General features: G+C 32.6%; 10 protein-coding genes, 1 long non-coding RNA gene and 1 other non-coding gene across 12 annotated transcripts in view; 3 read left to right on the forward strand and 9 right to left on the reverse strand.

The window, feature by feature from the left end:
- Positions 1-3852, reverse strand: part of LOC122606011 (sorting and assembly machinery component 50 homolog B-like) — a 4348-nt gene extending 496 nt beyond the window's left edge. The window contains exons 1-3 of the mRNA XM_043778980.1: positions 3250-3852; positions 1942-2427; positions 425-928 (exon numbers count right to left, since the gene is read on the reverse strand). Coding sequence (XP_043634915.1) covers positions 425-928; positions 1942-2427; positions 3250-3669 — 1410 coding nt within the window. The 5' untranslated portion in view covers positions 3670-3852. The remainder of the gene's footprint in view (positions 1-424; positions 929-1941; positions 2428-3249) is intronic.
- Positions 3853-8435: 4583 nt separating this feature from the next.
- On the forward strand, positions 8436-12488 carry LOC122605245 (probable inactive serine/threonine-protein kinase bub1). Its single transcript, XM_043778155.1, has 6 exons — positions 8436-8521; positions 8610-8754; positions 9002-9159; positions 9742-9826; positions 9925-10988; positions 11929-12488. Exons 1-5 carry the CDS (start codon positions 8436-8438, stop codon positions 10978-10980), a joined length of 1530 nt encoding a protein of 509 aa, XP_043634090.1. The 3' UTR covers positions 10981-10988; positions 11929-12488.
- Positions 11506-12140, reverse strand: LOC122605244 (non-classical arabinogalactan protein 30). Its single transcript, XM_043778154.1, has one exon. The coding sequence runs from the start codon at positions 12138-12140 to the stop codon at positions 11610-11612; it is 531 nt and encodes a 176-aa protein (XP_043634089.1). The 3' UTR covers positions 11506-11609.
- A 5069-nt stretch (positions 12489-17557) lies between the features above and the next one.
- Positions 17558-18386, reverse strand: LOC122606317 (non-classical arabinogalactan protein 30-like). The gene has a single exon (XM_043779275.1). The coding sequence runs from the start codon at positions 18336-18338 to the stop codon at positions 17667-17669; it is 672 nt and encodes a 223-aa protein (XP_043635210.1). The 5' UTR covers positions 18339-18386; the 3' UTR covers positions 17558-17666.
- A 2560-nt stretch (positions 18387-20946) lies between these two features.
- Positions 20947-23985, reverse strand: LOC122605597 (inactive receptor-like serine/threonine-protein kinase At2g40270). Its single transcript, XM_043778558.1, has 7 exons — positions 23819-23985; positions 23317-23546; positions 23115-23223; positions 22552-22979; positions 22280-22470; positions 22059-22191; positions 20947-21704 (listed from the first exon to the last, which is right to left on the reverse strand). Exons 2-7 carry the CDS (start codon positions 23420-23422, stop codon positions 21142-21144), a joined length of 1530 nt encoding a protein of 509 aa, XP_043634493.1. The 5' UTR covers positions 23423-23546; positions 23819-23985; the 3' UTR covers positions 20947-21141.
- Positions 23986-26836: 2851 nt separating this feature from the next.
- On the forward strand, positions 26837-29134 carry LOC122606088 (protein VAPYRIN-like). The gene is made up of 2 exons (XM_043779048.1): positions 26837-27994; positions 28547-29134. Exons 1-2 carry the CDS (start codon positions 27032-27034, stop codon positions 28946-28948), a joined length of 1365 nt encoding a protein of 454 aa, XP_043634983.1. The 5' UTR covers positions 26837-27031; the 3' UTR covers positions 28949-29134.
- Positions 29135-31202: 2068 nt separating this feature from the next.
- Positions 31203-37063, reverse strand: LOC122602831 (probable methyltransferase PMT23). Its single transcript, XM_043775433.1, has 8 exons — positions 36540-37063; positions 35015-35164; positions 33802-34072; positions 33594-33704; positions 32934-33105; positions 32609-32848; positions 31950-32144; positions 31203-31705 (listed from the first exon to the last, which is right to left on the reverse strand). The coding sequence occupies exons 1-8, from the start codon at positions 36987-36989 to the stop codon at positions 31510-31512; spliced, it is 1785 nt and encodes a 594-aa protein (XP_043631368.1). The 5' UTR covers positions 36990-37063; the 3' UTR covers positions 31203-31509.
- A 207-nt stretch (positions 37064-37270) lies between these two features.
- TRNAK-CUU lies at positions 37271-37343 on the reverse strand. Its single transcript has one exon. It is a non-coding gene; the product is annotated as a tRNA-Lys (tRNA).
- A 481-nt stretch (positions 37344-37824) lies between these two features.
- On the reverse strand, positions 37825-40097 carry LOC122602832 (ferritin-2, chloroplastic-like). The gene is made up of 8 exons (XM_043775434.1): positions 39762-40097; positions 39291-39374; positions 39130-39190; positions 38934-39021; positions 38602-38663; positions 38410-38475; positions 38241-38304; positions 37825-38152 (listed from the first exon to the last, which is right to left on the reverse strand). The coding sequence occupies exons 1-8, from the start codon at positions 40037-40039 to the stop codon at positions 38103-38105; spliced, it is 753 nt and encodes a 250-aa protein (XP_043631369.1). The 5' UTR covers positions 40040-40097; the 3' UTR covers positions 37825-38102.
- Positions 40098-49357: 9260 nt separating this feature from the next.
- Positions 49358-50213, reverse strand: LOC122602834. The gene is made up of 2 exons (XR_006324407.1): positions 50125-50213; positions 49358-49743 (listed from the first exon to the last, which is right to left on the reverse strand). It is a non-coding gene; the product is annotated as an uncharacterized LOC122602834 (long non-coding RNA).
- Positions 49546-50423, forward strand: LOC122602833 (LOB domain-containing protein 12-like). Its single transcript, XM_043775435.1, has 2 exons — positions 49546-49769; positions 50016-50423. The coding sequence occupies exons 1-2, from the start codon at positions 49611-49613 to the stop codon at positions 50421-50423; spliced, it is 567 nt and encodes a 188-aa protein (XP_043631370.1). The 5' UTR covers positions 49546-49610.
- A 3173-nt stretch (positions 50424-53596) lies between these two features.
- On the reverse strand, positions 53597-61892 carry LOC122602829 (cytosolic endo-beta-N-acetylglucosaminidase 1). The gene is made up of 11 exons (XM_043775432.1): positions 61401-61892; positions 58847-58984; positions 58062-58171; positions 57842-57953; positions 57646-57753; positions 56625-56737; positions 56388-56469; positions 56157-56237; positions 55433-55488; positions 55200-55335; positions 53597-54469 (listed from the first exon to the last, which is right to left on the reverse strand). Exons 1-11 carry the CDS (start codon positions 61875-61877, stop codon positions 53756-53758), a joined length of 2127 nt encoding a protein of 708 aa, XP_043631367.1. The 5' UTR covers positions 61878-61892; the 3' UTR covers positions 53597-53755.
- Between the last annotated feature and the right edge of the window lie 8918 nt (positions 61893-70810).

The raw sequence follows: 70810 nt of genomic DNA on the forward strand, positions 1-70810 counted from the left end.
TGAGCAACAATTTTTGGGGAAAGTGGCTCTTTTGACATAGGGTTGGGATCTCCTCAAGTAGGTCATGTTGAACCAATCAGATAAGTGAATAACTCTAAACATGATAATGTTGTGTGTCATACTCACCAACAAATATTAAAACCTAAATAGATGCTCATAAATTTTTAAAAAATAATCCACTAGTTTCGTAGTTGTAAAAATACACTTTGAGTGACTCTTGACCCATCTGACCCGTTAGTAGTAAAAAGTAACCCGAATAGTCATCGATGCAGTAGACCTACACATCAGTGGGATACACATGTACCCATGTTTAAGAATTCCAGAACAGAAAATTAGGTAAAACCATGGGCTTATAATTTTCAGTTTAAAGCATAAGTTTGATACAATCAAATGTCAAATGAATAACCAAAGAAGAATATCTAACCTCCATACGGAACATCTTAGTGGGTACAACAATCCCAACACCGACAGAGCTTCGGAACGAGTCGCGGTACTTCTGTAGTGACATATCACGAAAAGAATTCTCGGTCAAATTAACAAGACTCCCAACATTAGCAAACGCATGACCATGAATACCAGCCTCTCTCAACACTTTCAATGGAAGATCGAACGAAAGGTCTGCAAAAGCAGTGACTGCCAGGTCTCCACCAAGATAGTCCCTTTCAGAAACTGCATCTTCAGCTTTGTCTTTAGCCTCCCTCCTTGGCAAACTGGGCCCCAATCCTAAAGTTTTGAAGCCCAATAATGATGTTGGGCCTCCTAATGTGCAAACAGGAGAGGAATTCCCACCCATAAAGAAACGGTCGGGTAAAGACACAGGCGTCTTTGAGAATCCATTTCCCCAAGGAAATATAACACCACCAGCCACCCCAAAGTTCAGTGCAGCTCTAGCAAAACCCAACGGCACAGCTTTCCGGATATCAAATTCCTGACAAGTAAAAAAGGAATGCATGCTTATTAAAGCTTTAAATTGAAGGAGTTGATTATCATTCGCAATGCTGGTCTGGGTTACCACTTACCAGGGGAAGAAAAGGTCACCTGGTGAAGAAGCTTAAAGCCTTAAAACATAAGGCACAAAGCACAATGGAGTCAATAGTAGGTTAAAAAGGAATTTTTGAGAGAGTTGAGCAGGTTCAGACATTCAGTTACAGATCATAACAAGTATTTTTTGTGTGGGTTGAAAAATGTCTAGTGACTTGGATTGGGTTGGCCCAGAACACGTTTTTGTCGACACAAAAACTTGAAAGTTTTTCTCACCATGCCCTTTAAGATATAATTTAGAAGATAACTTCCAACCACTGATCGATAATTATAGGATGCAACAGTTTATTACAGACGAGTTAAAAATAAATTAATCATAACCCTATGAGATATAGCCAGCAACACTTAAAAATTAATATTTTAAGAAAATACTACACCCAACTTTTATAATGAACTGCTTTAGGGGATTTTATGCATCAATAGTACAATTTGGAGGACTTTTGACAAATTTGACCAGCTCCCTTTTTAGCTATACATCGATTCACCCGCTTACCCATTAAAAAATAACCCTTATCAACCCATTCATAAGTAAATGACTGATATCATGATCATCACCTCTGAATCTCTGATAGTAATTCATAATGTACTTATTGTTATCTACAATGGTGCCTTATATATGATTTCCATTATCCTGCAACTTTATATTAGAAGTAGCTAAACTTAAAGCCCAATTGCGATTCTGGAGTTAACTCAATGCTTCTAAAATAAACTCCTATGTAAGAATCCTAGGGTAGCAATAAAATAATTATAAAAAAAAATAAAAAATTAGAGTAGAATGCTTAAAATACTAATATCATATCAGATAAGTCAATAACAAACGAATAAGCAAATCCTAATTTAATAGTATAGAATTCAAGGAAGTGCAGAACAATGAAAAATTAGGGATGAAAGAACACAAACCTGTCGGATAAAACGGGCACTCCGATAATCTGGAAAAATGCCTCCGAGTTGAGAAGTAGAAACAAAAGCAAACCCTCTAGTTGGTCTAACAGGCGAGTTCCTCGTGTCGATCTTGTATGTATAGTTCAAATGCGAGAGCAAGTTATGTCCAAGCTGCCTTCTCACTGCCATGGAAGCCATTTGTGACGGATCAGTTACGGTTCGCCAAGAGAGATTGTATGATAGGTCATGGTTCCTGGTTGACCATAGCCCAAGAGATAGACCCAATGATTGTTCTTTGAAAGAGGATTTCAGCCAATCTTGAGAAAGCAGAGACACACGAGCCACAACAGGATTATTAATCATCTTCATGAATCTGGGCAAAGTGACACCAGCACTAACTTCAGTTGTTTGATCCCAGCTATAGGACAAAGCACCATCCCAGATATCTGCATACCCTAACATGTTTTTGAGCTTGAATATACCCTCAAGTGACCAGGATCTAGCCTACAAAAGAATTTACATAAATGAAAAGCCAAATAAGACCCACAAAGAATACAGAACATTGAATAAAAGAAAGAAAAACAAATAAGCATGTTATGGACTGTCCATGTTTCACTTGCTATGGTGGCAGAATAATAAATAAAAGTGTAGTTGAACTAGGTGTCACTCCCATACTGCATATACTTTCTGATTTCATTCTGCTAAGACCCAGGGCCATTCCAAATGCACACATGTAAAATTCAACGAGCAAAAATAACCTCCTCTAGAGACTGGACATTGAATTCCAATGAATGATTGCACAATTACAATTTACAAAGTGGTCACTTATATATGAATAAAACAACATTTCTATAACTGAAGCAAAACAATACAAAATACTTCACAGCCAATCTGCATATTCAAATATAAAGCGGAAAATGATACTATAAAACCAATAAACATAGTTGCGCAACTTACATAGCCAACACCCCAACCCATTAAATATCCAAACACACAACACAGCATCACCTAGAATTATTTATCTCGCCTACAGGTGGATAAATCACAATACATACATATTCACGAAACAAACAACCGATCTATCAAACCAATTCCTAGACTTAAACCGCAAACATATAAATCACAAAATTGCACATTAGGGTTGCCTAAATACTCATGCCTTTAACTTAGTCTCTAACTAAAAAAAAATCCAATTCTAAAACATACAAAATAAATCGAGCACGTATACCTACATAACCTCATATCACATCATTAATCTAATTCGGTCTGATAAACGAACTATGCTTAAATATATACATTCCAACAGATAAATATATATATACATACCTTCTTATAAACACCAAAATTGCTGGCCCCAAAAGGGCTTTTAGTCTCAACAACTTCAATAACCACATTAGTAAATCCGGGAAGTTCAGGCGGGCCAGCATCTAGCAAAACAGTAACGGAATCAAATATATCTAGCCTTCGAAGACGAGCATTCACAATAGTGGCAGCTTGAAGCATCTCTTGCATAGATGTTGCTGTTTTCAGAACTTGAATTTCAGCTTCAATCACAGATTCTTTGGTTTTTGTATTTCCTTTAATGATGATATCGTGTACTTGTAATGGGACTTTTTCTGATTGCATTCGGTTAATAAGTTTTTCCATTCTTGATTCCTTTGTTGGGGCTGGTTCTGTTTCTTCTTCTTCCATATTATGTTCTTCTTCTTTGGATTGTGTTTCTTGTTGCTCGTTTTCGTTTGCCATTTTTGGGTGCTTTTACTTTTAGGGTTTTGTGGTGTTTGATTGGGGGGAATTTAAGCGGGTTTGGAATTTGTGTTGGGGGGCGGAGTGTGGCCTCTGCTCCAAGAAAACTCCTAAAACCCTAGTTGCTTATTTCTTAGGCTTATATTCCATTTTGGTCCCAAACTTACATTGCCTAACAAAAGAAACTCACATCCTCGATCTTACTTAAAATCATATAACATCATCGTTTTTTATATGAGATTTATGTCGATACAATATCATTTGTATAGTAATCCCCAGACCCAGATTAGTTTTCATATTTCTTATATTAAATTAGATTAGATTGTTTTAAAATAAGAAAAATGATAAATCAACTTAAATCATATGCTTAAACATTACACCTGGATTCCACAAAGTCTTTTTTTTAATCTTATCATTTGATCATTCCACATGTCATCATTCTATGAATCTATGATTATGTTGATTATTAAACATATAAATTATGTTAATTTATCATTATCTTTAAAATAAATATTCAATAATAAAAAAATATATTTTTCAAACCACAACATAAAAAAAAAAGAGACATTAAAACTATAAAGTAATACTGTACTATTTTTGTGGTCTTTGCTCTATTGTGCAACTATTAGTTCTCTTCAATTATTTGAGGGTGTATATTGATTTCGAGTTGAAACATTTACTATTTCAGTTTGTCATAGAATTAGTGAAGATATACGGAGTATATGATAAAGTGAGACTTGGAAACAAATCGAGAGAGATTTTTAAATGAATTGTTTTTGTTATATGTTGGTGTCTTTGTATAGCACGGAACGAAAAGATTTGTTTGATTGGTATAGACACTAATGATATAGAAGATAAGAATTTATATTATAACATGATCCGAAGTAAAGCCTTGATTCAAGCAACACACCTTTCCTGTGGAGCCTTTCTTTAGTTTTATTTGTGTTACCTATTGTTTTATACTCTGTCTTTTTAATTTGGAGGATTTTGATATGAAGACCATTCGTGTGATTACTCTTTTATTTATTATTCTTCTAGTTTGTTTAGCTGAATGTCACGAATATGAAGGTAAGTCATTTGATAACTTTTTTCCTTTTATGTATTTACACATCTACCTAAAGAGAAAAGAAGAACAGGAGGTTTTTGACATGAAAAATAAATTAGAATTCTGACCACTAACTATATTTACACATATTTTTTTTTTACTTCAATAAGTGCTTGATTTGAAAAATATATTTAGTTTATCTCTAATATACTAGCTTGGTGCCCGCGCGTTGCAACGGAACCCATTAAAAAGTAGTTGTTAAATGTGGTGGTTCGGAGAAAGTATGTTTAACATCTTAATGTTATCCTCTTTATAATGGGGTATAGATTTGATATAAAAAAAATTGCAGCGTACATGTTGAAGGACTAACCTTATTGTCATAACCTTGACAAAATATAGTTAGAATATATTTTTGAATCTATATATCTCGACAATGGTATATTGATATTCAACTTAGAAATTATATCGTATCTTACCCATAAAAAAATCCTTTCATATGATCTATTAACAAATCCAATATCATATTATAATAATAATAATCTTTTGCTTGTTTATAGGAGGAGGCAAACGGGGTATCAAAAACAAAGAAAAAGAACGTACATATCGCCATTACAATATCCACGCAAGGAACTATTGTTGCTATAATATGCCTGTAAAATGCTACTATTTCCCCAAAGATTGTCAGGAAAATTGCACAGTTCCTTGTAAAGCAAATGATGTCTAACTATATTTCCTCAATATACATATACTATGAACGAGGAATAAAGTAAAATAAAAATTGTTGTTTATCTTTATTGGAACTTATATTATCTCAATTATCAATTATGTAATGTTAATAGTTTAATATGAAAATTAATATGGAAATACGGAGTACTAATATATACGAAATTTTTTTTGAAACGGATATATTTTAAGGGTGTTTTGTGAAACAAGTTTTTGAAAAAAAAATCATAAAACCAGTTAATCCGGTATTTGAAATACCGGATTCAAATTTTTCCCTCGAATCCGGTATTTGAAATACCGGATTCGGACCATGTGTCAGTGTGATGTGACAGGAGCTACAGTGGTGAAATTCCGAATCCTTTTTTGGAGCTGACTTTTATCATCTTTTTGGACCATGCTATTTATTGTCACATCAAGTATGTACCATGGTTCTGTACCAGGACCCTATGAACCTATCTCTACTAATTTCTTAAGGTAAATGCTAGGTTCTTAAAAATGAATATAATAATGTATGTGATTTTCATATACTAAATCAAGCTATATATGGTTTCAGGCACGTAGGTAGGCTCCTGTCACATCACACTGACACATGGTCTGAATCCGGTATTTGAAATACTGGATTCAAAGTTGCTTTTTTAAATCCGGTTGAATCCGGTATTTCAAATACCGGATTTGAGGTCGAAAAGTGAATCCGGTATTTTCAAAACCGGATTCACTGGTTTTGTAATTTTTTTTTTTCGAAAACTTATTTGACAAAAAACCCTTAAAATATGCTCGTTTCAAAAAAAAATTCTAATATATACACACCGTAAATTTCAATCTCTCATTATTCTTAGATCACATTTGGTTCACTGTCATTGGAATTGAATTCCATTTTTAGTGTCTTTGGTTGTTAAAGAATAAAAGTATATCATTATCCATTAATGTATACATCTTTCATTTGACGAAATCTTCGTTCTTTAGGTTTTCTTGATGGATTATCAATTATTTAACATTCATTTAAATTCTTTTTTTTTTCGAATTATAATTCATTTGACATATTTCATTCCTTATAAAAACATCATGTGAATCAAACTCAATTTTAGATTAGTATATAACCAAAACCATGGAATGAGATGCGACAATAAGATTTAAAGAGAAGTCAAAATAAAATTATGAATGACCCAATTAAACTTGATTTACCAGTTATGTATTTGTCCAGCTAAAGAGCTACGTATTGAGTTTTAAAACTTATGGGCCGTTTGGTTCGCAGAATGTTTTTGAAGGAATTGGAATCTGTTAAAGGAATTGGAATTTGATGAAATTGGAATCTGATGAAATTAGAATTTGATTGAATTATAATTTTGTGTGTTTGGTTGAGTGGAATTGAATGGAATTCATAATATTATTTTATAAAAATAATAATTAAAAAAATTGGAATACATATTTTATAATTTTTAACATTAATGCTTTTTACAAAATATAAAATTTATATAAAATATTATTATTTTTTATAAAATAATATTTTTTATAAAATAACTTAAATTATATAAACTAAGTTACTTTTTTAATAAGAATTTTTTTATTAAATAGTAAAAAATTTTATAAAAAATAAATATTTTTATACAATAATATTATAATTTATAAATATTTATATAAATATTATTTATATTTTTATAAAATAATATTTTAAAAATTTATATAAATATTATTAATATTTTTTATAAAATAACATTTTTTATTGAATAATATTAAACATTACAAGCTAAAATTAGATTTGTATATAAAAAATGATTTTAATAAGTAGTAATAAACTTTATAAATATATATAATTTTTTATAAAATTTTAAACACTAATATGAAGTAATTATTAACAATAATATTAAAAGTAAAAATAATGATAATAAAAATAATTATAAAAGATTAAGTTTTATCAAAACTTGAATTCCATTGGAATTTCAAACTTTCCATCAAAAATACGAAAGAATCTTGAATTCCATCTTATGATGGAATTTGAAGGAATCCAATTCCAATTTCATACGAACCAAACATGATATAGAATGAAATCTGAATTTCATTATGTCAACCAAACAGGATATGGAATGGAATTCAGATTCCAATTCCATCGAATTCCTTAAAATTCTGCGAACCAAACACTCCCTTATGTGTTTTTTTTAGCACCAAAGATGAGAAAGTAATTAAAACTTTTGTTTTTTTTTTATTCTTTCCAAATAGTTTATTCTGTAACACTTTATTTCACATAGTTTTTTTTGAAATTCTTTTTCCTTTAAACCTTTTGTTTTACTTTTTTGTTTGAATTCTTATTTTTTTGGTTAACAATTTGTCTTTTAATGGTTCGATTTTGAACAAACTTTCTTACACACAAAGAACGTTTAGCCAATTCACAATAACCTTGAAGAATATTACCCATTGAGCGACATCCAGATCTCCTAATTTTTTTTGGAAAATGGCTCCTAATAATCATCCTAAAGTCATGATCATGACATTCGTTTAAATCAAAGGTTAAGATTAGAAGAAATAACTAATGAGTTACACTTTTCATATATTCATGATTTTAAGAAAATTATTAAAAGGATTATTACGAAGCACGACTAGTTCTTCAATCCATCATTTCCCTTTTAATTAATCTAATCTTTATCTTTATCTTTACTCCCTTATAAAACAAAAACCCCCTTTTTAAATTAAACTATTTCGTCTTTGAAATACCAAATTTGCTCTTGACATTTTATATTATCTCCACACAAATCTCATTTTCCATCAGTGTCCTTTTATGAAAACAAATGTTCCTCCATCTGAATTAGGGTTTTATTGGCGAATCACTTATACTTTTACATTAATAACCACACCGTTACTGCTGCCACCACCACCCGTCGCCGACAACATCGCCGCATTGGCTTAATTTGACAATTATTAAATTTAAAAATCAAAACAGAAGCGCCTTTTTACGAAATTTCAAATCCGTCACTCACAAAACACACACAGAGAGTCACACAGAGCAATGGCGAATAATGAAAATCTATTTTCTTCATTGGTTTCTGATATAAAAAACTACAATGGAACAGATCCTCTTGTCCCATGGCTCCGGTAATTACTCAATCAAATTAAACTCATTCACTTCTAATTTTGTATAAAATGATATAATAGTAAATATATTTTTGATGATTTTGTACAGAGGAATTAAGAAAATGACAGATGCATTACTCCCGGAGCTACTCACACAGAAGCTTCCGAGATTTCTTCAGAAATGCGCTCAAACTTTCCAAACTGACCGTCGATATCGCAACGATTCACGATACCTTCGTGTTTGGATTAAATTGGTAAAACCCCAACTGTTTGTATCCTAACTGAAAAATAATTTTTTAGGGCTTTTTAATCGTGCAGTCCGAATAATCGTCACTATACCATTATATATACATATAATGTATCGAAAACCATAAAGTTTGGTACTTTGTAGGCATAACATGTAACTTATTATTTTAAAATCCAAGAATGGCGTCTAGATCTTATAAGGTTTTTTATGGATTGTTATATGTATTGATTGATGATATATTGGTTTATGTGAAGTTGGATTTTGTTGATGACCCTGGTGCTGTTCTGAAAAACATGAAGGCGAATAACATTGGGGACAAGAGGTCACTGTTTTATCAGGCCTATGCACTTTATTACGAAAAGAAGAAGAAGTATACTGAGGCCGAGAATATGTATCATTTAGGGGTGCAGAAGTAAGTCTTCTGATCTGGTATTAGCTTCTGGTTAGCATTTTTTTTATTTTTATGGAGGTAGCTGAAATGTCGAATTCATAAAACTCCTTTGCAGTTGTAGTATATTATGATGTCAAGTTTTGGTACGTTATGGTCAAACTGAGATTCGTTTCCTCTTGCCTTAGTTCAGTGGTTTATGAATGCTACTCCATATGTTGCAAATATGCGTTATAGTGTTTGTCTGTCTGTTTGATTAACCTACTTTTACCTGTGGGTTGTCTTGTTTTTTTGGGTCAAATGACTGGTTCTGAATGATTAGTTTGGTACTAGCAATAACAAGGTTAATTATTACAATGGTAGAGTAAACTTATCTGCATCCCCTTGTTTTATGTATAACTTTCTTGAAAAATCAGAATTGGTCAAACTTATAATAGCATCAAAAGTGATGCTGATAATTGGTTAATTAAAACTTCAGGAAACAGAAGCACATCCATCTTTTGTGATCTCTGTGTATTTTATTCAAACCCACATAATCATATTTAAACCATACATCCAAACACTCTATAGATACCTTGGTTGCTTTAACAAGTAAAGATGTGGCAGTCTTGCAGAGCCTGCAGATGAGCTACAGAAAGCATATGATCAGTTTCTTGTTAGAATGCTGCGACATAAACAGAAGAGGATACAGGTAGGAGTTTTTAGGTTTACAGTTTGATTTACCGTGTCTACTTATTGTCCCCGTGGGCCATGGCCTTCATTTTCTAACCATACCTTGATGTCCTGCAGCGTCATGAAAGGCGAAGTACTGGAAATCTTCTAGTTGATGACATTAAGCATACGGCAGAAAAAGTTTTAGTTGAATCTAAATCCCAACAAATAAAGGACAAGAAACAAATTCCACAAACTACTGGTTGTGGAGTAGATGGACATGCTGGTGAAAACACAGTTGTGGTTAGATTTGCAAAGACAGCCATTGTTGGAAAATCCCAAGCTGAAGATGCACGCCATCATGGACTGGTGGAGCCCACTATCAACACAAAAGAAGCCATGGATGCAATAAATAGTATGTTTCGTGAGCCTTTAGGTCCAGAAGAATTTCCAAAATACAATTCACGTAAAAGCAAAGAAAATGGTGGTAACTGCTCAAATGATGGCTTCAAGGTGTTTAATGGCTTCAAGGTGTTTAATGGTGGTAACTGCTCAAATGATGGCTTCAAGGTGTTTAATGATGATGACTCGGGTAGCATGGTCAAAGAATCAAACAATAAACAACCTGCGGAGGAACCTTTTCAAATCTATTGTGATGACAATGAAGATAATGATGAGGATGAGGAAGATAAATTAAACCAAAGAATGGCTTCAAACAAAACAAAAGGTGCATTTGTTTTTCCATGCCCTAAGGAAACTCCTGTAGAATCCAAAATTTCAGACTCAGTCAGGAACCCACAAGCAAAATTTAGAGAAGATACAGTTGTGTTTCGGTTTGTTGGGTCCACCATATCAGACGAGCCAAAGGTGGAAAATGTGTGCCATCATGGCCTAGTAGAGCCTACAGTAAACTTAAAGGAAGCCATGGATGACATTAATGGCATGTTTGGAAAACCAATAGAATTTGTAAGGAAGAGAAGACCAAGAAAGCAGGAGAAACCCTTTGAAGAGAAACAGGATTGCAGCTCCTTTATGATACTTCCAGACGATGAAATGGATCATCATCAACAAAAGATTTCCAGGCCTAGTACTTCACGTTCAAGAAAAGAAAAAGATTTGTTTGAGCAGACTATTTGCACAAAGGAAGCCAAGGATGATATAAACAAGATGTTTGCTATGCCTTTGGACTTCTAAAGAACTTGGTAAGTAGTATAATCCCTTCTGTTTGTGTTTGGATAATCAACTTATGCTTTATGATTATCTGCCCATCTAAGGCTCAAATGAGTAGTTTTAGTATTTAGGTAATTAACTTTTTCTTAAACGTTATTCTGCTCCTTTAAGAGTCAAATAACTAACTTGATAAGAGTAAATCCACTCTATAATCCTTTGTTTTTGGTATGCGGGCGATTAACTCGTTCTTAATGGTTATCTGCTAATTTAGGGGTACATAACTAATTTGATAAGAATAAAAGTACTTTTATACCCTAGTGTTTATCACTTCCACTAATAATCATGGCTGCCAAACACTTAAGGCCATAAATGATTAAGTGATTACACAACTATTACAAAGAGTAGAAACACACCCAAATACTATCTCCTGCAAATCGTTTTATTACAGTTATTTGCCTAAATGTTTAATACGAGTATGATGCAAGTTTTCTTTCTTCCATTTTATTAAGAATATTGCATAGTTAAAATCTAGTGTCAAGATAAAAAGAGTACTAGGTAATGAACCCACATTTAATTCATTGAATGTCATAACAAGATCAACTCAAACAAAAATACCATATCAAGCACGTTAAAACGATATCAACTTATCAAGCTTAGTCAGTGGGTTCTGGTCCACAGTTAGTAGGACGAAAAGCTAATGGACCCGATCCATAAATTATTGCTTCATAATTTTTTCCATACAACACCTTGTTTTCAAATCTTAGAGGAGACCCATTGATACCATTGTTGACATTTGACAAAAGGTTGCATGATTCAAGAGGAGATGACACCAATTTCACATGGCAGGAATGAAGTGGATGGTCCAATAAATAATGAGTCATCTTGAAATCTTTGAGCTCTGCATAAAAGTAGCCATCTTTATCGGTCTCAAAAGCATTGTAGTAGCTCACTCGCTTTTTGTGGTTTTTGCAGATAACACTAATTTTGGCAGCTGGGATTGGTTCAGCATCTGTAAGAGACCATGAACCAAAGTATTTACAACTCTGGCAATACACCTTTCCTTCTACAACAACGGTGGCGGTTTTGTCTTGTTTCACTGGTACATCATGGGCGGTGGTAGCTGCAGCTAGAAAGGTCAGTGGGAGTAGGATGGAGATCATGATGATAAACTGATTGTTCGCCATTTTCTCCCCGAGTTTTGTTGTAAACTTGAAGGCAACAAGAATGAAAGTTGTTTGTGGGATGAATATGAAGAGCCATGTTTCATTATATATAGTTTGCAGAAGTGATTAAAAAAACGAAAAAATATAAGTGGACTTTGGTTTGAGACAGACGTGGTGGCTACCATGTATACTTCTGATTTCTGAATCGAATTTGAAATCAATATTTCCATGTTTAAATGCCAAAGACTACGTGAAAGCCATTATTTTCTCTTTCATGTTTTTTGTTTCAGATAATTGTCATTGTTGTTATACTTTATTTTTAATTTGTATGCATGACTGGTGATATGAGTTATCATTATCTTCACATATCTTAATAGGGGTTCAATTATTGAAGACGTGATTGTAACTTATTTTTATTTTATTTTTATGGTTAACTTTGAAGAAAGACATATACGGGATCATATCTGCTACTTTGTAATTAAGTATGGGTAAATTAAAAAAATTGTAAAATGATCCGTATTACTGACTTTACCTAAGTTTAGGTATTGTCACTTAGAAAAAAGTTATAAATTAAACCTTTGAATTTGATAAACATACATAGCTTCCCCTAAATTTTACATAACCTTCCATTAATTTTACATAATCCTCTTGCTTTACTTAAGATAGGTACTGCATGCTTTACCTAAGATAGGTACTACATGTTTTACCTAACCTTTCCCCTAAAAAAATATATAGCCAATGATAATTAGTCAGGCATTCTCAGGTTTATCGATGGTCTTAAGTTCGATCCTTTGGGATGACAAGTCTTGTGGGTTTTCCTCTGAATACTTATAACAGCTCATAGTCAATACATGCAAGACTTCACCACTATATTATACATTAAAGTTTTCCTGATGCCGTTTGAAATTAAAAAAAAATATTAAGAAAATATATACATAGACATTTGTAAACCCTATTATTAATTTAATATATATTGAGTAACCAACTTTTTGTTATTTTTTTTAAAAGGCCAATTATATTAAAATCGTAAACCCCTAGACAAACACTAAAACTACAAGCAACATTTTGTTATAAATGATACATTTCCTATATGTACTTAACGAAATTTAAGCTTAGTTATCGCTTAAAAATCAATGAGTTGATGTAGTGGTTTGGAGTTCTCTTGGTGACTTATAGGTCCCAGGTTTAAATCCATCAATTTTGAGATATAGGCAGTCATTCTATGAGGGTTTGGCATGGGTATATAGGTTCAAATTTGAGAGGACAGAGTTCACCCCTATTAATCGTCGTGAATTCGGGCAGATTAGTAAGGGTCCCCCCCCCCCCCCCGGGCCAATTGGGTATTTCAAATAGGCGTTTTACTTCGAGATAGCTCTCTAGCGCGGACCCGGTTAAGATAACGTATACTAGACCTCTCGCTGTCTGAAAGTCCCTTTGCCACCGGATCTAACGAGATTAAGTATCTAATGTATAAGTGCGGAAAATCTTATACACTGGCAATCAACAACATGAACACCATTATGAATAAACTGGAACTGTATATTACTTCAGTAAATGCAATTACAAGTAAATACCAAGTCCCTAAACACGAAAATATAATGACTAGAAAATTCAACCTTAAACATAAGGTTTAATCTCTATTTATAATAAAACTAATGGACTAAACGGACCTAGAATTTCATGGACCGAAGCCCATCTTGGACATCACACGAGCTCGACCTGGTTAAAGGTCGAGCTTGACTTGGTCAATGGTCGAGGCTGACTTTATTATACGCGAAAACTTAACATTTATTACAAGTACATATTCAATAGACTCAAGACAAACTTCTATAATGATGTTGTCACCCGGAAATGCACCAACAGACTCCCCCTTGACATCAATATTTAGAAGTTTTCATCGATCTTCAAAGTCTTCACTTGTAATACATGGAGATAGTAACATAAATGCTCAATCAAGCACTCCTTGACTATTGCTATCAATTCTGACAATCATAATAATATTATGTCTTTTTTTGGTAAGACTTGATCTTTATGCGCTGCACACTGATCTTCAAACCGCAAAATCTCTATATCCTTATGACAATTAACAAATCCAATACTCAGATTGTAATTCTCCTTTAAACAGTAACCTCCAAATTAAGCTCCAAGCAACATTATCATGCCAAACATCATCACTTTAAAGTAATACAAACATCATTGTCTCCTCATGCAATTCGGATATCATCACTCCAGACATTATGCAAAATAACATCGCTCAATCTATTTTGATCTTCAAGCTTAACCAACATATGATAAAGAAGTTGAATCTCCAACAATCAGCATCGAATTTAATCAGCTCTCACAACGATAAGAAATTCTGTAACTTGAATTTCAGGTACGCAGCACTCACAAGATCTATGTCTTCAACCAATAGTATCTGACTTTGTCTTATCTTCATGAATCCACCAATCACCTGAAGTCTTTCATATCAAATCTCCCCCTCAAGGTAAGCATCTCCAAAATACATGGAGAACCACTTAGTCTGCAACCTCTTCACTAGTCACCGGATTAATCATCTCTACATCATTGGCATTAAATAAAGGTTTGATTTTTCAATTACTCGGCTACAAATGATTAACTTTATCACAAAAGCTTTTCGACAAAATTCCAAACACATGTTAAGCAAAGATCATGAACAGTTTACTCGGATTTTCAATCACGATCTTCAATCTTCATCTGATTCATTTGAATCACCTAATCTTAAATCAGACGCCTTTGATCCAAAAACTAGGTCGGACACATGTCACACAGATTCAAAACCAAAAAGATACCATGACTAAACCCTGTCAAAACACCCTGATCTTCATTACTACGAACATCCAAGAATTTTGCATAGAAAGCATGGAAGCTTTAAATTTTTATCCCCCCCTTTTCTCTACAAAATTCTTAAAACAGCCTATATGTTTGTTTTTGGTTTCAACACATCTCCCAATCTCATCTTCATCACACGGTTGTTCACATATGCAATCCAGAGATAACACAGTAGCTCATTGCCAAAACAACATCATGACACAATTGTTCACATATACAATCAAGAGATAACCAAGTAGTTCCTTGCAAAAACAACATCATGACACAATTGTTTATATATACAGTCAAGAGAAAACCCAGTAGTTCCTTGTCAGAATAACCTTTTTAGTCTGGTCTTGAATTTTCTCTAAGATTTCTCGGAATCTTTTATAAAGGATAGACCTTTAGCCGTCATTGATTTGAGTTGTCTAAATTTAGAACCTAAAGTTGATCAAGTTTTCAAGTCTATTGCTTTATTACAAAAATCGAACCAAAACTCAAAGAGTTTACAAGTTCAATATCCCAACGAGCTTAGGCCAAGACTAAATCAAAGTTACAAGTTCTTGACAATTCGAAAAGTGATAAAATAGAATCCAAAGTTGATCAAGTTTACAAGTCCAAAACTCGGTTAACAGATATCAAATCAAAACTCAAAAGAGTTTACAAGTTCAATATTCAGACAAGTTTAGAACCTAAACATAATCAAGATTGCAAATTCTAAAAAGACCAATCACTTGGAGCACAAAATCTGATTATATAGTCGAACAGGAGATAAAGGACAAACTTCAGAAAAGGTCGAGATCGAGCTCCAAAAAGGTCGAGGTCGAGCTCCAAATCTGGTCAAGGTCGAGCTCCAATCGTGGTTGAGGTCGAGCTCCAATTGTGGTCGAGGTCAAGTGATGTTTCCATAACCATTGGAATGTAGACTCATTTACGAATTCGTGGCCACTTGAATCGTCAAAAACGGAGTTATGGTTTGAAAGTTATGGCCAAAACAAAATCAACACATTTTGGTCGAGCTAGGGAAGGTCGAGCTCGAGCTTGGTTAGGTCAAGCTCAAGTGGTCGAGCTCCAGAATAGGTCGAGCTCCAGAAGAGGTCGAGCTCCAGACTAGGTCGAGCTCCAGAAGAGGTCGAGCTTCAGACTAGGTCGAGCTCCAGACTAGGTCGAGCTCCAGAATAGGTCGAGCTCCAGAAGAGGTCGAGCTCCAGACTAGGTCGAGCTCCAGAATAGGTCGAGCTCCAGACTAGGTCGAGCTCCAGAATAGGTCGAGCTCCAGACTAGGTCGAGCTTCGGAAGGGGTCGAGCTTGAGAGGTCGAGCTCGACTGGAGTGCTGAAGCTTGTTTGAACCGAAAGAAAACACTTTAATCGTTGCTGAAACCTTAATCCCGAACCAAAAGAATACCTCCGTTGGCTCTGATATCAATTGTAAGTCCCTTTGCCACCGGATCTAACGAGATTAAGTATCTAATGTATAAGTGCGGAAAATCTTATACATTAGCAATCAACAACATGAACACCAATATGAATAAACTGGAACTGTATATTACTTCGGTAAATGCAATTACAAGTAAATACCAAGTCCCTAAAAACGAAAATATAATGACTAGAAGATTCAACCTTAAACATAAGGTTTAATATCTATTTATACTAAAACTAATGGACTAAACGGACCTAGAATTTCATGGACCGAAGCCCATCTTGGACATCACACGAGCTCGACCTGGTCAAAGGTCGAGCTTGACTTGGTCAACGGTCGAGGCTGACTTTATTATACGCGAAAACTTAACATTTATTACAAGTACATATTCAATAGACTCAAGACAAACTTCTATAATGATGTTGTCACCCGGAAATACACCAACACTGTCGAATCGCGACACAAAGTTTCAAGCGAAATTCACCTTTAAAAAAAAGTAAAAAGTTATCGTTCAGATGCCATAAAAATAAATCCGTATTTATAATGTAGTAGTTTGAGTAAAAGGTAGATATTGTACTTTACTTGAACTCTATATGAATAATGTAGATGAAGATTGGTATGTATCGGAGTGACCATAATTACTAGTTTATACATATGATCTTTTCTGACATGTAAACGGGATAATGTAACGAACGACATAACAATTTATATGGATTATTGGTTTTGCAGATCACTGAATTTGTATCACCTTGTTCATTATTGGGAGGTTTCATATTTTATTTTAATTTAAAAGTTTAAAATTTGTTTAATTTTATCTTTGAAGTTGATCCCAGTATATTTTCTTTAAAAGGTGAATTATCTTAAAATTTCATGTTGCGGTTCGACAGCGGGACGTTTAACATACGTTGTGTTAACAGTTATACGTTTTAAATAATGATAATAAATCAACCTATAACTATAAATTTTTAAAGTTATAAGTTATTTTTAATAAAGTGAAATCCACATGTTAAATTTTTAAGGTTTTTTTAAGTTCATTTCTAGGTCAATCTTTTAAGATGGTTGTCATTTTCCTTTAAATGAATTCGTAAGATATATAGAATCAATTATGAACTTATTAAATAATTCACATTTTAGCGTTCACAAGGATAGTAGTCCCTAATTTCCTAGTAAGAATCTGAGAATAGTTAATTCACTTAAAAAGAAGATTGTTATATATTAGCTAGGTCTAATCAACAAGAAACCAAAATCATCTCGGATACATATATGATGGTTATAAAATCGAATACTTTGATCAAGTTTAGTCCGTGGGTTCCGGGCCACAATTAGTAGGACGAAAAGCCAATGGACCCGATCCATAAACGACTGCTTCATAGTTGTTTCCATACACTACCTTGTTCTCAAATCTTAGAGGAGAGCCATTGATACCATTGTTGACATTTGACAAAAGATTGCATGTTTGAAGAGGAGATGACACCAATTTCACATGGCAAGAATGGAGAGGATGGTCTAATAAATAATGGGACATCTTGAAATCTTTAAGCTCTGCATAAAAGTAACCATCTTTATCGGTCTCAAATGCATTGTAATAGCTCACTCTCCTTTTGTGGTTTTTGCATATGACACTAACTTTAGCAGCCGGGATTGGCTCAGCATCGGTGAGAGACCACGAACCAAAGTATTTGCAACTTTGGCAGTATACTTTTCCTTCCACAACAACTGTGGCGGTTTTGTCTTGCTTGGCGGGTACCTCGTGGGCGATGGTCGCTGCCACTAGGAAGGCCAGCGGGAGAAGGATTAAAATGATGGTTGTAAATTGATTGTTTGCCATTTTTTTTTTGTTGATTTGCTGGAAACTTGATGGCAATAAGAATGAAAGTTGTTTGTTGGATGAAGATTGTGGAATGTCGCATTTTTTTATATAGAGCGGATATTGAACTTTGTGATAGACGTGGTGGCTACTATGTAACATTGGAACTGAATTTTAAATCAAGATTTCATGTTGTGGTAACCGAGAGTACGTGAAGGTCATTACTTATAAAGATTCCTATTAGTCCTGTCGATCATTTGTATTGACTTCTCTTTTGTTCTTTTTTTTTTTTTGTTATTACTTCATTTTTTTATTCTTATATCAGTTCGATGTACTATTGGGCCTTTGGTTAGCAAGGTGCCAGTGAACGTTAAATCAGTTAGGCCCAATTGCTCAAAGTTTTGTTATCAATTAATCACCAGATGAAATCATGAATCATAATTTTTGAATGTAAAAAATAACCTTATTGAATACGACAATACGAGTTGTTTCCATTGTATTTCATCATATGGAACAATATCTTATTTTACTTATCACGTTTTAATTTTTATTTTTATTTTTACAATACTTGCTTTTGAAATAATATCAAATTTAACCATTTATCATCCAAAAAATTATATTAAGTTTAAATTAATAATTATTTTAAAAAATGGAAACTGCCAGTAACTAATAAATATTACTATTTTTTAACAAAGGATACCTAAAATACTACTCGTAGGATGTAAGTCCATGCTGATCTCTAAATGAGAGAAAAAAAAAAATAGACTCAATTTTATACCTTTTTAGATATAGATTTTAGAAATATTCACATTAACAAATTTGCTATTTATATCATTTTCTTGCGTACAATTTTCCCCATTGAAATAGCTAAAATTAGATGTATACCATAAGTAGATAATTTTTTCCATCATTATTGTGTTTTATAAAATGATCTACCTATTCTCTCATTTGAACTCTTATCAAGTAAACAAACGTACTAATACTTTATTGGATTTTGTTAGGCAAAAAAGTATTGTTGCAAGAATAATTGTTTCGTAAAAATAATAATCTACTTTTATGTACAACATTTTTTTCATAACAAAATCTTATTTTATTTAATCTTACTTTTTAAAATAAGATTGTTCTTTTTAGTGATAAATCTGTAAGGGCTCTGAATAAAATCCAAGTTGAAGGATTTCTTGTGGATTATCGAGTTGTGAGCTGTGACTTTGTGAAAACAAGTTTGACTTTGTCCGCATAGGCATTTCTCGATCATGACGTGTCGAAGGTTTAAAAAAATTCGATGGTATTATACTAATCTAAGTTTGAATTTCAGATGGCATAATGTGAGTATGGTAAATATCAACAACTAGAAATATTTTTTTTTCCTATTTTAAATAATGCAGGATAGTAACATATATACAAATTTTGTAGCTGTTCAAAATAAATAAATTTTGAAGAGGATTAAATAAATAAAACAACACTTGTACATTTCCTAATTCTATTGATTTTGAAGATAATAGGCGAATCTTTTTTTTTATTTAAGTTTTGTTAATGACAACCGGTTGTCAGCATTAATTTGATGCATTAAAATTTGTACATTATCTTGCGAAAATTCAGGGGGCGGTTATTTATATATTAAATACTATTTTTTTATGCATATAATAAGCTGTTAATGACCACCTTAGGGCTGTCATTATCATTTTTTTTTATTTTAATGCTGTTACTTTCATAATAATATTATTCTACGGAGTATTGTAGAAAAAATCAACCCTTTATTAAGTTATTAACAATATATTTCATGTTTGTGCTTATTTTTGAAACTCAACTTGTTTAAAAATTAAAACCAGAATGTTAACTTTGGTGCAAGTACAAAGTCAAGAATAGAAAATCATATTTTAATATATATTTTTAAAAATCAACAAGTAAGGACAACTAATAAAAGAATAAATAAAATAATAACAATAATAGTATGATTTATGTGGACACCATGTATATCCACATGAGAGAGACATACTTTTTCAAAAGAAAAAAAAAATGAGACCTGTTCATAGGTAAAGTTTTCAAAAACTTGGTGCTTTTCAATTTGGATTTTACGTGCCAACCAGAAAGGACCACATAAGCCCACGGGCCGGCTGCCGGTTTCTTCACGTTTAGTAAAGATGAAAACAACCACAATCTATAATGCACCTACTATCTGCTCACGATATCTTGTTTAAATCATTAATGCCTAGGGCTTTTGTACCAAACATATATATATTATATACACCTTATGTCATTTCAAAATTATCAAAGTCTTGCCAAAAAGTCTGACCATTTGCGTGAATGTGTAATTCACTAATTTGCACAAGTAAAGAAAATGAAATATACATACACATAGGTTAGAAACGTTTTGAAGTCATGGTAAAAATAAGTGATGCATACAATTTATGTGTATGTATCGCTTTTTCGGTGTACGGATCGCCTCTCATTTAAGTATGACATCTGCACACCTCAAATATAAAGTATGGTTTTTCAAATCCTCAAACTTTGGTTCGATGAAACTTGATGACTACATTGTTGGACTAGTTACAAATAAATTACTCTTTAATGTGATCCATTCATTACTAAATCTAACACAAACTTTTCAAATAACAAAAAATTACAGTTTCCAAGTTTGATTGGCATTTGGAATTCTGTTAAATTACTCAAACAGCATTGTAGAACACATACGGTGTTCTAGCAATGAAACAAGTATTAGTCGCAGCGATACAACTGATAAAAGAGAGAAAATACCCGAGTCTCAAAGAAATTACTGAAAGTGATGCTTGTTTTTACTTCGGAAACTCCTCACACACACTTCCAAAAATCAAACTCCCAAGAAAAACCTCTTGTATCTATGCACATCTACCAAACATATAGATATGTACATATATAGATGTAGATGTATATATATTCCCAGTTCCATTGGTTTATAAGACGAAAAACCAATAAACACTTACGTTAATTATGTTGCTTCGGTCGATAATATTTCAAGTTCTGCCCACCAAAGAGGTGAAATCTTTGGTGTAGCTCCATCTTGTGCTATTCTTGTTATCTCCTTTAATTTTGAAGTAACCTCACTCATTTTCGGTCTCTTTCTTGTGTCAGAAACAACACATGATCTTATCACTTTACTAATAGCTTCGAGTTGATCGGCATCGAATGAATCTAACGTGGGGTCCACCAATTTGGTCAAGGAGTTATCCCCTCTCAAGAAGTCTATAACCCAATCATCAACGGTATCAGCTCCAGCATAAGGGATTCTACCTGTTACCATCTCGAATAGTATGACACCAAAACTGTAAACATTGCTTTCAGGGGTTTGTTCGGGGCTTGCAGCATATAACTCATTGCATAGGCTAAAATCTGATATCTTGGATGCATAGTCTTCAGTGAGGTTTACTGATGAAGAGTTAAGGTTTTTGTGTGATATGGGTGGGGTTAGTTGGTGCATGTAGTTTAGACAGTATGCCATTCCCATTGCGATTCTCATCCTCATTCCCCAGTCCAAATGCTCTGCTTCTTGTACTGAAAAGATCATAAGAAGTTTAAAATATGGCAACTAAGAACGATATTCCATAAAGTAAAACAACAAATATTCGCTTATTTAACCAAAACTAAAGGGGTGTTTCATTTTGAATGTTGGAACTGATTGCAGCAATTCTGCTTTTGTTTATTCGATTATTTGGGTCAAATAAAATTTTATGGATCAGTAATTTAATACATGATGCAAACAGAACTGCTCATCTTGTCACGATTTCTTAACTTCCTTAAAAGTATCAGGTTATTAGTAAAGAAATCCAAACACTCCCTATGAATGTGTTCAAAATTGGAAGATATTTAAGCTCAATATAAGAAGATCAAAAAATTCCAGATACTCACTATGTAAATGTTCGAAGAGAGTTCCATTTGGAGCATACTCAAACACAATCATTCTGGTAAAAGGCACCTCTTCCTCACAATATCCAAGAAGGTTAACAAAATTCTTGTGGTTTACCTTCGATAACATGTCAATCTGAGATCATATCAAAACAGAAACAATTAGAAAGCAAGAAACTCATTAACCAAAACTAGGAACTAAAGTTTATAAGAAAAGTAAGTACCCTCTTCCTGAACATGCTCTCAAGATGCTTTGACCAATCTTTTGCAGAAGGTGCAGCCACAGAAGCAACTGCTATTTCAACTCCACTCGATAATGTCCCTTTATATATAGTCCCAGTTGATGTAGAACCAATGACATTGCTGAAATCTTCACAAGCTGCCTCAAGCTCCGATCTTTTTAGCTTTGGAACTCCTGATATGTTGAAAGGTTTAGTCTTTGATAAGATAACAAGCACTCCATTAATTAAAGCGAATACGAGACATGAATATTTACCAGTTACGAATGCTTTCTGCAATTGCCCACTTAGTCCTGTGGCCCAAGGCCTAACAGTGGCCACTTTATTGCCTCGCAATAATAGCAAAGCTACAACACCAACAAAAGCAAAGCCTCCAATCGTAGCGGCTATTATTAAAGGAACATGGTTTTTGTTTTTCTTCTTTGAACGTTGTGTCGCAGGTGTTGGACTTGGAGAAGGAAGGGAAGGTGGAGGGTATAAGATTGTAGAAGGAGCAACGGTTTGATCTGGGATGACTGGAGTTACAGGGGAAGGAGATGGTGAAGGTGGCGCCACCGGTGCACCTGTTGGTGGCAGCTGAGATGGAGACGGTGACGGGGAAGGTGAAGGTGTTCGTGACGGAACTTGTATATTCTCCGATTGTAGCAGTTTCCGGTGGGACTTAATTCCAGTTTGACCAATATTCCTAAGAAAAAAAATACTAGAGCTGCTATTGTCAAGTATTTCAATTCAAATAGTATAGAAAACAATCCTAAGTTCAGATCAAAAGATTTATACACCGAGTAGCCTCTTAAAAACCGAGATTATTATTATTACTTACAAAGACATAATTTGTCTCATGGAGCAGTCTACACCAAGCCATGAACACAGATTAGGCACTGCTGCAATATCATTTACGACTTTATCTTTAAATCTTATCAAGGTAAGCCCTGCAGCCAGACAATATATATACATATAAATCATTTAAATATATACACACATAATGATTTGAATATATGAATTGTAAGTATTTTTTGATATACCTTGATGGTTGAGGGAGAAGCATAAATTGATACTATGAAACAGTAAACAGATGATCAACACCGAATTCAGAATTCGAAATCGCTCTAATCTAAAAAGCTCCATCATCTCTAATACTATTTACACAAGGCGAAAAACACTTGGAATCTAATCAATCAATCAATCAATCAAATAAGAAAGTTAAAATCCTTGAAGAAACCTCCGATTCACCAACCGAGTTGACTCGCAACCGCTGTTACAGAGAGCATAAAAAAAATAATTAATGAATGAATAAATTTGATCAAAATATTGTGTGAAACGAAACACGGAATTGTATATAGATGGAATGGAAATCCAAATATTTACAGTTGTCCGTGAACTAATATAGACCGAATCAAAAACCTTAAAAAAAAAAAGGTCTGAAAACGCGTTTTTGTAAAAAAAACAGCTGATTATATACGTATGCATACATACTCGTTCTTTTTCATAGACTTCGAAAACAATTGAAAAGAAGAAGTTACTTACAGATAAATGTGTCTATGTATACAAGTTTTATTTTTTTTTTCCGATGAATAAAGGTAGGTAGCCGGTGGGAGATAAAAAGAAAATGTGTGTGATGATATATGATGAGATTGACTAAAAAGAGTAGGAGTAGTAGTAGAATAGGAGTTAACGACGACAGAGTCAGTCAGGAGTAAGGCGTGGGGTTATTGAAAATGAGGTTTTGGATTTAAATGTGTTTGTGTATTATGCATCGTTATCATCTTCGTTTCAATATTATTGCTATTCTTTCCATTTACATTTGTATTTTGTATTATATTAATTAATAAAATGAGTAAATGTGTATGTGTGTGTTTTTTGGCGGGTGGGGATCGGGAAGTTGCCAAGAAAGTGTGTGTTAGATTAGAGATGCGGCAGTTGAATCTTTTAAATGAAGAATTTATATAATTATTTCTAAATTGATTACTGTGGGCGACTCGAAGGACAAAGCTAATCCTTTTTTTTTTTTAATTATATATAAATTAGGCTTTAATGATGTATGTTGAGAACTTAAGTTTTAATGGATTGTTAGGTGTTATTTGGGATCACTCAATAAAAGGTCAAGATAACTACACTAGATTACTTTTATTAAATTTCATTAAGTCAATACTCGTATAATAAATTGATAAATTTCATTAAGTAAATATAACTATTATGTGATACTTCAAATTAATATTTAAACACGCATTTCTAGATTTGGACATGAAAAACTCTTTAGATGCAAAACTCTAATCACTGTATCAAAAACTCATTGGTAAGCTAGAATGATTAATAGCTGAGAATGTAAATTCGATGAAATGTAAAAATGAGTTATGTCATACTGAGTAGTCCATATGCCTCAATGTGGTTGTGAAATGTCGACTATATAACTAGCTATGTTAACTTTCTACTTAGGTTTTAGCTAATCACACATAGACATGTAAATTATGATTTAGTTACTTTTTACTTTAATTATAATTGACTTTTGTTAATCGTTTAGTGGTCTTGATTTTTATTTACACAAAGATGTGTATATAATGGCTTAACAAAATGACTTCCTATCCATTATGAAATTTGAAATATTGTATTCCAAATGCTCCTTTTTTGTTGGTTTGTTTATACGAGTATATGTTGTATTAATCAACTAATTGGATCAAGTGGTTAAAGTTTATTTATGTAGACATAGGTCAAGGATTTGATACTCTTGTTCAATAAAGTTGAAGGTCTTTTTTTTTTTTTACCTCTAATAAAACTTAAAATCAGTCTATCAACCTAAAGTAATTAAGGGTAAGACTATTTACGTTATCTCAATCTCCCTTATGCATCATTGAAGACGATATTTAGACATAAGACCCGTAAAAAAAATAACATCAGGTATTACTTATTTACTTACTTTGTTTATATATGGTATTGTAGCTATAAGACTAAATTTACGACGAGTTTGTACATATTAGGATTCTAGAGGTCAAAATTTTACATTGAAAAACTCTTAGAGGGACGGATTTTGTGATTTACTCGAAGAGATAATTATGCTTGCTTTGTGGGACCAATATTATTATTCTTCGAAGTTCGACTTTGTATTTTTGTAACTAATTTTTATATGTGAACGCGAGTGATTCAACACAAACTTCCATTACAGAGACCTAGAACAATACATAGGCGTTCCGGTGGCGGCGGCGGCGGCGGTGATATAATGGCGGCGATGGCTGTGGTGGTGACGGGTGGTGGTGGTGGTGAGCGGCGACGTCAACAGTGACAGTGGTGGTGATGGTGGAGATTGGTGGTGGCAGGGGCGGTACTAAAGGGGGGGCAAGGGGGTCCAATGCCCCCCTTCAAACTTAAATTTTGTCATATATTTTTATTTTTTTCATAAAATTTTAAAAATTTTCTATAGGTTTTTAACATTTTGCCCCCTTTTAAATTTATTTTTCATAAGTTTTCTAAGTTTGCCCCCTTTGGAATTTTTTCCTGGTACCGCCTCTGGGTGGTGGTGATGGTGACAGACTGATGGTGGCGATGATGACGAGTCATGTATATTAAACAAGTCTATATACTTTAGTAATTTAGTATAGACTAACATCGGAGAATCAATGTATAGTAATCATTTTATTGTCGTTTAACACAATCAGTGTATCCAATTTATATCAATATCAATAAGTTGAGTTTACGAACAATATTTTTGTGTCAACTTTAATCCACATGGAGCGTAAGAAATAAAGAAGCTAAAAAGATGTGTAAAAAGTGGAACTTTTGCTTCGACTAGAATCAAGTAATTCCCAACATAAGTATTAGCACATGATTATTTTTTCGAATCCAATCATGATTTTACCAAAATTGCTGGCCGGGGACTTTTTTTGTCAAAGTTTTGTTCAACCACAATCAATTAATATGTTTAACCACAAGTTTTAACAACATAGATGTACCAATTAGTTTCTAAACGTCCAAGCGATATGAATATTCTACAATAACAACAATGCCTAATTTGTCGTGAGCCGGATATGAAGAATGTCAGGATGTAAATCGATAGAGAGACTGTATTCTCCAAAAAATAAAATTAAAAAAAAAAACGTTTGCAAGCTAGCAAAATTTATATGGAAATACTATACTATATACTATATATGTTCCAATAAATTTCTTCCGATTAAATATAAGTCGACGTAAAGAAAACGTTTGCAAGCTAGCTAGGATCCCACGTTACATTCCTTGATATTGTTTCATGAAGGATTTGCTTCCTCATCATGAATCGTAACTCTTACTTTCACGTAGTACCTTGTGGCTTGGGTCGTGGACTAATTAATTTGTCCCCTAGCTAGCTTCCCATGATGTATTACAAACAAACAAACACTCTTTAACAATTCATCAATTGATTTATTCCTTGGCATTACATATGTGCTCAAGAACATACGTAGCTACAATTTCTTCGAAATATTCAAAAAGCTGATGACATATTTGTAGGATAAGTAAAATACAAATATTAATTACTAATCACTCGTTTGTAGTATCATGGGCCCAGAAAGCCAAAAAAAAAAATCAACAATGGTCCCAAAATTTATGTGAATCTGGACTAATATCTTCCAGATATGTTATCTTCTCCAAATGGTGCAGATCGAGTATACATCAAGCTTTGAATATATGCACGGAATCCCATCGATCAGGGAACTCTGCAGTAAACGTGTTTTACCGAAACTAGTCGAAAAAACGACATTCATACATACTTAAATGATGGAAAAGCTGGTGGAAGTATCGGATCAGGTGGTATGCATTGATTTCGTGCTCGGAAGCAAATGCAGGACTACCGTCCGCCTGAGATCTCTCGTTGCCACCGCCACGGTCGCCTTCAAAATCCAAACATCATCGCCTCAAAAATTCCTAGTCAACCCACCGAGTGGACTCATTTCTCCCTTATCTCAAATCACCTTCCAAATAATCCTCAAACCGCAACCTCAAGTTCCTTCGTCTTTTCCACGCTCTGTTTCTGACCGGTTCCTTATCCGCACGAGTCGAGTCCCATTCACCGAGTCGACTCACTCCAACAATTCCACTCATCACTTGGACACTACTAACACATCCTGGACACAAGACATCAAACTTAAAGTTGCATTCGTGGGTCCATTTTTACTTCGGCATGCGGTGAATAACGGGGACTGTGAAGCCGTGAGGAGTATGGTCAAAATTCAGAGGACGGTATTGACCGACTTGTCAGCTCGGGAAGCCGAGTCACTCCACCGAGTTGCAAGTCGGTTAGATAACTCGGTGGAAATGGTTACTTTGTTACTAGAGGCCGGATTGAAAGTGGAGTCAACAAATTTAAATTTAGACGACGTGGAAGAATCTAAATGGATAGAGAAAGGATGGACAGAATTACACGTGGCAGTGTCATTTGATCGGGCGGATGAGGTTTCAAGATTGATTAAATTAGGAAAACGTGGGTCGTTGGATTGTAAAGATAGAGAAGGAAGGACACCGTTATATTTGGCTGCTACCAAAGGGTATGAGAGGTGTGTTAAGGTGTTGGCAGGTGCAGGGGCTAATGTGGACGCGAAGCGTAACGATGGTTGGACGGCATTGTATAGAGCAGCAGCGAGAGGTGACCGTCGGATGGTTAAAGTGTTGGTTGAGCTTGGAGCGAACCCTTCGATTGCAGACCGTTCAGCTGTTCATATTGCCCGTGACGAAGGACATGTAAGTAGACTAATTATAAGTACTCACAGTCATTTTACAACAAAGCATACAATTACTGGTTTTACATACATATACATGTTATCATCAAGCTCCTGTTATATTAACTTTTGAAAACAAATACTGTAGCATAGTGATTAATATTGTAATGTAACTCAGAAATGTAATGCTGAGTTTTAAATTCTGGTTGAAATATAAAAGTGAATGTAAGTAATACTCCAATAATAGGCTATTATTGAGTAATCATTGTAGTTTAAAGACATGGGGTCAAACTGTCATGATCGCCAACTACCCCTTTTAGATCAATGTTTGATATAACATATTTATATTTTGGTAAAAGCTTTACGTTCTACTCCGTATTATCATCATAGAACCACAAACAGTAGAGTTACTAAATACAAGAAATACTTGATTGAAAATTTAAATCTGAGCAACGTTCTTATATCAGTAGTTAGAATAGAGGATCTCTATCCGTTAGAAAATACATATGTTATGTATCGAGTTAGTGTTTGTATTTAAACATATGGTAAAACTTGACCCTAGTTAACTACGCAGGAAGAGATCGTCGAAATCTTAGAACGAGGGGAAGAGGTATTAAATGCAGCACGACGTGGAGATCTTATCCGTCTTGAATTTCTATTAGAGACAGATGCAAGCGTTGATTTTAGAGATCAGTATGGTTTGACTGCTATGCACATTGCAGCCATCAAAGGCCTTAACGACGTGGTGATGTTGCTAGTTGAGTTTGGTTGTGATCTAGAATGTACAGACACCGAAGGCAAGACACCGCTGCATATGGCAGTGATTGGTGGCAACAAGGATACGGCGGAGGTGCTTATAATCAGAGGAGCAAGAATGGATGTCGAGTGTCATAGAGGAGCAACGCCTTTACACATTGCCCAAACAATGGGGTATGAATCGATAGCACAATTTCTCCTCGATCAAACTATTTCTTGACCTACTGATTTTACTTTGATCCTCAACGAAAAATGTAAATCCTTCTTCAACATATTACTCCATGTTTTATACTGTTATTGATAGGTGTAGCAATTGAAGGGAATTAATAGTCAGCCAATTTTTTTTGTATAACGTAGGATAAAACACATATACTTACATAATGCAGTGCACTATTTTAACAGGAAATATATGTTGGAAAAAGTCCATTAACATTGAAAATTTGAGGAAAGATGTTGGTCTATACATCCTCAAATTTTGAAGTTCGATTGATGTTCTACTTCAAATTTTTCTTATTTCTAGAAACGATGGAGAAAATAAGACAACATTTATGATATAGGTGGTTGTACATATTCAATGGTGTCAAGGACTGGTTGGTTCTACATAAAGATTGATTTAGACCTTTGGTTTTGTAGGGAGATAACTACAACAACATCAAATAATACATACTTATATTTAAGTGGTAAGTTTTCTTTGATACCGGAAAAAAATAAAAAGGAAGACACCTATTGAGAGAATTAAAAGCCAACTACCTGAAAGATGTTAATGTTACCATGTTCCCTGTAACTAAAATTGAATATCACAAAAATGTCTCGTTTAATAAGATTTCAATGATCATCAACCTTATGGTACCTATTAGAACTCTTTATGTTCCCGTGGCTAAATTCGATCCGACCCCTAAATTCCTTTCGTTGATTTAAAAGTGAATTGTCAATATATTATGTCAAGGAATTAAATGACATTATAAGAGTTGAATTCGGTACCTAAATATAACGTGGTTTGCATAGGACTGGTGATAAAAGCACATGGTTTGAATAAAGAATATTTCCCAACTAATTGAGATAAACTTTCAAAATAATACACCTTCGAGATTCGTTCTAGTCTAGCATGCTTATAACCACAAACCCTCTTAAACTAGCAGCCACCATCTCTAATTCTTTACTAATAGCCACTAGCAAATAGAGATTGCTACGAATTTGTTCTTTGCCTGGTATACTTATCCCTACGAATCTTGGCACCTCCTCTATAATTCTTTGGCCTATGTATCATTACTTAATTATTTTCGTCTTCAAATTTGTTTGAACCATGATTGCTATGAGTCAATGACAAGGTTCAATTGCTCTTCCCATCTTCATTAACCACACTCCTTTTATGTGTGAAGTTTAAGCACATATACTACATACAATTGAAGTTGTAAAGGCTCAATGCGCACAAAAGGGTTTAAGGGTCCTTGACTCCCCGTGAGTGAGGTGTGAAAGACTCATTGTACAGGACCGAGTTCCCAGCCTCATGAATGTAGAGACATTATATAAAAAGAATGTTAATACTAAATGTATCTATACATAAACATAACTACTTCAAATATAAACAAAGTTCTCTTCCATTCTTCAAACATCTAACATAGGTCAATTCCAACTCAAAGGCTTAAAGAGTCAATAGTTGATATATTTAATTTTTACTTTGCACGTCATGATGTGCAATTTCATATCTGACTTCGTGTTAACGAATAAAGATGAAAGAAAAGTGCAAGAGTTGTATAACCGCTAGCCTAGATGAAGGTCAGAGGCTGATAAAGAGTGTCTATAGTCCAGAATTAGTTTACTGTTGGCGGATTTTTGCTTTAAATCGTATTCTGAAGGCTAGGATTAAATTTTTAACAAGATATATACGGTCAATAAAGTCAAACAGCCAACACAAAAATTCCTAGGAGTTGGCTTACCGGTAATCTAGAAATGAGGATAACTCTCACATGAAGATGGAGGTTTAAAATTGAAATTCTACTAGCTGCAAATGTATTCTAAGAGTCACGTCCAGCTTAATAGAAGATAATTTATCCAGTTTTATGTACAGAAGGCACCTTAACCTCGTGGATTATTAGCCCGCCAAAGGTGAAGTACAACCAGGGTTTAAAAAGAAGAGTATATAGCCAATGCACACAGGCCTGCTTTTGAGTCAATACACTCTTAACAAAGCACCTAGACCGGCTATGAGTTGTGACTTGAGACCCTTGTGAGGTGGGCCCAATGCATGTTAATGTTAACATGCATTGGGCCCACCTCACAAGGGTCTCAAGTCACAACTCATAGCCGGTCTAGGTGCTTTGTTAAGAGTGTAAGTGTATTGACTCAAAAGCAGGCCTGTGTGCCTGAGTTGCCAGCGTGCTATACACACTATGCATATATACATATGTAGCAATTTTTTATAAATTTCATAATATAATCATGAAAGAAATCCCCTAAACTATCATTACAAAGTATTTCAAGTAATGTAAAACCTTTTCTTTTTCTGCAAAATTATACAATATATAAGAGGTTTCGTGATGTATATCAAAATCTCAAACAACTGTAAAAAAAAATAACCCCTCCTCCATATCCTTCGCTATTCTTTTAACGGCTAATGAACATATATCTTACACGGACAACTAATTTGACTGACATTTAATATAATAAAGAAAAACTGTGAAATTTTTTCCTCTTTGAGCATCGGGAATTAACATTTCACCTGCTCTATAAATTAAGAGAAAGAAAACTAGGTAATACATGAAAGAAAATCAGAAAAGTTGTTTACCTTTCAGATTTGGGACGCCAAAAACCTTTCCTGCCAACGAGAAAATGTTTCTGATATAAGGTGGTTGACCAATGTAGTGAACGCAGAATAGGCTTCACGTTGTTTAACATTTCTATGGTATCTTCAAGTATCACAGCCCCACCTGGTCTTAATACACGATCCATTTCAATTGCAACATCCACCAAGTCACACCTACAAGTTTATTCGCAAAGTAAACATAGATTTGTCATGCTATAAATAAACGTAACAAGTAGCTACAATAAATTGTTGACACAAACACAATTGTAGAAACAATTGGGGAGACATAATTCACTTTCTCTAGGTGCTTTGTTAAGAGTATGACGAATCTATGTTTACTTTGTTAAGAGTACAATAAATTGTTGACACAAAGATGAAAATGAAAATTCAGAAGATGGCGAGTACAAAAGTTATATACCTCTGCGTTAGGTTGCCAAAGAGGAAACTAGCATGCAAAAGATCATACGTTCTGGGATAAGTATTCAGTGATTCGCACCAGTCATGGTAGATACCAATCAACCCTCTGTCAAATATTAAAGGCAATGTATCTGGTCCATCAGCAGGCACGACATTCATTACCCATAGAGGTAGATCAGTCAAAGCAGCGGCAAACCTGTCAAAAATCCACACATCTTTAGACGCAAAAATTAGAGACACTAGAGATAGAAATTTAGACCTAGGTTTATGTGTTCTTTCTACTTGGCATCAAGTATAAAATAAAATAGAGTTAAAATGAAAGGGAAAATGTTACCCATAGTGTAACTTTTAATGCATAAAACCTACTTAATAATTTAATTCAGAACATCAGTGTATTATTAAAATGATGTACTATCGCAATTATATTTGACACGCTAATTGTCAACATCAATGCTACCCAATCCCGCCATAAGCGGGTTATGGGGATTTGACACTAACTGTAATTAAGTTATATTTGGGTTTCGGGCGAGAAATATTTTGGTCAACAAACCCATCTTGTCCCATTTCGACCACAACAAAAATTTTCACCAATCCATCCCTTTTAGCACCTCTAGAAGAGATCCGTTAAATAATAGCAGCAAATCAGTAAGAATAACTAACCCTCCATAACCAGCATTCATATCCATTACATTCCTCACACTTGACCAGTTCACACCCAGGCCTCCTCGGTAGACACTTGCAACAACTTCAGACCAGTGTTTGCTATCATCAAAAAAGGTTCGTTCAGCATCTGGTTCTGCTGAAAGACTTGAAGGTTTGCTTGTGAGCCTTTGGGGCCAAGGTGTAGGCCATGTATATGTTAACGGAATTGCAGAAATACAGCCATCAAGGGGTGTATACCTAAAAGGAGATGAAGATGGCTATTATGATTATGTTTATGAAAACTATACATTTACTCAAATAGCACCAACATGCGTTTATATACCATGATGTTTTTAACCGGGTATTTTCATCACATAGAGGTGGATGGTTTTCTTTACGTGATTCACAGCAGAAAGAAGAATGAGGCTTCTCGTATATAACCAGCCCTATTCCTGATGAATCAACACTTTTAGAGACTACCTTCCAGCAAATAGCTTCAGTAAGAGCTACCATGGCTGCAAGAAATAGAAAAAACATCAATCAGCCAAAGAGATGACCAGTTTAAGCATAAACGGAGAAAGACTCAAGTAGAGTTGGCAAAATGCACGGCTTGGGCAGATTGTGTAACAGAAACAGCTTACTTATATCACAATGGATACAGACTAGGCAATATGGTTAGTTGGACCATTACTCTTTATACATAAATACATAATAAATGTGCTAATTCTGATTACAAAGAATTATTATAACAATGATAACCGAAACCTTCAAATAAAATGATTTTAGGAACCTGTTTGACCAGAACTGTTATTAAAAGATTATGTGCAATGGAACCTGTTTGACCAGATCCCCTTTAACCGATTTCTTTTTCAACGTGACATAAAACACCAACCCAAAATTGACCCATTCATCTTTAAATGGGTTGAATCCACCTCCAACTTCAGCAAGTCAGGTCTGGCTACCACAAGAAAAAGGCCAAGTTTAAGTTAAACGCTATACACACCGTCCCAGACTTTCTTATCTCTTTCATCATCGCGGTAGACTGGTGTTGCCGACCATATAAAAACTCCCCCGGGCCTTAAGACCCTGTTTAACTCCAACAATGGCTTTCCACCTGAGAATTCATCCACGAAAATTACAGTCTAATACTCATTACATAAAAAAACAATTATTTTTGGTGCAAACGAAAAACAATTATGATATGCCGTTACCATCTGCATCCCAGTGAACCCTGCATCGTGCACAGTGAATCAAATCGAAAGCGTTATCTGGAAATGTCAGCCTTTGTGTGCCAATTACTGAGAGAGTGGCAGGAATTCCTCGCTCTAGAGCAAACTGTATTTGAGCTTCATGTTCATCTTTTGGAGCAAATGACATGGTTATAACATCTTTGTCAAGCAAATAGCCACCAAAGCTAGCAACTCCACAACCAACATCAAGAATCACCCTTGTGCGCTTCCCCCAACTGATTTTTGGCAGGTTCTAGAAGAAACAAAAAAATCATAAATACAAGAAGGGGTGAAATCGTAATACAACTAGATCTGTATTAATGACTCAACAGCCAAGTTTGGCAATAAAACAACAAACATCTGTAAATACTAATGTGTATTTGATGTATTGGCCGATCACTATCGCATAAAATAACACAGCATACATATGGAGATGATGACCATAAACACATCCACCATAAAATAAGACAGCATAATAATTATATCAATGACCAGCAGCACATCTACCATAAATAAATAAAGGAAATTGTGTATGTTAAAAAAGAAAACTATGCAGCTTAAAGTGAACTACAAGATTTTAAAGATTTAAACTAAGAGAAGCAGCCTGCCAATGAATAAGAGTTATTGATATCTGCCATCCTGCCAATGAATAGCAGTTATTGATATCTGCCATTGCTCGACACCATAAACTCAAATAATATAAATCTAGATACTTATGCCAAAATTATTTGGTCCAAACATGTAAACTTCCAGAATAAGTCTATCCATGGACAATTGGAACATGTAAATGCAAGCTTATCAGTTATCACCATGTTGTTAACTACACCAACAAAGACAGACTTCAGAGTCGGGATTCATTAGACATGGGTTGCCTTAATAAGTCAGCCTTCTGTTTTTTACATTATGTGTGTTGGATTTCACAAGGCATACAAAATTGTCAGGGACCTTTACATTTCAGAATTATGAGTAATAATTTATACAAGATGTCAATAAACTCTATGTAAAGGCGTAATAAACCCAGGGGATGTATCCTCTCTTCCATGTGACACCAAATAAACATTTTTGGCTTACAATCATCTAACACTCAGAAACTGTAATGATCCAACTAGTTAAACATATATGCATAAACTACAGATATAGGGCTCAATTTGCTTCCCAAAAGAAATAATGATAACTTAATAGCAACATATATTACCTTTTCTATGTAGCGAATGTAATGATTAACTCCCTCCTTAAACTGGGTACCTCCTCCGGGAAAAAGAAGATAATCACCAGATCTTTTAACCCAGTTTTGTTCCTTCTTGTACTCCACAAGCTTAAGATGTGGGACATTGTTAAACCATATCTGCAAACCACAGAACGCCCAAATAAGCATATGAAAGACAAATATCCTTTTTGTGTTATGTAATATCAAGAATATAAGGAAAACACAAAATCTACGCAAACAGTTAACCATCAAGTGAACACATTTAGCAACAACCCGTTTACTGCTATACAGGACAGTAGAAAACAGGGGAATTGCATAGATCATTATATCGCCCCCTCAAACCTTAAAAAAATGCATATATAACAAAAAAACATATTTTAATGAGCATATACAAAATGCTTTTATAGCATATTTTGGGTATATAATTACAAGTGCAATTTATCCAAGGTTTCACATGGATATATGCATTATGCAGTTGCCCATCGATAATTTATATGATCCTGAAAGGTTGTGGGCTCTAATTTCATGGTGGACAATGTGTGGTTAATTGCTTTCTTAAGAAAAAAAATCATATTGATCCCCGATAAAAGTCACAACCTATATACTGAATAGCATTACATAGTATCGACGTCTACGTGACATGTGCAACTTAAGCTTGGAAAATGTGCAACTAGAAGCAAAATGTTACTTTACACACACATAAGTAACCCATCACTTTAAATAATCATCAAATATAGTTAAATATCCAATGTATGCAACCTTAATTAAAATAACAAACTCAGATGAATTTTCCAATATGAACTGACATTTGTTATAAACTAATGGATTAAAATAAGTTAACCTGCACGAGCAGGACTCTTGTTTCTATGATATAGTAATAAAAAAGGAAAGTCACATGGAATCTACAGAGTTAGTGAGTGCAGTCTGTGCAGTCCCATTTATTTAAGTAATGATAATAACAGGACTAAAATGGAAGTCCTAAATAACAAAAAGCCTACATTAGGTTACTGGCGAAAAAATCAATGGGTAAATTTTCAACAAAAATGCATGAAATCAATATTTATCTAACTGTAAATGTTTTGTGCCGTGTTGGCACAATAAGTTTAGACTTGTTTTTACCGTTTAGTAGTAGTATCATGTAAACGAATAAAGATTTTCCATCTCAGCTTACTCTAGGAAGTCACATGTAGGCGGCCTCTAGGTATCTATGTGACCGTTTTCAAACATTCTTCTCTCTAGCCACCCTCAAGATGTTTACCGTGATATTCAAACCTGACATCTCTCGTAACGAGGTCAGGCCGCACCTTAATGGTGGCCTAGTAGTATCATTTTTCCTTACTGCCCTTTTTTAAATACAAACTATCTCAACAAATGTATTCAAAAATCATAAATTGAACACAGATAACCCAAAGTGAATGAAATCAGCGATGTTAATATATAATAATATTTATTAATAATAAAGAAAATATATAGAAGAAATAAAAGCTTACCAAAGAAGCAAATAATGTCTCACCATATCCCTACTTTGAGGCCAAGGAACCGGAACTTTATAACCATCAGGCAGTGGAACTAAACACTTGAGGCTAGGAATCGGGCAATGACGTTCTCTATGTTCCATATGCCTTCTCGATTTCAACCTCTTTATCACTTTCCAGTTATCCAAACACGGTATGTAATCCACCGCCATAGGCCCCGGGCATACATACAGAAAACTATCATCAATATTATCATTATCATCAACAGGATCAGTATCAGAGGAATCTATAGATACAGATATATGATTAGATGTGTTTTGATGATCAGATGATGATGATGAATGTGGTTGCAGAGGAGGGAGGCGGTATGGCGGTTGAGAAGTGTTGGTGGTTAAGATGAAAACCGTGACGAATACGAGTATTAACAAGAGAGATGCGATGAATGGATATCGGCGTTCTTTTAGGAGGTTATGAACGGAAATCGCCATTTATTTGTCGGTGATCGGAGAGAAAGTGTGTTTGTGAATGTGAAAGTGAGTGTCTTTTTGGAAAGTGGAAGAGATTGCGGTAAAATAGTGTGACTATGGATTTTAAAATATAGTTAAAAAGGGCATTAAAAATTAGGACCTGAGATAGAGATTGATTTCGCGTTCTAGTTTTGACGATCTGAACGGCTACGATCATATGTTTGATGTGCACAAACTAGAAAAGATTGTAAATACTAAAGCAAGAAGTAGAGTAACTAAAAGATTATTAAAAAAAAAAAAATCGCCCACCGTGGGGCTCGAACCCACGACCACAAGGTTAAGAGCCTTGCGCTCTACCAACTGAGCTAGACGGGCTTTTGACTGTTTAATTTATAGATGACTTATATTAGTTGATCGTTTTCAAAACTGACACATAAAGTCAACAACTAATCTGATGGTAATTATGTATGTTGTGTCCCTGTCACTTGTTCGAAAGGAGTTTACGTAATTAGGTATAAAACATGTACAGGCAATGAGAGGAGTTCGTAGGTGATTCATTCCACTCATGTTATTCTCCACATCACAACTTTTTGGTGTTCTATGCTCCTTGTCTCTGTGAGTTGAGATGAGATTATAGAGTTCATTGATGGTATAATCTTTGAATTATACTTTGAAGGTGGGAATACACATTTTGGAGCGAAAAAAGTATAAAACACAGTTTGACACTTGATCAAGGAAATGTCAACCTGTTTATGCTTGTGTAAGCTAGTTGATAAGAAACATGAAGCATGTATTAAAGTATAAACCAGAACAAATTCAGTAAGCAATGACCATGATCTACAAACTCCATTTTCCATGGTCTACAAACTCCATTTTCCATTGTTTAACTTATTCAAATACCCAAATATAACCACAAACGACTGAACCCAAAAAGGCGTTCTTACAATTGAACCAAACTAAGTTCAAGATCTGTAACAAGCATAATACGGAAAACAAAACTATACAAATGCTCTCAAGTTTTAGCACTGATCAAAATGTTTATCGCTAATATTATCTCTGACCGTATCTCCTAGTGAGTAATGACCATAAGATAGTACCATTTATAACATTAGAAAACATGAGCACTTGACCTGGCTAAACAGCAGCACCTTCATTGAGCAGCATTTGATCAAAATGCCACACTCCTGATATTTTAAGAAAATTACTACTGATTAGCTTACCATATGATAGATAAACCTCAAAATTCAAATAAGAAGTTAGTAGTAAACTTACCATGTCCTTTGCCTATTCTTCTTAGCTGAGCAACATATTCAGATATCTTCTTAATCGCCTCAACCTTATATCACAGGAAATGATATCAACTCTCTCTCATGGAAAGAATGAGAAAAGACAACTACTCCATTGAAAATCAGAAACTATAACGTGAAATCTAGAATTCTACCTGTTCACCCAAGAACTCGCTTTCAACAAAATCAGCCAATTGCACATCATTGTTCTTGGTGGCCACCTGTTACCATCACATATCATAATTCAGTAACAAATATCCATTTTCCATTGAGATAATTAGCAATTATTAGTTGGTTTTACTTGTGACTAGTGAGTACACACAAAAATGCAAAAAAGTATGGTATACCGCATGGACATGTAGAAGTTTCTCATTTGTCAATTTCTCCAATGACAATGCAAGCTCCATAGCTATAAAACAATATTAATCATCATATAATTAAAAACAGGGATCAGATCTCAAGGGTTGAGCAGCACATAAAGCAACTCATAAAATTTAACTTCATATTATAAACGCACAAGTCACAAGCTACAAAAACTTGATGGTTAAATGTACATGATATACTAATTACTCTTTCACTGGACAAAAACTTGCTAAGAAACATATATATACATGATACATCTATACCACTATACCTTCACATTATTATAAAATTAAATATATAATAGCATGGAGCTTACCATAAAGTGCATCCCCTTTCTCAGCGTGATCAAACTCAGACAACGGCATCAAAATAGATTGTAATTTCACCTTACCACCACGTTTGTTCTGAAAGCATACAATTTCGATTAATAATAGAAAAAAATAAAATTCTGCGCCAAGTTCGCTAACATATGAAATAAAAACCAAAAAAACTGCAATGAAATGATCAAACACCTGGTATTCCATAAACTTTTCAGCATGTTCCCTTTCCTCTTCACTAGACTCCTTAAAAAACCTACAAGTAACAATATACCATCATCGAACCAAACATTCTCCCACTGATTTTCAGTAATAACTAGTAAAATAGAAATGACAATGATTACAGTTTAACTTACTTGGCTAATCCCTTGAGAGCTACATTATCTCTATCAAAGTAAGCATACATAGCATGGTACACATATGAAACATTGTACTCAACACTGAAACAAAACAGAAAAAGTTGAATTAAATTATCATCAATTCATTATTTAAAGAAAAGTCCCCATCATAATGATACTTTATAAAGAAAGACAGACATACATAATTAGTGAATTATGTTATATAACTTATCATAACCATAAAAATATCAGCATAGGATACCACAGTTAATAATTAAATATCATTTTCAGTCACCTATATCGATAACATCCAAAAATCATGATAGATATATTCTCGTCGACCTAATAAAAAATTATAAAATACACATATATTCTCTGAGGACTAATATCAAACACCTGGCATGCATCCAATAAATACTCACTAAATGTAATAATTATAATTATATATATATATAATTATGATAATGAAAGTGAAAATTATATGTATACTTGATCTGTTCATTGATGACGGATTCAGAATCATCAGCGTATTTCTGACGAGCAAGAGATTGTTGAGGAACAGTAGGAACAAGATTAAGCTCTTTTTTCACTTCTTCAAACGGTTCAAACACAACACCAGTTATCGGTTTGTTGTTTGAGCCGCCGCCTTTCGCTGCCGCACAAACGATCGCCGGAGAATGTGAAGCAGACGGAATTGAACGCGAAGATCCGGTGAGATTATCTCCGGTGCCGGGACAGAAGATAGCCGGAGGAGCTCTGAGAAGCATGATGACGATTTTTTTAAATAAAGAGAGTGAAAATTAGGGAAATGAAATGATAAGGAAGAGAAGAGGTGATGATAGATATATACTAGTATATAACTCAATCAATCAATTGGAGTGTGTAACCGTAGGATTGTGTAACACGTGGAAGGATGAGATTCATTTATCAGGCGGGCGCGTGGCTGGCTTGTGGTGTACTGTATTATGGTGTCTGCGCATTGCGACTGTGAAGTTGTGGGGATGATAAGTTATAAAGTATATAGCCAGATACTTTAACCGTATGGGTTTTGCCCTCCGATTTAAAAATTCATCGAAAGTATATCGAATGACATCTGTAATGAAAAAACATAAATTTTAAGAAAACCAATACGGTTTTTATAACTTATCGATATACGGTTTTTGAGATAAAATATTTTGAATGAATTAGAAGAATAAAATGATTTATGGAGGCGGAAGAAAAAAATGAATGGTTGAGATTTGAGGAGAAAGAGAAAAATGAATGGTTGAGATTTATGTGTATTATAAATATATTAGGTAGGGATGTTTAAATTAGTGAATAAAGAAAAAAGGTAATTTAGGTAGTTCAATTACTTAATTAAGATTTGAAAAAAGGGCAAAATGCTTTATAAGATAGTATTTTACCAAAATCTCAATAATTTAAGTAGTTCAATTATTAAAAACACCATTTTAGTAAATATTTTTTTAAAAAAACACCATTTTAGTAAATATTTTTTTAAAAAAACACCATTTTAACAAATATCTTTAAAATTACACCATTTTGGTAATTATTTTTCTTTCTCATATACACCATTTTGGGTATTAACTATAAGATTTTATAGGAGAGTAATCTCTATACCATGAAATTTTACCAATGCACTATTTTATGTTTAATAAAGTAAAATATATTTGATGATGTATTATCCAAAACATGTAATATAAAGATCAGTTCTCATCTTTAAAATGTTCAGAATAATACAACTCATAATCACATATCAATAATATTGGGCTTCCACGGAACAGATTACTGTTCGATGGGCTACTTTTGCTAACGGGATAAGCCTTTAAGGTTTTGATATTACTTGTAATCTTATTCTCCGTATAACTTTGTTTCGTGGCTGGCTTGTGGTGTACTGTATATATCTATCTATCTATAGAACGAATGATTCTCATTTTCTTTATATTTTTGTAGTATATAAATTGTATGTATAAGATTTTATAGGGAAGTGATCTCTACACCATTAAATTTTACCAATACACTACTTTACGTTTAATAAAGTAAAACACATTTGATGTTGTATTATCAAAAACTAATAATATACAGATCGGTTCTCATCTTTAAAATGTTCAGAATAATACAACTCATAATCTCATATTCTCATAGCAATAATATTGGGCTTCCACTTAAGGCCCATGTTTACGTTGGAAAGTTTAGCTTTGGAGTACAAATTAATGTTTGATGGGCTACTTTTCCTAATGGGATAAGCATTTAAGGATTTGATATTACTTGCATAACTTGTTTCGTTTGTATCATCGGGTTTTGAAATATGGATTCTCTAAATTCTAATAATATTATTTTGTCAGGTTTGTAGTTAAACACATTACTGGTTAATTCATGTTTACAATACAATCCCATATGCAATATACTAAAATATGTCTCACCTAGTTAGCAAAACTCTTTAAGCTAACAATAAAAGTCAAAATCTAACATACAAATTAAACAAAAAACAACTTATAAAGCAATCATATTTTAAATAGGGAAAAACAAATATATCATGCTTGATTTGAAAAGTTCTCAAAGGTTCTCGTAAAAAAAAAAGTTCTCAAAATAACTTTACCCTAGTCAAAAGATAAAATGAGATCCAATATAATGTCGAGAACTGCGAGAACTAGTATTTAATTAAAAGATGGAGGGATAGTATGGTAATTTTGCAATTACAATTAGATCAATTACATTATATAATAAATAATAATAAAAAAACCTGAATCATTATCATTTACAGCAAATATATCTCATTCTCTCACCTTATTTCCATGAATTCGTTGATACATCGTCAAAATTTACTAAAGGATTTAGATCCTTTTTTTTTTACAAAAAGAGGTTAAAATGGATTAAAATAAAGATATCTTAATTCACACGGAGGAAAAGAATGGCTTGGATACAATCTATGAAGTATTCAAAATCATGAGATGGTTGAAGCCTTGAAGGCACCATCAATACATTCATTTCATTATTTGTTCTTTAAGTTGTATTCTGATTTAGAATCGTTAATCAATTTTTTGTTTCATTAGTACTGATGTAATATAATTTGTCATTTGGAGTTTTTGGGGCATACGTGATTCATCAATACTACAAACACGTAGAGGTTCTAAAAAATTGTGATTTTGTTTTGATCACTATAGGTGAATCACGATTATGGGGCATATGAGTTTACAACATATTCGAGATGTAACATATTCGTCATTAATATTTGGGGAATATGTGATTGCAGTAATATTAGACAACCATAACATACGCAACTGTGAAGTCAAGAAAAAAGGATGAAAATAACGTCTTTGTAACCAAAAAAAGGAAAAGCAAAACAAAGAACTGAAGCATAGATTCACATTCAACATGACACTTCTTCATTCACATTTACTTGTCTATTGTATCATTATTATTTATAATTCAAGAATTTGGTTTCATTCACATGTGTTCTCATGTTACACTCACTAAGTTATCAAGGTTTTTAACTTTTTTTTAGTTTCTTTAAGCATGTACAAAATTTTTGAGTTGAGTTGATGTTATTTTAGTCAGTAATATCCGTTATCATCCATTTTGACATTATTTATTCATAGTTTTAAAAAAACCTCCAACTCTTAAGTTCATTGTTTTATCCTTTTCTTTTAGTTCCATTTCTATGATATTCATCCACTGAGCCACTTTCTTTCTTTTTAAGATCATCATTGTCGGACTCTAATGGTGTTAAAAATCATAGAATAAATTGTCAAAATGTGGACTATATGCATTTACTCTAAACCAAATAAAACAAAGTTATAACCCATTTACATAAACGTGTTACAGTGTTGTACTCATTTGTTTAGCGTAAATCACACCCGATGTATTTCGGGCCTCATACGCATACATTCATTAAACATTTGTGAACGCAAGGACACAAGTGAGACGAATGACATACAATGTGTACATCGAAAAACACATGTTTCCCTGACAAACACATGTGGACATTAACAGGAACATATGTTCTAACTATTGTAAATTAAAATATTGACGGAAACAAACACACAGGTACGGTTGATCATAATCTGCTTGAAAAACCACACATGTACATTTGATTAAATCTTGGATGAATCCTTGACATTTATAAAATAACATACTCCTACAGTTTGACTGATCCACTTTCTTTCCTTTTAATTCTCATGCCCCTATTTTTATCAACCGACGATGCATGTGTTTTCCTTATATTCCCTTCGCCTCTATTTGGATCACCTAACCGTCCTTGTTCCCGTTTAAATCCTCCCCGCGCATCTTTGCCTAATGATGATTCCTTTATATCTGTACACATTGTCACAACATCATTTTCACACGGGTACATGATTTAACAAAGCTAATCCAAAACACATATTAACATTAGTTCATACTTAATGGAAACGACGAAGAACACACATTCGACAAAGCTAAAACCTAAAACCTCTCGTACCCAAACATTCATTACATAGTTGTAACCAATTGAACAACTGTGAACCGCCAAATACACAACTATTTGTAAACCAAACTGAACACAGGTGAACTACCAAACATACAAATGTGTACACCTAGCTAACAGCTAATCATAATATACTATCGGCTTAAAAAAACACCATGTACAACTGATCAAGCCGTCCATTGAGGTTAACTACCTCAAACACATGTGTCCCAATCTCAAACAACGATTACAACAACCATGAAACATGACATTACTATTAAAAAAAACAATATACTTACAACTAAATACATAATGTTTCAGATGTACCTTCAGCGAATTCACTTGATGTACCAGTTAAATCAGTCGTCGTCTCTTATATATTGGTAAAGTTGCTAAACGATTACAACATTCTTACCCTTGTCACTCCTAATTGTTCCTGCCAATTGAAAAACAAGAAAAATATGAAATTCATTAATCGTAATTACTTATATAAACACATGAATCGAAATTAGTTATAAAACCATATGAACCAACACATGAATCGAACAACAAAATTTTTTAGGTTAAAAAAAAACCTCTTTTACTCCTCATCATATGACAATCTTGTATCTATACTTGAAATTTTCCTCTTTAGTAGATCCCGGATTCTTAGTTGATAGCAGAAACACCATGAATTTTTTTCTTCAATTTCTGATTTTGTTTTGATTTTATGATTGGATTGAATCTTTCAAAGAAGGTTTCTGGAGTTTTCCACGGAGTGTTTGAGGGGCATCGGTTTGGGGTTTTTGTTTTCTGCTTTGTTTTTAATAAATGATTTGTTTTATTAATACTCATTTTGTATACCCATTCTACCCTTTATGCACGTTCCAGCCTTTTAATTGAAAGCTTATTTACACAAATGCCATAAAGTGTTATTAACCATTGATTTAGATAATCTAATGGATTAGATTAGTTCTCGACCTTTTACTAGTTCTCACAATAACTGCCCTCTATATATATATATATATATAAACGAATAGAAGAGAAGCATCTCGATTTTTTAATGAAGCATCCTGAAAATTTGATTATTTTTCTTCATGACCCACGATGTTCATTAAATGCTAAGTTAAGATGTCTGTTTTTTCCTTTTTTTTAACTAATTTATTCCAAATATTTTAGTTAAAAATTACAAGTAACTAGTTCATAAACTAACAACTAGGTTCTTATTTACCCTAAAGGCTAAATTACTTTGTAGATTGTAACTCTGCAAAAGTGGTTATGCTTCTTTGTGTGTGTGTTTGTGTCTATAACATTATTTGAAAAGTTAAGTGTACTTTGTTGATACTTCTTGTTTTTTCTTAAAATAAAATAAAAATAAAAAATTATTACGATTTGCTAATACAAATATGTCATAATCCAAATGACTAAGATTTACTGTAATAAAGATATACTTTGTCATAAAATCATACGAGTATATGATATATGATATTTGATGAAGTGACATGTCATATATTTGGTTTGTTAAGTGCAACAAGGCATTTTAATTGGGATCGATTTTTTCTCTTTAGTAGCTGTATTTGTTTGCATTTTGATTTAATTTCTCAAGTTGCCAAATGAGTAATATTTAGTTACATAGTTTTTGATTAATTCGGACACTTATTATAAACCAGTCGTCATTCCAAGATTTAAAATTGATTGTCAAAGTCATAAATAATTCTTAGGTATGATACGTTTATATATATGATACATATACATATATACTAAATTATGTCCCGTTGAAGCAATATAATTAAACTGATAAAGAAAAATTATGGATATTATTATTATTATTATTATTATTATTATTATTATTATTATTATTATTATTATTATTATTATATGTATATATATCTTAAAAGGAAAAAATTATGGATATTATTTAATCATGTTTACCTAAAATATAAGTACACTATATAGCTATAACAAAGAATCATTAACGAGCAAATAGCTCAATGATACAAGGTATTCATACAAATCTTTCACTGATGATCCAGGTTCGAGTCTTATTGAGGGGATAAGGTTTTATCTCAAATAAATGTTGTGTTTTTAGCCAATTTAATTAAAGTTTTTCCAACTATAATGTATTGAGGGTGAGAAGTCTCTCTAGCGTGGACCCGATTAAGACAACGTAAGCTAAATTTCTTGTTGCGAGCAATTGATTTACACTTTTCACAAAAAAAAAAGTTAAAAAAAGAATCGGAAAGTTATAGTCTTAAATTTATCACTATAATGATTAGAATTAATAATTATAATTAATGAAGATGACATGTCTAAGCACATGACAACTCAAATATAACGATTTAATGAAAAAATAATAAATAATATAACACTAATTTGGCAAGCTATATATAATATGATAAAATGAAATATGTGGTTGTTAGATATCCAATTTTGGGTGTTGAATCCTCACATACCAATATTTTAATATATATATATATATATAAATGCTTAGGCCCCCATGCTTTTCATGGATTAAAAAAAAAAGATGTGAGGGGTTCTACACTCAAGTTGGGTATCTAACAGCCACATACTCTATACCCTCATACAATATAAATGACAACTAAAATAATAAATATTCTCTCTTACAGGTATATAATGATGGTATTTAGCGTTTCGATTATATATTACTACAACAAATATGTTATTTCTTAACACTTATTTATTCTCACTTTTTAAAATGTTAAAAAAAAATTAATTTGCTCACACTTATAAATGTGTGAAAAAGAACTCACATTTAAAAGTGTGAATAAAGTTAAAGGATTAAAAAATTTTCACAATTATATATGTAGAAACAAAAAGTTCACATTTTCAAGTGTATAAAAATATATAATTGTTCACACTTAAAAGTGTGGAAGTAATTCGTGACACCAAATTTCCTCACAAATTAGCTCTCACACTTTTAAGTGTGAACATTTTGATTATACATTTATACTTGTGAAAAAAAAGATATGACTTTATTATTTTTTTCACACTTTTAAATGTGAATTTTTTCATACAATTTTAAATGTGAACAACTTAACATAATTTTTCACATTTTTTAGAAATGCGAGGAAATAATTGTGAGCAATTGACATTTTTGTTGTAGTGTATCTCTATTATTTTATAAAAATTATCATACTCTCCTAACATTTTTAAACATCCTCTTTCATAAAAATGTCTCTATGTGAAATGACCATTCTACTCTTAATGAATTAATTAGTTTTCTCTTTTTTATTCATTAATTTAAATATCTTCATTTAAAATACCTATAATACTCTTAATGAAAAAATATACAGCATAGACTCATCAACTTTAAAATAACTACACTACCAATTTTAAATTAATTATTTTTACAATAATAACCACACCGCCACCACCACTACCAACCACCACCGCCAACACCATACCGTCGCTACAACCACCACCGCCGTATTATGCGGGTAAACTGATAATATTTTTTAAAGTTTCTTATTAAACAAAGAGATATGAGATTAACTATTAAAATTTCTTATTAAACAAAAAGATATGAGATTAACTATTAAAATTTCTTATTGAACAAAGAAAATTTTTTTTATTATTAAGGCTCAAATATCAATTTTCAATAAGAGTTTTGGAAAGTTAACACCTAATAAATTAGCAGGCCCTCGAATAACACCTAATAATTAGCAAGTCCTCAATTATCTATGGGAAATCCGTCACCTAACAGTTAAAGTTAACTAAAATATGTGTTCGGATGAAGAAAGTTTTTAATTAGGTCCGGGTACAACTGTACAAGATTATTAAAACCGAGCCCGTCATAATCCCTACATGAAAGATAACTGCAATTGTTAAAATAAATTAAATCAATAATGAGAGTATATGAACTTGAGAACAACTTGCCATATATGGACAATCGTACAATATATTCGGATCTTCTCCCCGATTCAATGGTTTTTAATCAAATTGTATACAATCAAATTTCGATAATGAACCCTAAATTTACCATTTATATAACTTCACCGTCCCATTTAAGTCATTTTCAAATAGAAAGATTTTAGAAGCAAACGTTGAAGGTTATAAATGCTATACTTCTAATTAAAATAGAACATAGTTTTTCCCCATTTGATCATGTTATAACGAAACCCCATTTCCATGTATCGATCAAATCTCTAGCTAGTTGCTAGTCATTGTCACATATGTATGACATGATTTTCGAGTCTTATTTCAATTATATATCATCATCAATATTTATCGTTGTTAGTTTGTTACCAATCCGGGATTAACTTAGTCCCACATCTCTTCAATTCCAATTCTTACTCGATCGTCTTAACAATCTTGGCTATAGTTTTAGTTTTGACGTGTGATGTATGACTGCATATGTGTGGTATCAGTTGACTTGGATCCATCTCAGCTCCTCCAATTCATTACAAGAAAAGAAATATTTTGCGACGGTTAGTTGTACCCCCACTTGTATGTAAACCTAAAGTATTTTGCAACTATCTTTGCGGCAAAATCTAGTGTAACCCACGCTTTATTAATTAAAATGAATAATAATAAAATAAAGTGGGATCAAGATATTTGTTAAAACTAAAATTTTGGCAAACAAATATTTACAAACTAATTTTGTTAAATGATATTAACCAATAAGATTACTTCTAAATTAAACTAAAAAAATATCAAAATTTTAAAAATCATACATACGTGTACTCAATTTTTTTTTTTTAAAGATCTATAGTCTACTATTACTTTTAAATTACACAAATATTTGAGATGAACTCGTTGAAATACTAGTAAGCCACTAACCTCATTGAAATAATAGTACTAACTAGAAGGATAAAACCATTAATGCTATAATCATACATAGTCATTACTCATTAGTCATTATATAACTAATATAGTAGTTATTAGAAAATAAAATATAATGTTATCATGTAAAACTAACACAACCAAAACATAGACGAGTTCTGTAAATTTCGACTTGTACGTTTACTATAACAAATATGTCATTTTCTCACATTTGTTTTTTTATATTTTTAAAAAGTGTGATGAATTTTGTTAATTTAATCATATTTAAAATTATATATAAATAATTTACATTTAAAAGTGTGAATAAATTTAAATTGTGTAAAAGAAAAAATCACACTTTCAAGTGTGTAAAAAAATATATCAATTGTTCATACTTAAAAGTGTGAACATTAATTTGTAACACCTATTTTCTTCACACATGTAGAGTGTGAAGAAATCATATGTTACAAATTGACTTTCACACTTTTAAGTGTGAAAATATTTGACAATTGTTCACACTTTTAAGTGTTAAGATTTTGTTTACACATTTATAAGTGTGAGAAAATTATAACTTTTGAAATTTATTCACATTTTTAAATAAAATTTTTTTTTCTACACATTTTTGTGTGATTAAATTCATAATTTTTTTCACACTTTTTATAACCAAGTGTGAACAAATGAAATTTTTTTGTAGTGGTTAATTTAGTTTTGAAAGGTGACTCTCTAGCGCGGACCCGGTTAAGACAACGTAATCTAGATCCCCTGTTGCGAGCAAATCATCTAGTAGATTGAATCTTGAATTTTACCTCAAGAGACGAAAGTCTACCGAGTAAATTAACCTTAGATTGACACACAACTAAACTATCGAAGTAGTTCACATATATAGCTGTATTAGCGGGATATGTTTTATTGTCTTTATTTATTTGAGTATACGTGAAAGTTCTGATATAAAACAAATAATTAATAAAACTACGCGTTGATGTAAGTTATAGCATACAGTTACTACTTACTCCCAATATAAATAAACACAAAGAGTAGTACACTTCCATTCTTCACAGATAGCCCTCAATATTAAACCTCTTGCTGCTACTCCTTTGACATTCTCTCTCACTTTCTCACACAGACACATATATAAAATGGCACCAGGACATTCTCCATGCGCGTCATGCAAGCTACTACGAAGACGGTGTGCCAAAGATTGCATTTTCGCACCCTACTTCCCATCCGATGAACCCCACAAGTTTGCCATTGTTCACAAGGTCTTCGGTGCTAGCAATGTTAGCAAGATGTTACAGGTATATATTTATGATTTATATATACATATCCACAAATATCTGCCCATATTATATGTACATGATGTTACGAACCTCTGTTTACAGTTGAATATATTTCTCTATTTGTTATGTTACACTACTAATTAAAAAGTCATAAATAACAAAGTTATATGCAAGTGTAAATTCGTATAAAAAAAAAGTCATATTTGTTATGTTTACGAACCCCTTCAAATTAAGCTAATAAATTCGTATAAACTATTGTTTTAGGAGCTTCCGGTTCATCAAAGGGGGGATGCAGTGAGCAGCCTAGTTTACGAAGCGAATGCTAGAACAAAAGACCCTGTGTATGGATGTGTCGGAGCGATTTCATACTTACAGAAGCAGGTTTCTCAATTGCAGATGCAACTAGCCATAGCTCAAGCAGAGATGTTATGCATCCAAATGAACCAAGAACCTCATCATCAAGCACCCGCACCAGCGGCATCTACTGCTAATGGTCTGCTTCCGGTTCACCCTATGTTATCAGATGATGTCTTCTCAAGGGTTTCTGCAGATGACATGTCATATTCATGTTTACATAACATCACTAATCATCATCAGTACTTCAACTTCAGTTCTAACAATGTGATTCAGTATGACACTCTAAAGAGAGAATCTTCTTTTCTTTGGACATGATAAAGTAAACTTATCATTCAAACTGTTTCAAAATATAATATTAGATTTCCAATCTTGACTTTTTATGTTCAAGTCATGCCTCAGATGCTTCTTGTGTGTGTGTGAAAGAGAATAATACTCACTTAGGATTTGTCTTTATTAGAATCAGAGCAAGACAACAAAACAATAACAAGTTAAGAGCAGGTAAATGTTTGAAAACATGGGGAGGTTTAATGGAGTCAACCCTAGCATGTGCCACCATTAAAACTATAAAAATAAACAAATAAGTAGTCCAATAGGAAAGCATCGATTTTCGGAATCTAACGCGTTACGTACTAGTTAATGTGCACGAAGACTAAGTTATAGGATTGAGGATTGAGATCCTTCCATGTTGAAGCCAACAGAGTTATCATGTTCTCTCACTATACAAAGAATTTACATAAAGCTGAGGTCCCGCCATTCCCTTTTAACAAAAAGGCCCATTATTCTTACATATATGTATGTGAACATGACCTCTTATGTTGTCTTCAACATAACATCCACACAAAAAGATAGGTTCATCCACATGGAGAAGTTTGTTTTTCGGGTGATAACACTTGAATCTTATAACTAGTTTTGTAGGATAAGAGCGAACGTCTGAATGCATAATCATTATTAGATAAACTAATAAGAATGTATGAACATGTATGGGTATTTTGACAGTCAGAATGCTAAAGTACTATTGGAGTATGTACTAATGTGTATAACATTGGCGTGTATGTACAACAAATTACAGAAGTTCATATATCTGTTAAGAGAAAATGCTTAAATGGTAACGTACAGTGAACTGAGCCATGATCTCTTAACGGGTCGGTGTCTATATGAAATAGACAAGGTCTGCTAATTAGAACCAACTAGCGTGTTCTCGTATCAGGAAAATAAATAAGGACTAAAAATAGGCATCTTTACTTGGATTCTATGCTAAATGCCAATCAAAGAAACCTCAAACAACAGGAAACTCAAGAACTTAATTAGTTTATCATGTTATAATTATAGATAGATTCTGAGGCATAACAATTCATGCCTTGAACACTTGTACTTATGGCATGCATAACAGTACGAGGTTTTCGCTATATGTGTTTAACGTGATTAAGAAAGCTAGTTCACGTGGAGTGGGTGGTGGGTAGACTAATGAGTTAATTATGACAAGTAAAGGGCAAACACATAACTATGACTTAGTGGTCTTAAACTATTATTAAAAAATGATTATCAGAAAAATGTTTTTAAAACCTATCTCTGCAATGCAAATGTGTATATAAATATAAATACGAAAATACTCAATCAATCCAATCCATGTGTTTGGATCAATGGAAAAAGATAAACGAAATGAATACAAATGCAAATTTGAAGTTAGCTATAGATTCCTCACTCAAATAGTTTAATGATGAAAGCATTTTTTAAAGTCAAAACACTGCTAACAAATAAAGCTATAATAATTTATACAATCACCGTCATATTCATATATAAAAGCCCCACCAATACAGAGCATGTGCATTTACGGATGGTAATCTCACATGGAATATTAGTTGCAATAAACATAGAGCAATGAAAAGGTACTTGCAGAGTTCAGGTTGCGTCGTAGTTAATATTTGAATTCAGTACCAATTTAGGGGTGGTAGTTCTTTGACCCATCAAACTTATGCATGGGTTGATTTGGCTATACATTATCTAAAACAAACAGCTCAAAAATAAACGAGTCAAATGGGTTGTTATTTGCCCAAAGGGAATTTCACATATCGTCATATCTATTTACAATATTTATCAATATCAATAAAAAAAATAAACTTATAAACCATTTTATCAAATTAAAATCACAGTACAGTAATTACCATGTAGTTTTATAATTGTATTTAACATTTTACCAACCAAATAGTCAAACATGTCCCTGGGTCAACCCTATTCCTACAAATAATTCACTTGTTTGAGCCTATATTGCTTAGTTATTCAACCCGCCTATTTTGTCATCTCTAGATAATATATATATTTGCAGAGCTAGACAATTGTCATTTCTAACTATGTCTACTGTTGTTAGTAATAGCTGAGTTCAAAACTAAAAAAGTTATTAGACAACAGTTCATGGAATATGTACACGTGATACATGTCAAATTACTTTGAAAAATTAGAACAGAACGAACACTCATACGTGTATCAATAATAGAGTTAATCAGTACCTAAATGCTACGGATGATAACACATTTATCACAGACCAAATATTGTGCACTATATATATATATATATATATATATATATATATATAGAGTCCGTGACAATGTTTCTATTACCTAAAAGAAAAAAAAAATCAATTCTATAAATGATGATGCTAAGATAACAACAAAATAATATGAAAACATAAGAATAGAACATACCAAGAAAAAGTGAATTGAAACAACTATTGACGACAAGGAAGAAGATTAGTCAAAGTGATAGAAAATAAATATAAAAGAAGTGGTTCACTTTCAAGGATAATAAAATTAAAAACTTGTAATTTCACCCATTTGACTATGGAGGGCTCGAGGGGGGATGCTTCCAAATGTGGGTTGGTTAATGTTTCTGAAGACATTACCCTAATTTGAGTTTGGTTTCTTCTGCAAAGTGAAAACATACCCAAAAAGTGTTTTGGTTCACATTTAGTGTGGCAAAAAAAGGTGGTGCCAAAGTCTAATATTCTTCTTATTTCTTCTTTCAAGAAAGATCTGTCATATTGCAAACTACTCGTAATTATGATCATAGCACATGCAATGTGATTAATTATTATTAATCTAATGAACTATCATTATCCAAGTAATCCAATCTCAGATTTATTATGAAAATATCACCCAGTATGATACCAGAACCTCCTAAGGGTAACTTCCAGACTTGCTCACATTTAATTGTCGGGCTCTGCTACTTGTTTTCATAATAAAGACACTTGCTGTTATCTACTTTAATATCGTGAAGCTTGAGAGTTTTAGAATTTAATAATTACTTATACAACCTATTGACTATACTAATGAAGATTAATATACTTTTTTGATATATTTTTTTCTCAAGAGTAAAGCTTATAGTATTTACTAAACTTAGCTTTAAGATATATAACTACAGATGATAGAAACACTACGTAGATTATATGTTTGCACACTACATAGCCCAGAAGTGACCATTATTTTGGTAAAAACTATCAAAATAGTGAAAATTTTCACGTAACATTTATTTCTGTGACATATATTTAATTGTAAATTTATAACATCCAGGAACATATCAATAACAACATATATAAAAGCGAAATATAAACTATGGTAAGAGACATTTTACAAAGGGCTATAAAGCAACATAATCTACACACCTTCAACATGCAACCGAAGGAAAGGAGATTCCACAAGTTCCTGGCAATCACCATTGATGCCACAAGCTTGGATGATGAATTTGAGGCTTGAAACACCATCTGGGACCAAAAGCTCAGAAAAATAATAAGCGTTCACCAATGCTACTCCAACATACTTTGATGCTTGTGCTGATTCATTTGGTTCAGTTTCAACATAAATGTTGTACTTGGAAAATACAGAAGAGAGGCCGTGATTCAATGTCCAGAGAACTTTAAGGGAAAGGGTTTTGTTTCCCTGAGAATCAGATGTCCAGTTGACATTTTGGCTTTCAAGATGCCACTCTGAGGCTCGTGGGAAAACTATGTTATCAGTAGAAGATTTAATTGACATATGACCAAGAACTGCATAATATTCTGATGGATCACGAACTGAGGGTGAATTTAGCCTCCTTACTGTAGGATTTGAATTGTAGCAAACAGCGTGAATTTCAGTTAACGTGGATCCTTCCATTGTGATGCTACTCTCTTGTATGACCCATTCTGGTGCTGTTTGATGCTTTTTCACATGACGTGGCATAATGACACTGTTAAAGTTGCTTGAGAACCGTCCCATAGTAAGCAAGGCGTCTCCCCAAGATGCAAGAAGAACTGAGGTTTTCTTTTCAGTGTCTGCACTGTTTATGAAATGAAGACAAAGACCAATCACAGAATTCCCGTCTGATTTCACCTGTCGAAAAAATGTATGTATTAATCGGTTGTCAAAGGTTGTGATGCTTTTCAGTTTCCTGAGTCTACAAATTACTTGTAATTTATTGAGGATGCTAAGTGGATGGGTCGGGCGGCGTGAGTATGTAACAGGTCAAATTGGATCATTATTCCTTACATCTAAATCAGGTTGGTTTGACCCGCAAATATTTCCTTTAATCCATTTTTTAAATAATTATGATGTTAACAATGATTATGTAAACAATGTCATTAAAATTACAACAATAATCTGATCCAAGGATAAGAGCAACTCTGGCATCTTTCAATTCACTCGCTTAATTTCTAAAAAAATTTTAATTGATTTGTTTAAGATGAAATCCAACGCAAATCGACCCGTATGATATATATCTATATATATATATATATTTTAGGGACATCTTAATATAGGGACCATTAGGGACATGTAACTTACACATGTGTAAATTGTAACTTACACATGAGTAAGTCGTGGTGGCGGTGGTCGCCGTCGCCGGAGGATAATGGTGGTGGTCGGAGATGATGGTGGTGGTGGTGGTGGTCGGAGATGGTGAAAAATGAATGATTGAGAAGTGTCCCTGATTTAAAAGTGTCCATAAATTAATTTTTCACTCTCTCTCTATATATATATGTGTTACATAAATATAACTAGTTATCAGTTATCACATGTACTGAACCATCCACAACAAATTCAGACCAAGAATATGATGTCTTACCGAGTATGTAAAGTGGAGTGGTGAATTCCCCAGACGAAGTTCTCCCAGAAAGATTCTTCTTGCCACATAAGCATTATCTTCAAGGACTCCTTTAAATGTGATATTTCCTCCTCCACTATACGATGCTTCTTTAAAACTATAAGTTCCAAAGTGTAAACTGTATTAAAGAAAGAAAAAAAAGGTGCAATCTGTTACACTAGAATTCATTAAACACAGGAAGTTTCAGTCCTTACTCAACAAATGCTTGAATTGTTTCAGTTGCAGCATCTCCAGATAACTCAAGACATGGCTATCAAACACAGTCAGATGTAAGTTAAAGAAGACAGGCCATGATGCTATGCTCAAGACATTTGAAACACCTAGAGGTGGCAATTTCGATAAATTACTTATGAAGTTGTCAGGGTTACATTGAGCTGATCAAAAGGACCAAACCAAAAAATTCAGCTAAAGGAGGGGACATGTCAAACAGGTTGAAATCATTCAAAGTCATATTTTTTATGCATACAACCTCCTAAATGGAATCTACAATATTTAGAAAAACATTGCAGTCATAATTAACATATCAAATATTTGAAAATAATGCAAAATGAACAAAGAAGTGTTTGTAGGTCAACCCAAACGGCACTAAAGTTTGACCTGAATTGACCCCTACTCAACCAGCCTGACCCGCCCATTGCCACCTTTAGTGACACCAAACAAGTAGTGTGAACCTATAGAGATCAAACTTAAACTAAACTTTCCATTTTTATTTTTTTTACCGAGTGTCAGAAAGAGCAAATACACACTCTCTTAGCATCACACTTGATGGTTTCATATAAGGATAAAAAGCAACCACGGTGGTAACTTTAATGGTCTCCACAGATAACATAAATCTTAGATGCAGAAATGTGAAAAGAAAACCCAACTATCATAGCATAAAATGTAACGGTCGCAAAAGAAATTATAAACATATGCTACCTGAAAGCTTTGATTCGAAATATTGTTCCAAGGTGCATCTGAGACTAGACTTCCATCAACAGATAGATGGTAACCATGACCCTAGAAAAATATAAGTGAGCTTTAAAGCTAAAAAGGTGAAAGGTTTAATGTTGTAGTTGATGATCAGCAACTGCTTACATGCTGGATGGATATTCGTTTGCTTTTGTTTTGAGAAAAGGCAATTGAAAAAACAATATATATGCTATATACCTGATCGAAGTTTGAGTAGAATGGAAGAACTCTAGGATAAGTTTGTGATATTCCCCATGATTTCTCAACTTGACTCCACCACCTAACAACATATTACGTATGAGTAAGTATGTACAGAAGTGCAACCTCTTATAAACTTAAGAGGTTGATAGTCTTGCAGGATTAAAATAAAAATGCCTTGGGAAGAAATTTAAAAAAAAAAATGAGTTAAACTTGAGCAATAGTAGAGTACACTACCGATTCTGAGCAGTCTGAAAGTTAGGGGGTTGCTTAGTCTCGTAAACCCATCCAGGAGCAAATATGGCGGCTGACACATCATCTTTCTTTAGTACATCAAGTGCCACATTTGTCTACATTGCAAAAGATTATGATTGTTATATCTCGTATATGGTTTCCAACTCTTCATCTTATAAGGTTTACCTCAACACCGGTAAAGAGTGATAAATGTCTAGTACTTTAAACAAATTGAGAAATGGTGTTGGCGGTTTAAATGACATCAATTACTTTAGTTAATTGGGATCTACTTGAGACAGAAGATATGTCGGGTTAAGCTTTAATAAGAGTCAGGAGGTGTAGAGTTCACACTCGTATGAGATTACTTAGTTGACATGATAAAGGGCAGGGTTCAAGGGGTAGAGTCCCCGTGGGCCACAAAATCTCATGGATGGTAGCAACTTTTCAACTCCATTTGTCCCACCAATTTGTTTTTCCACCACAACAAACTGCTGACACCCAACCCTTTAACAGTATTTTGCCCCAGATTTCTTTTCTTTCTGTATTTATAAAATTGGATTCTTCTTAAAACATAACTAACAGACGATAACATGTGTGTTTTTCTCTAGCTTGTAGCAGAAAACCCGATTGTATGAATTAATGATTTACAGAGTTTGATAACCCGATGCAAATGTTGATTGTAATATCATTTTCTGATAGTGATTTCAGCATGATTCAAAGTTCATCCAAGTTATTCTTGATTATTAGATACCCTTCAGACAGTTTTCCAACACATTGGATGTGTAATCTAACAACGGTATGTTTATCTAATGAACGGTTTGCAGCCTAACAACTAAGCTATATTTGATGCTTACTTTTTAACTGAAAGACTCACCCACGCATCACCACTTTCCATCCTTTGTCCCATCGGGGACGTGAAACTACAACCTCTTGGTTGTTGAGTCACTTTAATACCGCTAGGCAAAAGACCTTTCCAGGTAATATCTTCAGAAGTACAAGTTTTCAAGATTAAATAGCCACATACCGTCCATTGTCCATCACCATAAGTGCCTCTACCAAAAACATCAATCCCCATGTACACATCAAACTTTCTATTCCCGGCAACAGCAGCAGATGACCTTGGATAATCTTCCTACAATACATAAAATCCCATAAGATAAGAGTGGACAGTCATGAGTCATGACAACCAATCAATGAAAAGGAAAATAACTATAGAGTACCTTCCAGGAATAGTTCATGAAAATGCCATCACATATATCAAAAAAGGGCTTGTTTTTGTCATTTAATTGATCTTGCCATATGAGCTGACCCTCAATTGTTATACTGTCATACCTACAAAATAATACCACAAAGTATATCAAAAAATATAGCACATTTAGAGGGAAAAGAAAGACATCACTATATACAATTTATGAAAAACATAGTTTTCGAAACACCTACCAGATAACTATAGATCCGGGCATTGAAGAATGCATAACCTGGGTTAAATGGCTGACAAATTTCTTTAAGATAGGAATTTTTTTGATGTCCAAACTGACCTCCATATTTATCTGTCAAAACAGGCCAAGCAAAAACCATGGTCTAGTTAAGTCACCATCAAAAATTCAAAAATGGGTAAACAGACCCACAGAGGAGGTTTCCCCTGATCGGGTTACCCAGGGAGGGTGAGTCTTTGGACATAGTGTAGCGGGGTTTTTTGCCCAATAAATCATCTAACGCGAAGAAAAGTTATTAAGCCCAAAGTTAAACAAAGAAAACCTTACTGATAAAAAGTTATATATTATACATATAAGAAGAAGAACGTTTTCACACGTTTACTTCTTTAGCGTACATTTATGTCCTTTCATATATCTCAATTATAGGTGTGTTCCAAATGTAAAGCATCATGCTTCATTTTCTTTTTTTTACCTTCTAATTATCAAAGTTGCATTTCCAAAATAACGGTGTGTAGCTAATCAAAACTGTCCTTTTTACCATAAATGCTACAGATCGAGCCTAAATGTTTTCAAGCATATTCATGTGGCATAAAAAACTACAGTGTTAAGAGACAGATAATATGAAGTAACAAACCAAAGCTAGTAATGAATGACATTAAATACGCCTCTTAGAAACAGAAAACAGGATGTTATATAATAGAGTATCCGGCCCAAACAAAGTAAGAAACATATAGTTACTCGTTAATCAGACTCTAATCAGGAAGGCACATGATAAAGATATAAGATTACCAGCCACCCGTCAAAGCCCAACGCAACAGCAAGTTCAGACAAACGCTCAGCATACATCTCAGCAATTGTAGTTGTTTCCAGGAACTGCTCTGCAATCAATTTTCCTTCAGCCCACTCTACTATAAAAGTTCCCAACACCTAGAATTCCGTAAACAGTTAAACACAATTACAACCCAGCGAGAATAATATCACATAAGCTACATCCAATTTAAGTAAATGTGCTAAATATTCAGAAATTCCAGCATAATATTGTTTCATGTATTTCCTCCATGCTTTCTCATTGATTAACTTCAAATATTCGCAGCCAATAGCTCATGGTCTAGTACTAGCGTTTAATTACCAAATTAGGGAATACTATGACTAACAACTAACATTTGCCGTATAAACACAAAAAACAAAAACTTCTAAAAATTTCGATTATAATCTAAAATCTATGTAACTTCATACATACAGTATCATATTTATAAATGACCGATTAACTCCATAACATAAAATAAAGATAAAATGCACAAACATCATCTAACCAACCGGGTTGGATCAAGTGGTTAGAGTGCATCCGGAGATAGAGGTTAAAAGTTCGATTCTAATGTTCAGCAAAGTTGGAGGTCCTTTTCTACCGGTTTCTCTATCTTCAGGGAAAAGTTGTCTACATCTCAACCTCATGCATCAAAAACTGTATTGGGATTGGGATTCAGAACACGTTGAATACCACATAGGTTATTGTGTGTATCATACTTCCATACTCTATTTTATGTTATATAATTTAAATTTTTCTTAATGTATGTATATGACATTCTGACCTATTATAACCTGAAATCGATGCCTGGTGGTGTTAGTTAGGATACTATGAACCACTGAATGACCTGGCAGATAACGTGACGACTTCGGTGATTCCCATGTCAGCAGTTTTTGTTAGATAATTATTTGTCTTTTTGGTCGCCAAATCTTAAATTTGTAATACACCAAAAAAAAGGTTTGAAACTACGCCCCACCTTATTACAAGTATTTGTAGTTTATCCCAAAATAATTATTGCTAGATATAATTGATCAAATTTCCCATATTGCCCTTAACTGAAATAATATTAAAAAAAAGAGTAAATTACATTTTTCGTCTTTTAAGTCGTCACGTTTTTCATTTTTGATCCCTGAAGTGAAAAAATATCAACTTTAACCTTAAAGTTGGCAAAAATCTGCAATCAAGGTCCTTCCTCTCGACGGCGTTTATTTTTGGCCGTTGACGTACGTACGTGCTAAACACGTGAGGGCACTAATGTCATTTCACGTTAAACCGAGGGACGAAAAATGAAAAACATGTCAACTTAAGGGACAAAAAATGATAATCATACAAATAAATTTATTCTTCCATTATTTCTTTTCCGATCATCTTCACCGATCATCTTTTCCGATGGAGTTTTCCGACCATCACAATAGGTTCGGTCAGTAACATTTTCGTCCACCCACTGACCAACTCCATTTCTAGCTAGCCATTGACAGCTGATAACTTTTCCCCCTTCTTGTTCCGTTTCTCACCAGTTATTCAAGATGTGCTTTTTTTGTTTATTTTGATTCAAGATCTTTGTATGTTTATGACATTTTAAAGATCTGATTTTACATTCACCGAATATAAATGAAGTATATACTGAAAAAGCTTTGGTTTTTATATGTTGGTTTCTTATATTTCGACGATGGGGTTGCAGCGGCGGATTCTAGTGAGGTGGGTTGCAGCGGTGGGTTTGGTGAGGTAGGGTTGTTACAGTGGTGGGTTTTGCGTGTATATCAAATGAAATAAGTCAAGTCTAGGAACAGAAGACTGAGGAGACCAAAGTTAGAAAAAGAGGAAGGGGATGACATGTTTGAACTATAATTTGGTTGATTGGTTGTGTTTTGAATGTCATGAATTTGAGTAAATGATTTTGTTTGTGGTTTAGATTTGGATTGAAAGTCGAGTTTTTATTGGGTATCATCGAAAAATAAATTTCTAGTCGGAAAATTCCATCGAAAAAGATGATCGGAAAAAAAAATGGAAGAATAAATTATTTGTATGATTTTCATTTTTCGTTCCTCAAGTTGGCACGTTTTTCACTTTTCGTCCCTCGGGTGTAACGTGAAATGACAATAGTGCCCTCACGTGTTTAGCACATGTGTATCTTAACGGCCAAAAATAAACGCCGTCTAGAGGAAGGACCTTGATTGCAAATTTTTGTTAACTTGATATTTTTTGACTTCAAGGATCAAAAGTAAAAAACGTGTCAACTTCAGGGACGAAAAATATAATTTACTAAAAAAAACAAAAACTATACTATATTGAATAAATACCAAAGGATAAAACTGTCATATCAGCCAAAAGTTACATATATTAAGCCGAGTATTTTTGTAAGACAGGGGCTTAGAAGAAGAAATAATTTTCAAAAAAAACTACTCGTAACTAAAATAAATAAATAAAACCTAGAAATAGTTAGCAATTTAGTATCCAATCAAACCAAACAATAAACAAACTAATTTAGAAACAAAAAACAAAAAGTCAAAGTTAAACAAAATGAAAAAATAAAACTACCTTGACACCATGGAGATGAGCGGTATTAACCCAAGAAGGTGGCGGCAAAGTGACCAAATTATGTGAAAAGTAGATAAAAACATCAATCAAATACCAATGCCATATGGAATAAGCATCCGCATTATTTCCACCTTGAATCCATTTATCATCATTAGTATAACCTCCTTCCATATCATGACACACCATCAGCCTACGCCTATTCGGCAGCATCACGTCGTCATCACGCTGTCGTCGTAACGCAACCGACGATTTGTTGAACTCGAAGTGAAACGAATCGAAATATGTACGGAGTCTTAAGTCTTCAAGTGTTTTGATTGGGTAAGAAATTGGTGGCGATGGAATATTGGGATTGAATATGGGTTGGGAATCAGTGGTGGTCATTTTGGGGAAAATTAGTGAAATGATTGAAGTGTAGATGTTGTGAATTGTAATCAGAGTTTGGCGGTCTATATATTTTTCAACAAAGTTTAACAGCATCGATTCTAAATAGGAAAAGAAGATGGTGACTTTTCTTTTTGTATTAGTGTTCCACATGAGGTTTGAGTAATTATTATTATTAAGATAAGATTACAATACTCGGAAATAAATATTAATCTAATAGTAATGAAAATGATATAAAAAAATTAGTCAAAACGTGATCTTGGGTTTCATTACTTGATGAATCGATATATTATATATAATTGGGATTGTTCACCACTAGACCGAAATAGTACTTACTTGATGGATCGATATTGTTCTTTGATATTTGTTTGTGGAAATGAGTTTTTAGTTTGATTACATGAATAAACTTATTTTATTTTATAAGTAGATAAGATAAAGGGAATAACGTGTTAAAGATTTAAGAGGACGTTCAAAAGCAAATGTTGAAATAGTACGAAAAGTATATATACAAATGACATATTTCTATTGGGCTTAAAAAATAAGCTAAGTGTTAAAAGAAAAGTATATATACCAAGATTACATATTCCTTATCGGTTGCTTACCGGAGAAGATACCTGTGTAAGGAAATAAGTTAAAGTATAAGCATGGTATCCGCGTGTAGCGACGGATATCGTAAACGAAGGTGGTCGGGGTGTTGGTGATGTTGGACGACGGCGGTGGTTATTGACGGAAATAAAGAGAGTGTGTGTTGTTTTGATACATTGTTTTGGTAGAGAGATAAAGAGAATAGAGATATTTGTGTTTTGTTACAAGAAGAAGGATAAAAGGGTAAAATCGCATGTCCCACATTTGTAAATTTTTCAATACCCCAACATAATTTTTAATAAGGAGTATAGATAGATATTTATTTATTATTTATATTTATATTTATTACGGGGTATTTCGTCTTTTGCATTTTTAACTATATATTTTTTAATAAAACTATAAAGGTACCCGTACGATGCGGTGGTAATGACAGTAACAGGTGGTGGTGGTGGCGGCAGCGTTAGTGGCGTTGGTGGAGGTAACAACGATGATGGCGATACAATGGTGACGACGGTGTCAGTAACGAATGTTGGCGTGCGTCGGTAGCGATGGCAGTGGCGACGGTGTTGGCGGCACCGATTGGTAGTGATGGTGGTGGCGGCAAGTATTGTAAGTTATTGATGTAATATGGTTTTAATGAATTGTGGAATATTGAAACCTAAAATTCAACAAAATGAGATTTGTTGTATAATATAATATAGATAAGTTAAAGTTGTTCGTGATATTTTTGGTACATTCAATGGATGAATGAGAATAATGTTGAATTTGTGGGGTAATTCAGATATTTCAAAATCTTAATTAAGTAAAGAGAGGGTTGGATTTGTTTTATAAGGTATTATAGATTATCAGTTTTAAAGGTTTGTAACAATATTTTTTTCACCTAGTCGATATCAAGTTTTTTCGACTTCATTCGGAAACGAAAAAAATGGTAAATTAAGTTCTTAGTTTGATTGTGATAATATTATAGTAATATTTAGTTAGATAAATGAATTTAGTTGAAAAAGAATGCCATGTAATTAAAATTTAAAAGCATGCTCAGAAGCAAATATTGGAATAGTTAGAAAAGAATATATACTAATGTGAAGTGATCAAGTGAAAATATCACCATCTCTTGGATTGGTGTCTATCAAATTCATACTTTTCTCATATACGTCCGGTGACAACCCTTTTAGAACGGATGAGGGTCACACCCATACCGTATCCACACGTTTTCAACACGTAACCCATATTTTTAACAAAATATAAAAAATTTGGAATGGGTTTCTGTTTAAAATAAAAAAAACACCAAAAAAGAGAGAGGGAGGGCATCTTGTGGTACTCACGTTCCTCACTCATGTTTTGGTTATCACATTACGTCTACCCCTATACCAATTACATATTCCCATTTTGCTTAATGAATAAGTCAAATTTTATGAAGCCTCCGTCGTTCAAAATTTACGATAAAATAAATTGTTTTTGAAAAGTAAAATTCTAACACATTTCTCGTCTAGGTTTTTTGGATTTGGAAATAATAAGGTTCAGGTCTAATAGTGCAAGGTTTTTTCTTAATTTGTTATATCGCGTCTTTAAAGGATTATTAGGTATTAGGTAAGGAAGACTCTAATGTGGACCCAGTTAAAATAACGTACTATAGACCTTCATTGTAATACTCAATCCGCATATATCATAAACAAAAGCTACTTATGTTATTGTAAAACAAAATATAAAGATATATATATTTGCTAGGTCTTTTACCTGTGCGATGCGCGAGATGTTATAAATTATTGTGTAATGTAAAATTAATTCATTTAAAGTTCACATGACCTGGTAAGTGAAACTTCTCTTTCTTAACCAAACTTAAATTGTTTTTTAAAAAAATAATAAATAATTGATAGATCAATTGGAACCAGTTGATCTCGTGCACCGCATTTGTATTTGCGAAACCTTATCTTGAGTCTTTTTTGCATCGATGGTTAGCTTTCATTTTCATAATTGCATTTGGCCACAAAATTTTGATATATTTAATAAGAACATAGTCCAATTGATATCAATACAAATCGAAGACTTGCTTTGTAATAAAGATCGATCAATAGCTATACAACTCATGAAAGAAAATGATGAAATAACATGTACACTAATTAAAAAGAACATTAATGATCGAGAGATCAAATACAAAGAAACACAAAAACCATACAATCTAATCTTTAACATTAACAGACAATTTCAAAACACTTATCCTTTTACAATTGACTGAAAAATATAATTCAAAGGGATTAATCACTCATTACAGGGGAACTTAATCATTCAAAACATTCATCATTTTGATTATGCCTTTAACGAAGAAAAACAAAACAACTTATGGTGATTTATATTTTTACTTTTTTATGTTGATCATAGAATAAACCTTGATTGAATATTGCGTTGAAAAAATTGATGGGAGAGTGTTTGAGCGTTACAATCAATAGTTAAGGTTGGTTTAATATATAAAAATGGGAGAGACTTTGAAGGTTAAAAGAAAATTAGGGATCATTGGAAAACAAATGGTTTGTGTGAAAAGGTTGTTTAAATCGGTTGAATTAAATGGGTGGGTTTGTTAAGGTCTGCGTGTTTTTAAGATGTGTATTTTATTTTTATTTTATAAAAAACGAGATATGTCACCCGGGCGTTGTCCCGGGAGACATTACATTTGTTAATGATTTAATAAAAAACATTATTCAAGAGATAATGTGCCATAAACTTTTTGAAGAAAACATGTATTATTCAAATTATTAAAAACTGACATTTGTCAGTTTAAAAATGAACTATAAAAGTTTTGTGTGAAAGTGAAAGTTGTTCACGTAAAAAGTTTAGTGCTAAAAGTGTAAGAGACTTAAATGTTGTGGTGAAAATAAAAGAAAATAAAAAAGTATAAAAATTTAGTGTTAAAAGTATAAGGGGTTAAAATGTTGTGGTGAAAATAAAATGAATAGAAAGTTTATTATTCTTTACAAGTTTTCCAATACATTTCTTTTTAATATATGTGTTAAAAAGTTTGTTGCTAAAGTGTAAGAGGTTAAAATGTTGTAGTTAAAATAAAATATTATCAAAAAGTAAAAAAAATTTAGTGTTAAAAGTGTAAGGAGTTAAGATATTGTGGTGAAAATAAAAAGATTAAAAAGTTTACTAAGAATTATAAAAAAAATTTTCTAAAAGTGTAAAGAGTGAAACTATTATGGTGAAAATAAAAAATAAATAAAAACGTATATTACTCTATACACGATCTCCCATACCTTAAAATAAAATAAAATTAAAAACTATGAAAGTTTAGTGCTAAAAGTGTAAAGAGTTAAAATATTGTGGTGAAAATAAAAAGAATACAAAGTTTACTAAAAAACATTACTCGTATAGTTTAGTGCTAAAAGTGTAAAGATTGAAAGTTTTGTGTTGAAATTAAAAAGAATAAAAAGTTTACTAAAAAGTATTATAATTTAGTGCTAAAAGTGTAAAGATTGAAACTTCTGTGGTGAAAGTAAAAGGAATAAAAAGTATACTATTACTAAAAAATATTATAGTTTAGTGCTAAAAGTGGAAAGATTGAAAGTTTTGTGGTGAAAATAAATAGAACAAAAAGTTTACTAAAAAGTATTATAGTTTAGTGCTAAAAATGTAAAGATTGAAACTTATGTTGTGAAAATAAAAAAAATACAAAATATATTATTCTTTACATGTTTTTCGACACTTTGTTTTTAATATATATACTATAATTAAGGTTGGTTTAATATATAAAAAAATAAAAGATCAATATCGTGAAAAAAAATTATGAAGATGCCACATGGATAAAATCCTATGTAGCAACTTTTTAAGATAACTTTAAATTTGCAAAGGGATTTAAAAGGTTTGGTTAACTACTCTTTTTAATAATTATATAAATTCTTTCTTCTCGCACATTTCAAAGTATATTCATTATAAATTTTGAAAAGTCTATAATCATTATTTTTTCAGCTCATTCTAAATTACTTTGTTCTCACTTTAGTTTTCTTGATAATAAAATTTTCATAAACTTACTTTTAGAAACAGATATTGAATTTGGCAAAAACAAATTAGATATCTTAATGAAACGAAAGGATTAGCATATTACTACTTTATGGGTTACGATTTGTGTACCCTATTTATGTTTATTCATAAAATGATTCTTTTTGGTACAAACAATATACTAGCTTATTACCCGCGTAACACGCGAGATTTGTACATTTTATTTGTATTAAAAAACTTTTAATATCAGAAAACTATTAACATTTAAAAAATTTTACAACCTATTTAAACCATAATATTTAGAATACGATATTAATCGTCAAAGAACATGTTAACAAATAATGTTTTCAACCATAAAACTAAGAAATATACATAAAATGTTAAAGAAATATTTTTATTAACACTAAGTTGTAACTATATTTCTATTCTTATCAAGGGTACTAAATATATTATTTTAATCCATGTATTTAAGCAATCACATAAAAAACCATGTAATATAAAGATCTCTGAAAAAATATTTGTATTGTTGTTCAAATAAAACATTATTAATGGAAAGAAAATGTAACTGGAAATTTCCAGAACAATATAATATTTTAACGTTTTATTATTGTTAAACACTAAATTTTTTTTAAAAGAAAAACATACAACTAAAATTCATTACCTAAAAATATATGGTGAAGTTGATTAAGGTATATATTATCAACAAATAAATAAACATATAGCAAATTTATCAAAAATATTTTATCAAAACTTAAATATCATATCTAATTTATTAACCTATTTTAAATTGAAATATTGTCAAATACTCAGTTAGACGACATTAGAATATTAAACTTTGAATACATGAATATATAATATATACTATATAAATAAATGATTTTTTTGTAAGTTATAACATTAAAAAATAAGGAGTACTATTATTATAAAGATTTGATTAATAAAATTATTAAGTGATATTCAATTATGCCCTTATTAAACTAAAATAAATAAAATTAATTGATTTATTTGTATAAATGTAAAGTATAAGAACTACAAATGTTATTAACTATTTTGTTGGTCAATGATGATGTCATCAAAGAAATCTAATAGTGGAAATTAGAGACAAAATTAAATTTAATCAATGGTTCACATTTTCTCAATTTAAAATTAAAGATTTTGTTTTAATATATATTAAAGATTCTAATTTATTTAATTTATTTATAGCAGTATATCACTTCCTATATAGAAATTGGAAACCGGCTATGGTGGGCCAAATTTATGTTTGGACCAAATTATGTATGGGCCAAAAAATAAAAACCTTGCCTGTACAAAACAAAAGAATGATAATGCAAAATGACTATCTAGCAAGGGATTAAAGGGCAAAACTACAATCTTTTATCTAGATATATGACAAACAATACAACCTAGATACCTCCCGTGCTAAATTTGAAAAAAAAAAAAAAAAAACAACAACTCATGTCAATTACAACATGCACCAAAAAATGAGAAAAATCTCCATCACATAGGTCATTAGAAGTTTGGGTATGACACGTGTGAAAAACTGTAAGCTTGGGTATACAACATGCACCAAAATTGAGAAAAATTTTCAACACTTGAGGTTAGGTCATTTGAAGTTTGGGTATGACACATGTGAAAAACTGTAAGTTTAGGTATGGTCTGAGTTGAACTTCAAAAATTTGTATTAAAGGAGTAATTTAGGGTATACTTTAACTATTATCTGTATAACTTACTCTAAACTAAATGAGATCTATGTCATTTAACTTAAACGTGAAAAGTGAAGTTCTTCACTAGTGAAGCCAGAATTAGGTCTGTTATATGTATATATATATATAAATATATATATATGGGGACAATCAAATAAGAACAGTTTTAAAATAAGAACGGTGAGAACACCTTAAAATCATCATTTTGATGCATTAAAAGTCCATAAAACTGACATAGTGCATAACTAATTATCATTATTTAAGTGTTTTGGCAACACATTGATTCATCAAAATCGAAAAAATCACGTTTTCTGTTGGATGCATCATTTCGATGAATATGCATCCAAGATGGATGCACAAAACGATAAACATGATTATTTTGATTTTGACGGATGAATGTGTTGTTAATCACTTAAATAATGACAATTAGTTATGCACTATGTTAGTTTTATGAACTTTTAATGCATCAAAATGATGTTTTTAAGGTGTTCTCACCGTTCTTATTTTAAGAGTGTTCTCACCGGAGTGTTACCCTATATATATATTTAAAATAAGAACGGCGAAAACACTTAAAAAACATCATTTTGATGCATTGAAAGTCCGTAAAACTAACATAGTGCATAAATAATTATTATTATTTAAGTGTTTAACAACACATTGACCTGTCAAAATCAAGAAAATCATGTTTTTTGTTTTGTGCATCCATTTTGGATGCATATTCTTCAAAACGATGCATCCACAAAAAAACGTGATTTTTTCGATTTTGACGGAATAATGTGTTGTTAAACACTTAAATAATGATAATTAGTTATGCAATATGTTAGTTTAATGGACTTTTAATGCATCAAAATGATGTTTTTTAAGTGTTTTCACCGTTCTTATTTGATTGTTCTCATATATATATATATATATAATTATGTTTTGGTTAGTTAATATAATTGTAAGGCATGGTAGATATTAAAAAGCGTAAAATTATTTTAAGGTGTGATTTAATTTAAAAGTTATACATTGAGAGAGAAAGAGAAGGTGAAAGTAATAACCATGAAAAGACTATATGTTGACGTGATAATATTTTACCAAGTATTGAGATGAAAAGTTACGAATGATCTAACATAAAAAAACACTAATCACACTAATCTAAACCATACCCACTAAATGATGTGAGTACCACGGTTTTCATATGCTCTCAAGTCATAAAGGTATGTTGCAAAAGATACGAGTAATACTTTAATTTGCGTTAAACAAGGCATGGCTTTAGCTTACACTAAAATTCTTCCTAGCTTACAATTTTGATAAAATCATGGTAACAAAATCGACTCAAGATCTCTTGATTGTGTATATTTGTAAGGTTTTAGCTATTCCGTCTATAATGGAATTGCTGCATAGAACAACGTATCAGACGTACGGAAGTCATGTACAATGACTCGAAAACTCAAAATAGCTAGATGCAATTCTTGAACTCATCACTTACGTACCATGAAAGAATTTAATAAAGCATGTGGAGTATTTAATAATTAAAAGATATGTTACTTTTGTTTATTAGGAATCGATAAATATAACAACACTTGTAACAATGGAAAAATCGAATATGCAATTAACTGCAAAGTTTATGAATGCAGTCATACACATATATAAATGATTGATATATTAAAAAAAATCCTACTTGATTTGCAAGGTAACTTGATAAAAAAATGATAAACTAAACCATATTTAATACGTTACTATATTATATAAAAAAAATTGTACTTAAGATCATATTTTATATAAAAAAATTGTACTTAAGATCATATTTTATAAATATAGAAAGAGGTCATAGTACTTAATGCACAAATTATCTATGCATTTAATAAAGTGAGGCTATGTTAATCAATTTAAATTAAAATCTAATTATATGAAAAAGATTTATTAACATATAATAAAATAATGTTTTTGAAGTGATATTTAATATGTTTTGGCGTTCAGGAATTTTAGGTATCAAGCATCATTGTAGGTAACGAAATATGGTTTTTATGGATTCTATTATTGTTACTTCTTTCTTGTGACATAGTAATAGAGGAAAGAAGAGTAACTTCCGATGGGATGAGTGGATTCAAAATCCGTTGTTATGGATCTAAAAATTCTTTTTGTTGGGTGCAGATTGTTTGAGGAACTACAAGGACGTTTTATCAAAGAGGTTTTTGGTGTTGCTTCGCTATTTTGTAGAATTAATTGAGAGGAAAAAATACAAACATTCGATAAGAAAAGTGAATCTAGATTGTGAATTCATATGTTGCATGTCTAGATTGTATTCTTATACGATTTAACCACTTAGCATCTTGCTAATTGGTTGTTATTAATATAATAATTTCTTCTTGTTAAAAAAAACATTGTTATGTAACACATAAATACAAGAGTACAATAAGTCTATAATTTGAGCATGTTTGAACAAATTAATGAACTATATATGTCTAACAAAACCTACATATAGAATGGAAAATGATGCTGATTCACAATTGCTAGCCTACATTTTCTCCATCATAATTTATTGGAATGCGAAATCGATCCTTAATATTAATGCATACTAAAATTACAAACATTTTGAAGTGCAAAAACAATCTTAAGTTACGAAAATAACCAAGTTTCTTAAGTAGAAATAGAAAACCGTAGAAAAAATTAAGATTTAACATATGCCTCCAATACCAAGAAAGATTGGGCAAGTATTGCCTAGTTGGATGCAAGAATCCCGTGCAGTGGGTTCATGAGATGGTCAAC

This window comes from Erigeron canadensis, chromosome 6 (genome assembly GCF_010389155.1).
Source record: "Erigeron canadensis isolate Cc75 chromosome 6, C_canadensis_v1, whole genome shotgun sequence".
Taxonomy (NCBI): domain Eukaryota; kingdom Viridiplantae; phylum Streptophyta; class Magnoliopsida; order Asterales; family Asteraceae; genus Erigeron; species Erigeron canadensis.

What these genes read in the sequence shown, in the direction of transcription:
- LOC122605245 (XM_043778155.1), top strand. Translation starts at nt 8,436, where the DNA reads ATGGCGAATAATGAAAATCTATTTTCTTCATTGGTTTCTGATATAAAA. An exon ending in CCTCTTGTCCCATGGCTCCG is followed by an intron (nt 8,522 to 8,609) that starts GTAATTACTCAA and finishes GATTTTGTACAG; the next exon opens with AGGAATTAAGAAAATGACAG. An exon ending in TTCGTGTTTGGATTAAATTG is followed by an intron (nt 8,755 to 9,001) that starts GTAAAACCCCAA and finishes GTTTATGTGAAG; the next exon opens with TTGGATTTTGTTGATGACCC.
- LOC122602833 (XM_043775435.1), top strand. Translation starts at nt 49,611, where the DNA reads ATGGCACCAGGACATTCTCCATGCGCGTCATGCAAGCTACTACGAAGA. An exon ending in ATGTTAGCAAGATGTTACAG is followed by an intron (nt 49,770 to 50,015) that starts GTATATATTTAT and finishes CTATTGTTTTAG; the next exon opens with GAGCTTCCGGTTCATCAAAG.
- LOC122602832 (XM_043775434.1), bottom strand. Translation starts at nt 40,039, where the DNA reads ATGCTTCTCAGAGCTCCTCCGGCTATCTTCTGTCCCGGCACCGGAGAT. An exon ending in GAAAGGGGATGCACTTTATG is followed by an intron (nt 38,664 to 38,933) that starts GTAAGCTCCATG and finishes ATTGTTTTATAG; the next exon opens with CTATGGAGCTTGCATTGTCA. An exon ending in AAGAATAGGCAAAGGACATG is followed by an intron (nt 38,153 to 38,240) that starts GTAAGTTTACTA and finishes TTAAAATATCAG; the next exon opens with GAGTGTGGCATTTTGATCAA.
- LOC122602829 (XM_043775432.1), bottom strand. Translation starts at nt 61,877, where the DNA reads ATGCTGTTAAACTTTGTTGAAAAATATATAGACCGCCAAACTCTGATT. An exon ending in TTTCAGACTGCTCAGAATCG is followed by an intron (nt 56,470 to 56,624) that starts GTAGTGTACTCT and finishes ATATGTTGTTAG; the next exon opens with GTGGTGGAGTCAAGTTGAGA. An exon ending in ACAATTCAAGCATTTGTTGA is followed by an intron (nt 55,336 to 55,432) that starts GTAAGGACTGAA and finishes TGGAACTTATAG; the next exon opens with TTTTAAAGAAGCATCGTATA.
- LOC122606317 (XM_043779275.1), bottom strand. Translation starts at nt 18,338, where the DNA reads ATGTTACATAGTAGCCACCACGTCTATCACAAAGTTCAATATCCGCTC.
- LOC122602831 (XM_043775433.1), bottom strand. Translation starts at nt 36,989, where the DNA reads ATGGCGATTTCCGTTCATAACCTCCTAAAAGAACGCCGATATCCATTC. An exon ending in ACCCGGTTAAAAACATCATG is followed by an intron (nt 32,849 to 32,933) that starts GTATATAAACGC and finishes ATCTCCTTTTAG; the next exon opens with GTATACACCCCTTGATGGCT. An exon ending in TTTGGCAACCTAACGCAGAG is followed by an intron (nt 31,706 to 31,949) that starts GTATATAACTTT and finishes ATAAACTTGTAG; the next exon opens with GTGTGACTTGGTGGATGTTG.
- LOC122606088 (XM_043779048.1), top strand. Translation starts at nt 27,032, where the DNA reads ATGATGGAAAAGCTGGTGGAAGTATCGGATCAGGTGGTATGCATTGAT. An exon ending in TTGCCCGTGACGAAGGACAT is followed by an intron (nt 27,995 to 28,546) that starts GTAAGTAGACTA and finishes TTAACTACGCAG; the next exon opens with GAAGAGATCGTCGAAATCTT.
- LOC122605597 (XM_043778558.1), bottom strand. Translation starts at nt 23,422, where the DNA reads ATGATGGAGCTTTTTAGATTAGAGCGATTTCGAATTCTGAATTCGGTG. An exon ending in CTTCTCCCTCAACCATCAAG is followed by an intron (nt 23,224 to 23,316) that starts GTATATCAAAAA and finishes GTCTGGCTGCAG; the next exon opens with GGCTTACCTTGATAAGATTT. An exon ending in TCTCTTCGAACATTTACATA is followed by an intron (nt 21,705 to 22,058) that starts GTGAGTATCTGG and finishes TGATCTTTTCAG; the next exon opens with TACAAGAAGCAGAGCATTTG.
- LOC122605244 (XM_043778154.1), bottom strand. Translation starts at nt 12,140, where the DNA reads ATGGCGAACAATCAGTTTATCATCATGATCTCCATCCTACTCCCACTG.